Below are 72089 nucleotides of genomic sequence, written 5' to 3'. Positions count from 1 at the left end.
CATTGAGTTGTCCTTGATTGCGACATCTGCGCCGGGAATGTGGTTCCATTCCTGAGAGGTCCTATGGATGAATGATTCGTGACAGGTTCTGGTATGGCCTTGAATTATTCCAACCTTATGGCTATGATCAATGCTCGAGGAAGTGTCGGTAGAAGATGATATAAGATTATCGCGCAGGTAGGAATTGTGGAAATATAGTTTGTGGAATAAAGCAAGGTGAAAGCACTTACGTTGGAATGAGACAGGAGCAACTAGCTGTTTAGTGCCGTCCACGCAAAGAATACGATCGAGCCAAGTCAACACAGAACCCCGTTGCTTTATTTGCTCAACTATTTATGCGTTGTGGGTAGGAGAGAGAACACGTTTAAGATAGCTTTCGAGGGGATGTTTGTTGATTCCATCGTTTGTGGGCATGCGCAATAATGCTGAGTTGGAAGTATGTTAACATGATGCGCTTGTCTTTATAAAACACGGTACATTCTCTTTTCTGTACAAACACCAAAGTGAAAATATTATCAAACGGCATTGCGAGGGGTTACGAACATGCTTAAAATCGCTGCCGTATTGGAGGCGCTGTGGCGGTCTTCATTGCTGTGTTGATCTCCTCAAAAGCGGACTTGTCTGATTTGATATCACAGGTGCACCTCCGGTTGACGACGTATGTTGGCTTACAATGCCGTCGTTGTCGCTTTCGTCGTCCGGGAAATCTTCGGTGGATGACTCCACGCTGAATGGTTGGGCTGGCGCGAGAAGGTGCTGCCAGTTCCGACGCAGCATTGTGCCGTCTTCTGTCGCTAGTCGATAGGACCTTGGTTGCTCCGCCCGCATCACTCTGGCTTTGCTATCCCATCGGTCTCCGCGCACTCTCACGACTTGTCCTTTGCGCAAAGGAGCCAGGGAGCGTGTCGGCTGTTCCGTCTGTCGATGCTTCCGCACAGACTTGCTGGGTACTTCCGCAAAACCCGGCAATGGCGTTCGAAGCCGTCGACTAAATAGCAGTTCACCCGGCTATCTGCTGTCTTCCAGAGGACATGACCTGTAATTGAGCAATCCAATCCAGAAGTCATCTCTTCCTTCGGGTGTTCTTTAAGGATTCCTTAAGGAATTAAGAATTCTTTAAGGAATTCTTTAAGGATTCTTTAAGGTTTTAAGGAACCACCTGAACCCCTTTCTCGGTCAAGCCATTTGAGCGTGGAAACGGCGCGCTCGAAGTAACATGCTGGAAATCGTATCTTTTTGAGAAGAGCAGAAACTCGCGGCTGAAGAATTGCGGTTCGTTGTCAATGCGCACTTCTGTTGGTATGCCGTATCTAGCAAATATTGTGCTTAGTCTATCAATCACACCGGCTGCTGACTTGTCCTGCAACCGCTCAACCTCGGGAGAATTAGACAATGCATCATACGCACAAAGATACGATTTTCCAGCGTACTGAAAGATGTCGGCACCAATCCTACACCAGGCATGCGCAGGCACTGGGTGGATAAGAAGGGGTTCGCTGCGCTGCTTGTATGAGTGCTTCAGGCATACTGAGCAATTTTTTACCAGATTTTAGATATCAGTGTTCATACCGGGCCAGAAGACCAAACAACGCACATGTTCTTTGTACTTATTTAGTCCCATGTGGCATTCATGGATTATTCGCAACATTTCTTGAAGCATGCTGGTTGGCACCACGACCTTGCACCATTTTAGTAGCACCGCGATTACTGTTGACAGTTCACTTTCGAAATGCTTAAGCCGTCCCTGCACAGGTTGGTTCTTCTGAAGGCACGTGACGACACTATGCAAGTAGCGGTCATTTCGCGTTTCTTTTGATAGGCGCTCTAACGTGGCATCGCTTACAAGTGACGATACAACACCTACGGCATGAATCTCGATGTCTTCTTCTTCTTCATTCTTTTGCGGTTTTCTTACAGAGGCACGTGACAGCAGGTCTGGCAACACAAACTGCCTTCCTGGAATAAAGTGCAGGATGAAATTGTATTTTAGCAAACGCAGAAAGAAACGCTGCAGTCTTGGTGGCATGTCAGCAATTGTCTTTTGCGAAATATTGAGCAGAAGGCGCTGGCCTGTTTCGAGAATGACCATGCGTCCATGCACAAAATGGTGAAATTTCTCGGACCCGTATACCACAGCCAACGCCTCCTTCTGAGAGCACGAAGTTGCGGGATCCAATCCCGGCCACGGCGGCCGCATTCCGATGGGGCGAAATGCGAAAACACCAGCGTACTGAGATTTAGGTGCACGTTAAAGAACCCCAGGTGGTCGAAATTACCGGATTCCTGCACTACGGCGTGCCTCATAATCAGAAAGTGGTTTTGGTGCGTAAAACCCCATAATTTTTTTAAAGCCTCCTTCTCAATCTTCGAATATCGTTTTTGGGTATCGGTGAGTACTCGCGGAGCATACGCAACAGGCTTCCAAGTGTCCCCGTCACGCTGTAGCAATGCTGATCCGATGTCATTTTGCGACGCATCCAAAGCTATTTTAGTGTCACGCATCGGGTTGAAGATAGCCAAAACTGGCTGGCTGCATAAAATGGCACATATATGGTTCCATTCTGTGGCACGATCATCCGTCCAATCGAAAAGGCTGTCTTTTGTTATCAGGTCTCGGAGTAACTTAGTTTTTTCTGCGAGTGCCGGTACAAACTTAGCGAAATAGTTGACGACACCTGGCATTCTATGAACTCCTTTCTTGTCCCTCAGTGGCGGTAGATGTAGAACTGATTCGACTGAATCAGCGCTTGGCTGTATGCAGTTTTCGGAAATTACATCGCCAAGAAAAAGAATTTCTGGCACGCTAATTTCGAATTTTAAAGCATTGAATGTTATTCCCGCCTTACGCGCGGACTGAAGGACTGCTCATAGCCTTTCGTCGTGCTCTTTTCTTGAAGAGCCCCATACTAGGATGTCGTTGACGCACACACATACACCAGGAATCTCGTCAAAGATCTTGTTCATGTACCTTTGAAATACTTCGGATGCCGACGCTTTGCCAAAAGGAAGACGGAGGAAACGATAACGCCCAAACGGGGTCGAAAACATACATATCCTGAGTGTTTCTTTATCTAACATTATTTGATGAAATCCAGATTTGGCGTCCAGTCATGAAAAATATTGCGCTCCCGCAAGCTCAGCTCCTATGTCACCGCGACGGGGCATCTGTAAGTGCTCCTGCTTCAGACCTTCATTAGTTTTCCTAGGATCCATGCATATACGTAGCTGACCGTCTTTTTTGACGATAACCGACGGGCTTACCCAGTCTGTCGGCTCTTCAACCTTGGCAATGATGCCTGCCTTGAGCATCCGGTCGAGTTCAGCCCGCAGTGGTCTCAGCAGCACCAGCGGTACTCATCTAGCCATCTGGACCATCGGTACGGCGGCTTGTCGCAACGCCAATTTGTGCAGCCGCCCAAGGCATCCGGTGCCGGTGAAGACGTCGTTGTATTCCTGCATGAACTCTGTAGTTCCCTTTGTTGTCATTGCATCAACCAACCTGACGAAGAGCCCCAGGCGTTCGCTTGCTTCGAGACCAATAATCGCGCGTCCCTTTTTTACAACGAAGAAGTCGACTTCAGTCACCGTCTTGCCGACTGTGACCTTCAATCTGTCTACCCCGAAGTGCTTGATGATTCCTCCCCCATAGAAGTGTAGCACTGAATTACTTTCTCTTATTTGTGCCGCCGGCTATGGTGCGCGGTACATACCATGCGGCAGAAGGTTGGCTTGTGCACCGGTGTCCACTTTCAAGTTGATGTCCTTGCTGCTGACTAGTGCTTCCACTCCCTAGTCAAGATGGCTTTCGACAATATCTACCAATGCGTCGAGAATCGTGAAGTCTTCGTCAGCATTGACTTCGGCGACTTGCCTGTTGCTCTTGTATGGCACAGCAAAATGGTTCGTGCCTCCATATCGTCTACAGCTGCGTCCAAACGCCGAACAATTCCTCGAGCCGTGCTCCCGACCGCACCTACTGCATTCAAATACTGCGGATGCACCAGTTTCCTTTGACCTTGCTTGGATACGGTCAACTTAGTGCTGTTTGCGTGCCCAAAGTTGATTTTGTGCATATGAAAACTCGGCGGCTTTGCACACCTGTTCAGCTTTCGCCAGTGTCCATTCCTTCTCCCGTTGCAGCTTCTGGTGCACTTTGTCGTCGCTCGTTCCAAAGACAATTTGGTCATGGATCATTGAATTTTCCCTTACACTGAAGTTGTATGATTTCGCGAGGTGCCTCAAGTCTCTTGCGAATGGTTCAAAGGGCGTCGAAATAGGTACCGCTCATGTATTTCATTCACCTGCGCTGCGCAGTACGCACGGAATTTCTTGATAGCGGTCGCATATTTCATTCTTTCGGCGTCTTCAGTGAAAGTGAAGTTGTAGATTTCAAACACATCGTCGCCTCCTAAACTGAGCAGTAGGGCAGTCTTCGTGCTATCATCCCGAGACTTGTCTCTTGGCACCGACGCTGCTAGGAAAAGCTCGAATTTTCGGATTAAAATGCTTCCATTGTTTGGCAATGTCGCTACTCAGGCGTCACGGTTCAGGAGGCTTTAAGGATTCCATCACAGATGGCTACGCACTTCTGACACCATTTTTCGTGCTCTTCACGCAGAGAATACGATCGACCCAAGTGTCACTCAACACAGAACCCCGTTGCTTTATTTGCTCAACTATTTATGCGTTGTGGGTAGGAGAGAGAACACGTTTAAGATAGCTTTCGAGGGCATGTTTGTTGATTGCACCGTTAGTGGGCATGGGCAATAATGCTGACTTGAAAAGATGTTAGCATGATGCGCTTGTCTTTATAAAACGCGATACACTAGCAAAGACTTTATCATGGCTGTTACGCTTGATGTGCGGCTATAATTGCTGTAAATGAAATGCGCGGCATTGTTTTGGGTTAGTTCTAGTGAGTGAATAAGAGTTTGGAGGTGCGGGTCCCAGATAGATGAGGCGTAGTCCATTTTGCTACTAATGAGCGTCTTGTACAAGAATAATTTTAATTATGTAGGAGCAGAAGAAAATTTCGGCGAAGATAACCTAGCGTTTGGTTAGTATTGTTAATTACATTATCCACGTGCAATAACCAGGAGAGTGACGAGGTTTGTGGAGTCCTAGATATTTATAGGTGGTTACGACTTCTCGGGGAGTACCATTAAAGTAATTCTTCGGCGGAGGAATATTGCTTTGATACAGTTCCTAACTTTCCTAAATACTTCATACCAACGTCCCGTCGGCTAGTAACCACCGATAATGCAGTAGAAAATCCTTTACACACCCTCGACGATGGACGAACATACTTCAAATATTAAAAGCAGGATTTACTAACAATCTTAGCGCTTCTTCGAAGCCTTATAATAACATTCTATCAACGTTTTATTGCTCGACCTAGACACATCAATCGCAACGTTTGTCCAACTTCGTCTTGCTCATCCTAGAAACATCCTCGCAGCTTTTTTTTGCGTTTCAGTAAGATCCTGGCGACATTTATCCACTTTCTTCTGTATTTTTCAAATATACTGGTGCTATTCTGATGTAGCCTTGAACATGAGTGGGATATAAGTGTATGTATCTGTTAGGGAAATATACAGATCTTTCCTAACAATGATATTTATTTTTATTCATTTCCCACTCCTTTCACACACGCTCTCAGAAGCCACAAGCAAGCAGCGATGATAATGTGTCCTTGATATCACTCGTGGTTAAATTAAAATGCCTTGCTGTGAGCCGAAGGTATGAATAGAGCAGAAATAGAAACTAATATGGATTGTGTATGTGTACGAGATAGCATCTACCAGGCTACCAGAAGTATTTAACTTGAAATTGCCTATAGTGAAAGCGAGACACCTCTGGAGTCCAAAGCCTCTTTTTCGGCGACGTCCTTGTGGGCATTGGAACACCAGCTAGAAAGCGACCGATGTATTGCGGAATAAGTACTGATATTAGCGGATATGCAACTGTTACATCTAAGAATCATATAATCGAGTGTAGTATTCGTAAATCAGTTGCAGTAAGGATATTCGAAATTTGTAGAGCTGTTTCCGTCAAACATGCCTAACTGTGAATAAATGCACTGAGATGAATTACGCCATATAAAAGTTTACAGACCAACTTGAAACGTGCTTCAAAGAGACCTTGGTATTACAGTTTCCTTGTATTTAGAAACAGTAAACTGATCAGTACTAAACGGAGCTGGCTTGACTGCTGATCTATAGAATATTATAGCAACAGAGTCTTACAAAGAGTATTCCGAGAGGTTAATTTTGTAGAAGTTCTTAGAAGAAATGCTCGACTTTGAATCGAGTTATGGAAAAATTTCTAAAAGTGTGATTTCCAAATTTGATATTTATATTATGACTTGTACATTGAAGAAACTAAATGCGCAGAACGCACCAGAAAAGAAATCTACGTGTACTTTTACAGAAATGTTCCACAAAAACTTGCCCTACACTCGAGATACAATGTGCCCGGGTTTTGTGTTTTACTCAGTTAACTTGAACTATGGAAGACAGGTAGCTGAAAAGCACTTTGCTAGTAGTAAGTGGCAACTCTTCAAAACCAATGAACTCTTAGGAGACGGGACTCATGCGTAAAAAAATGGTGCTAAACATCCCAAAGCTGCTATGAAGCAAGCCGTAGTGGAGGGCTCCTAAATTATTTTTACCACCTGGTGTTTTTTAACGCTCACTACGATGTACGCAGGACAGGGGTAATTAGACATCGCAGGGAGAGGCCTTTGTCCTGCAGTGGACAAAAACTAGGCTGACGATGATGTTTATTATGATGATGACGATGCAATGACATCGTGAATTTTGACACCGTGGTGTTCTATACCGTGTCCCTAAATTGAAGTGCACAAGGTTTTATATTTAGTCCCCGCCGAAATCCGGCTATCGTGGTCGGAATCATACCCACGGCCCCGAGCAATACCATATCCACAAAGCTACTGCAGCCGGCACATAAGTGTATATTTGTCATGTGACCAATTTTGTAGAGTCGTCTAGTCACTACGTTGCGCTATGATGCGGCTCTGCTTACTCCCGCCTGGCTTAAGTCCTCCGCTTGACAAATTTACATGGTGTTTATTTTTCAGAAATAGCAGAAGTGTACCCTACTGCAACGTGAACTTATTCACCATACCACCATCCTCCTTCCTCTTCACATCCTACCTCTGTTATTCCCCAAACCCTTTCCACAGTGTGGAGTAGCCGGCTAGAGGCACTTCACTCAGGCCGACTTCTCCACCTTTCTGCCATTAAATATTATCTCTCTAAAGTTATACTGTTTGCGCGCAACGCGTGTATTTAGTAATAGCGTTTCCTAACGTCAACTTTTTCATATCCTCTCACCCTCCTTGTATGGGGAGTGCGAGCGAATAGTAACAATGCTGTTATTCCTTCGTTTCGCAACTGTCGGTTCTATCCATTCTGTGCCTCCTTTCCCCACCTTCTACCATTCTATTTAGCGTCCCTCTGGAGATGCAGGTTAGTACAAAGATAAGTGCTGCAATTTCTGCAATGCTTTGGCGGGGCACGGATAATTGCAGCTGTCAAGAGGCTATGTAGTAACACCCAGGGACACTCGGCGCTGTGCTTGCCCAGCGCAAACAAGGGTTTCCTGAGTATGTCGTGGCTTCTGCAAGTCAGACACTTACGAAAGCTGAGACCAATTGCACTATGACGGAAAAAGAACACCTGGCCATCATCTGAGATCTTAAAAAGTTCCGGACATATTAGGACGGCCACCCATTTGATGTTGTCATGGACCATCACGCACTTTGTTAGTTGTCACTGAAAGACCGCTCACGCCATCTGGCCCAATGGGCACTTCATCGTCAGGGCTACGATACCCGCGTTCTGTACCGCATGGGAAATCAGAATTCTTGCTCCGACGCCGCCTCGCGCTCTCCCTTACCTGACGACTATGCCTGCTGCTCTCTATCCAAGTTTATCGTTTCTTCGCTCGACCTTACCACCGTCGCTTCCGAGCAACGCAAAGACCATTATATTTCCTCTCTCCTATGGACTTTCTTTCTGGTGCAGCAGCACAACCAGCCACTCGCACGTTGCGTGGTCAAGCTCAGCATTTCGCCATTCGCGACAACCTGCTTCATCAAGGCAATTATAACCCCTACGGGCGCCAGTGGTTGTTAGTAGTACCTCCCAGTCTGCGTTCCGAGATATGCGCAACTTTTCACGTCGATCGACAGTGTGCACACACGGGAGTTTTCGAAACGTACCAGCCTTCTACAGCCGTACTACTGGCGAGAAATGTGCAGCTACGTTCAGAAGTTGGTTCGCTCTTGCCCCGTTTGTCAGCGCCGGCAATCTTAACCCCGCCTCTCGACAGCTATTTTGCAACCTTTACCTTGCCATACATGGCCGTTTGGGAGCGTCGGAATTGATTTGTATGGGCTCCTTCTCCTCACATCGGCTGGCAACCGCTGGGCCATTGTGGCAGTCAACCACCTCACGCGATACGCCGAAAATGCCGCCCTCCCGGCAGCTACAGCGCGCGATGAGGCCTCCCCCCCTTCCTGCTTCGTCGATTCATCCTGCGTCATGGGCAACCTCAGAAACTGCTCAGTGATCGCGGACGTGCCCTCCTGTCCCGAAGAAGTTTAATCCATTCTTAAAGAGTGCCACGCTGTTCATCGTACAACTGCGGCGTACCGTCCTCAAACCATTGGCCTTACAGGACGCTTTAACCGTACTCTCGACGACATGCTTGCCATGTACGTCGCCTCCGACGACACAAATTGAGACGTCATTCAGCCCTGGATGACCTATGCGTACAACACCATTATTCAGAGCCCCACCGACTTTTCACCCTCTTCCTTATTGTACGGTCGCCACCCGTCGCACACCATCAACAGAATTCAGCCATACCGGCCGGATACATCTCCATGTGCGCCCATTTGTGCCACGGCAAGACATGCTGAAGAGTGCTGCGATCTCGCTCGGGCCATTAGCCCCAGTGACCAAGAGCGCCAGAAGAGCACTCGCGGTGACACCACTTCTGCGCCCACTTTCCTTCCCGGAGCCCTTCTGCGGCTCTCCGTTCCTTTCGCTGCACTTGGTCTCTCTTCAAAACTACTACCCAAGTATGAAGGGCCCTATAGGGTCGTCGAACGCGCATCCCCCGTCAGCTACGTAATTGAACCCGTTGAACTGTCTTCGAACATGAGCCGTCGGGGACGAGACATTGTCAAGGCTGACCCCCTCAAGACCTACTATGACCCACTCATAAGGACAAGCTGTTAGGTTTGCCGGGTGACTCCCATTTCGTTCCCTGGGGTAATTCTTTGTGAGTGGTGGCGCTGGCTAACACATCCGAAGTTCGTTCTAGTAGTAAAACACATAAACACCCAAGAATGTGGATGGGAAAACGGAGCCGCGGTAGTTCACTTGGTTAGAGCATCGCACGCGTAATTCGAAGACGTGGGATGGTGCCCCACCTGCGGCAAGTTGTTGGTTCACCCACTTTCAGTGCCATTAATTTATCATTCCTTTAATTCAGTTAGTAAGCATGAGTAATGTCCCCTATGTTGTGTTGGTTTCTTTGTTTGATGGCTTGTTATGATTATATATATATAATATATATATATATATATATATATATACACACACAACTTAGTGACCATAAAGTAAGGAGCAATAAAAGTGGTGATGAAACAACTTACTGCAGGTGTGAACCACGATTACCTCTTCACAATGCGTTTGCGATTATCTTTCCAGTCAAGCTACAGCCAACCGACGGACGGCGAGTGCTAGTTTCAATATCAAGGACCCTAAGATTTGGTGGAGCAGAGTAGGTTCGGATGTTCGCATTTCTTGTCAACCATAAGTTTCTTTAGCAATGAAAAAAATTGAATGAATAACAAACAACTCAGCTTTTTGTACAGTTATTTTTTATTTCTTTTCTTAATTTTAAATCCGGCGATGTGCGTGAAGTTGACTACGTGGGTCCGTCGAGCTTGCCTCCGCTCAGCCTTGCCACTGACTCAGCGATATCACAAGTCGGATCGGGCTCGTTAATCAGCTTCGGTTAAATATGAAGATGGAAAAGATAAGAAAGAGAAGCTTGAGCGAGAAACGGAAGACCAGGAAACCAGGGTGCGAATGCATTCTACGAAGATTGTTCAGTCGGAGCATCACATTTCTTGTGCGGCTCTCTAGTGTCATAACAGCGGTATTTCCAGTTCTACGAAGTTTTTGGGGTTTAGTGACTACAAGTAACCACAGGTAAACACAAGTATTTCACGCTATCTTCTGAGGAGGGGGTCATTTTTTATGAGTAAAGCAGTTCTCTGCAAGCCTGAGTGGACTGACATAAGAAAAGTGTCGCTCGACTCAATCGTCATGACCACAGCCCATCTGCTGCCGGTAAAATACTTGTAATGAAGGATTAGTGCGCCTATCGGTTGGGCTATACATTTTGTTTACACTTTGCTCACTTGAGTGGGCATGGGAAGAACGCTACGATGCGGCTGACAAATATCTTCCGCTTCTGCCTGTTTCAGATCGTGACAGCATCCAGCCCAAGCACCGCAGCGGCGCCTTATCCGCGCCGAAATGGCACTTTGCCACACGTGTTGCAGACTGAAAATCCAGCGCCAAGTGACGCATCCTCCGCCGACTCACGAGTTGCCACGCCAGCGCCAGTTCCTGTGACTCTCCCTGGATGGTCTACTGCATCATCATCGACATCAACACCCCCGCTCTACTTAAACTACTGGCACCGTCCGCAGCAGTTCAGTGGGCATGGGAACAACGCTACAATGCGGCTGACAAATTTCTTCCGCTTCTGCCTGTTTCAGGTTTGTTACACATCTTCTAAACGCTCAGATAACGCGTTCCTTGTCGTGTTCCCATGCCCACAGCTGCTTTTGAACCATGTGCATGAGTGTTTCTGCGGGATGAAAATGTTGCTGTCCAGGGATGTCGAGCTGAATCCCGGGCCGAATTCTAATAAATCCGCGAAAGCTTCAGGTGATGACAGTCCAGTTTTAACGCTGCTTCATGATCTTCGGGACCGTTTCGCCAACATAGAACAAGGACAGGCGCGCATATTTGATTCCCTGCAAAGCCTTACAGCAAATCAGAAGGAACTGAGTAAGAACGTCACAAAAAATCTCAGCCCGCCTTAACGCTGTTGAAAATAAATTGCAGCTGCTCGACGCAGTTCGGGAGGACATGACCACAGTGAGGGAAAATGCTGAAAGAGCACTAGCTTAAAATGAGATACTAAAAATCCGTTTAAATGACCTTGAGGATAGGTCTCGTAGAAACACTATTGTGTTTTATAATGTTCCAGAGGGACCCAATGAAACATGGGCAGAATCCGAGGGAAAAATAGGAGGTATTGTTCAAACGAACATGTCCTTAACCTTAGCCGAACTGGACATTGAACGCACGCACAGGATCGGTAAGGCTGTAACGGGGAAAAAGCGACCAATAATTGTGAAATTCACGCACTACAAAATTAAAGAACAGGTCATGGGCGCAAAAAGCAAGCTAAAAGAGTCCGATTTCGCGATTAATGAAGATTTTGCCCCGGACACCAGGCATGCACGGAAGAAGCTTGCTGAATTCGCAAAGCAAACTGAGCCAGGTGAACCGTTTAGTCTTCGTTTTAACAAGCTTATTCTGAAGAAAAAATGCTATACCTACTGCCCTATAACTAATAGCGTTCAAGAAAAAGATGAAAAACGTGTTGTAACTAACTCTGGTCCTTTGTCTCCGAGATAGCTCAATGAACATGAGCACCGACCTGCGCAGGCACCACATAACGTCTCAGTTCTTTTTACTAATATACGCAGTGTCATTGGCAATCGTGATAGTTTATCTTGCACGGCCGATACTACAGCAGCTGACATCATTGTACTAACAGAAACTTGGCTCAATGAAACTGTGCATAATAATGAAATATTTTCAACAGAAAAGTGTTACCGTGTATTTCACTGTGACCGTTGTTTTGGTCGCGGCGGTGGTGTATTAATCGCTGTGTCCGACAATCTAGAATGCTTTGAAGTTACTGTTGATACTACACTGGAGTTCAAATGTGTACAGGTAACAATCAACAATAAAGCTCTATTATTTTGTGCATGCTACCGCGCACCATCTACGCCCGTCGGCTTTTCTAACGACCTTCATGATATTCTGAACATAATTCAAACAAAGTTTCCTGCTCGTCCTATTTTTATTTTTGGTGATTTCAACTTACCGAACATTAACTGGTCTAGCCCTGCAGTGGACGGTGACGGATCTTCCGAGTCGGCAAGTTTTTCAGCCCTCTGCTCCTTCTTCTCGCTCACACAAATGGTCACCCAGCCGACAAGGACGACAGCTACCAGTTTTAACGTATTAGACCTTTTGCTAACGAGCGCCCCAGATTTTGTTTCCAAGGTAAAATACTTGCCAGACTTAAGTGATCATTGTTTACTGCCCATCACGTTGAATTTACCTCCGAATAAAACGCCAAATAAAACGAAAACCATTTATAATTATGCTAAAGCAAATTTTTCTTCAATTAATGATGGCCTCCAGTTTTTTCTCGACGATTTCGTCCTGGCAACGACAACTGGTGCATGTTTAAACAAAACTGCATGAATTAATCGAATTGCACGTCCCTCGTAAAATCATCACGACTAATCGTAGGTCCCCATGCTTCACTCGTTCCTTAAAACGCCTCGGGAACAGAAAAAGGCGGTTATATGTCAGGGCAAGGTCGTCCGGAAAATCGGAGCATTGGTCAGCTCTAAGAGCCGCAGTGGCACTATAAAAAATCGTTAAAAGACGCTAAACAACATTTCTTGAATGCCACACTGCTATCATTTCTTTTAACTGATACTAAAAAATTCTGGAAGGTTGTTAATGGCTCAGATCAGCCATCAATCTCTCTCCTGGATTCTCAATCAAATCCCATCCCTAACAGTTATAGTGCTAATGTACTTAACGAGACTTTTGCTAATGCATTTTCTGTCCCTTTTAGCGCAACACCAGCAGACTATACTCCCTATGTCATATTTCCTATGGATCCCACTCGTTTTGACGTGGAAAGCATTATAAGTATCATAGATCGTTTAAAGTTATCCTCTTCATGTGGTCCCGATAATATCAGCACTAAAATCCTGAAAAACACTAAAGTATATTCTTCCATCTTACTATCGAAAATATTTGAGCAATCCCTTCAAACTTGTGACCTTCCAGACGACTGGAAATTGGCTAAGGTGGTTCCACTCCATAACGCAGGCGACAAGCACCTATCACTCAACTATCGGCCAGTATCACTAACCAGCATTCCTTGCAAGGTAATGGAACATTACATCTTGTCATCCCTAGCAAACCTTCTTGAGTCATCATCCTTTTTTACTCATGCGCAGCATGGTTTTAGAAAACACTTTTCTTGTGAAACACAGCTAATAAATTTTACAAATGATATTAACTTCATACTTGATCCTGGCAGTGAGGTTGACTGTATCTATTTAGACTTTTCCAAAGCATTCGACAAAGTCTCTCACAGCTTGCTTCTTCACAAACTAAATAAACTTAACATCGACCAAAATGTACTACGATGGATTGAATGCTTTTTGTCTAACAGGTTCCAGTACGTGCACGCTAACGGCATTAACTCATCACCGGTATCTGTGACCTCAGGCGTCCCACAAGGTTCTGTTATCCGTCCGTTACTCTTTCTGGTATATATTAATGACTTGCCTAACAGCGTAACATCCACAGTGCGACTTTTTGCAGATGACTGTGTAGTTTACCGGGAAATAAAAAATACTAATGACACCGTACTACTCCAGGAAGACTTAGCTACTATATCTAACTGGTGTTCACAATGGAAGATGACACTTAACGATACTAAATGCAAAGTAATTCGTTTTTCGCGTCGCGTCAATCCGTGCCCCGCTCCCTACACTATTTGTTCTTCCCTGCTAACACCGGTAACATAAAAATACCTCGGTGTCATTATAACGTCAAACCTAGCTTGGAAGGCACATATCATTTCTATCATCGCGCCCGCTAACCGCATGCTTGGATATCTGAAACGGAATTTTTCCTTAGCCCCGACACCTGTTCAACTTCTTCTGTACAAATCGCTTGTCCGCTCCAAATTAGAATATGCTAACTCAGTATGGGACCCTTTCACTAACTCTCTTATGGACGCCCTCGAAGCCGCACAGAACAGAGCAGCCCGTTTCATCTTTCGTAACTATGATCGTTTGTCCAGCGTCACAGAAATGAAAAACACATTGTCACTAACCCCTCTCTCAACGCGCAGAAAAATATCACGCCTGTGTCTGTTTATTAAGATTTACCACATGAATTCCACCCTTAAATATACATTACTGACACCGCCAACGTATGTTTCATCCCGCTTAGATCATCCATTCAAAGTTGGTATTTCACAGTGCCGTACAACATCCTGCAGGAATTCTTTCATTCCAAAAACATCGTTGGACTGGAACGAGCTACCATGGGATATTGCACTTTCGAAACATTTTGATGAATTTAAGAAGAAATTGTCAACACATCACTGCTTGCCATAGCTTTGGTTCCATTTCCGTTTTGCTCGTTATCATGAGCCTCCTTCTGTATTTTCCCCCCAGATTTGCTGTGATCATGTTTGTGCTAATGGTGGCGCTTTGCAATTTGCAACTTTTCCGTGCGTGATTTAGCGTTTCTTGGTAATTGTATAATTTTGAACTCACTTCATGTTCCGGGTTGTGAATTGTGTATTTGTTCCGGTATATATATATATATATGTTTTCTGTATATGCGTTGTCTCCTTTTGTACAAATTAATTGTAATGTGTGTACCACTCCCCTCAATAATGCCCTGTGGGCCATGAGGGTATCTGAAATAAATAAATAAATAAATAAACATGTACAGCCAAGGCTAAAGTAAAATAAAAATAAAAAAATAATCTGATGTTTTATCAAATTTCAAAACCAATCACGGCAAAACGATGCACGCACGTAATTCGTTGTTGCCTTTTTATGCACCACTACTAAGATATCGCACTGAAGAAGGTTTAAGCTGCCCGCTTTCTCTGAATTTTGGCGCATAGGCGGTACCGTACGCGCTTGACTTAGGAACGGCTTGGGTAACTCTGCGAGATTTATTGGTTGTCAATTAACTTTCTTGGGAGCCTTCCACAAGCCATACAATAAATCAAATGAATAACATCGTGAAAATGTATGTTGGCTTATTACGCAAAAATTTTAGTTGTGAATGAAAATTGCTTCTGCAGATAGACACTTTCGCAATGCGTGGAGTCGGTGTTTTTACACAGACAGAGAAAGAGTTCTCGCTCTCTCTCACTGCGAATAAAAAAAAAATTTTTAACTTTTACTTGCGCTGAGTTTGGCTCATTGAGAAATGGCTAGCTTTACTGATTTATTTCACAACACACGAACAAAATCAACAAATGATGGTGCCAGGAGGTCATTTTTCTTTATGCTAGCACCCACTACATCTGTGAAGTAGTTCAAGTGTAGCCCTAAACTTAACCACAAGTCAAGGATTACAAAGCGACTACTTCCACAAAATGAAGAAATGGAACATTTTAACAGCGAATATTTGCATTTAACGACGCTTTGCTATATAAATATTTCTCCTTATAATTGCTTCACGTTGGTGTGTACGAACGATGTCCGAGTGCTTTAAATGATGAACAGTTGCTTGCGAGGTAAACGCAGCAGCAAGAGAAAAAAAGCTCTTCGTAAACACAGCACACTACAGCGGGTTCTGCTCCGTGATTTGGCCAGTGCCGTCGCGTAGCCAGCGGACCTGCTCGAGAGCTCGAACACATCCCCCTTGCATGCCAAGTGGGAAAGGAGGGCTTCCGCGGCAGCCCACCTACTCCCATTTTTGGGCCCTCTTCCTCTACCTTCTGACCTCACCGGTAACGTCATGAAGGCACCGTTTTATTTGCGAATTATTTTCATTTTCGATACCCGGCAGCCGCAAGTGGTGCAAGCTAGCGGTGCTGTCGCCACGTATCGGCATGCTACCGAGAGTCCCAAGGAAGGCATATGGAGTTTCCGCAACCTGCTACCGCCATGGCGTTGTCCCATGCAATTTCTAGAGTATTTTTGTGTGTGTACTAGAGTGTTACCGAGCGCCACTAGTCACAGCCATGGCGGCCGCCATTCCAGGTCTTTGCACGGTGCGGAATGTTTCTTAAATTATGGGGTTTTACACGCCAAAACCACAATATGATTATGAGTAACGCCGTATTGGGGAACTCCGGAATAATTTTGACCACTTGTGGTTCTTTAACGTGCATTCTTTCACGCGCCGATAACCAAAGTCTCCGCGACGTTGTCATAGTTTGTGCAAATCATTTAAAGTCGCTGTACTGATAACTATGTCTATTTCTTATTTTTCGTTTTTTTATCTTTATATGTTGATGCACTCAAATTAATTTTGTCTCATTTTTGTTTTTGTATTGTATATACATTTACGCATTGTTCTTTGCCTCACCAATGTAACCTTTACCCTATGTAATACCCTCCCTAGAGGGCCTTTAGGGCTACTGTGGAATAAATAAATCTGAATATAAGTAAACGGACATTCTTGCATTTCAGCCCATTTAAAATGCGACCGCTGTACGGGCCGCATACATATCCCGGCCTCAATGTATGGCCGGGATTGGACCTCGCGCCCTCATGCTTAGCAGATCAACACCAAAGCCAATAAATAGCCACAGCGGGTGCTAAATGTTTGTATCGTCCACCAAGATACAAATGAAGATGTTGACTGCTTTAATGGTCAAACTAGGCGGCGTCCTGCCTCTTTAATGGTCACTAATGATTATGACGATTTATTGGCCCCGCCTTTCTGACGGGGCTGTGAAAGAAGTCGCTTAGCCTGTTTGAATTAATCTATTTGATTCAGATGCATTTAATTGTAGAATTTTGTATACATATTGTCACGTGGTGGTGACGTTGAAGAACATAGTAGCGATAATGTGAACGACAAAACTAACTTTTGTTGGGCGAACCTGTGCCCACAGAAACAGGCTACACTTATAGCACAACGATAGCGGCGAACACGGTCGGCGATCGTCGAAAATCTGATCAACGGGTCAAGCGTGTTGGCTTTTATACATGAATCGACGAACGTTTCAGACTAATCGTTGGGACCCGCGTGCCTGTAACAAAGTTCTACACCATTCGCGCGTCAGGCGATGAAATCCGATAACATAAGGTTCGGCGACACCAGACAGCGGATGGAAGCATCGATAACATTCCAGAAACTTCGAATACATGCAGGCGGGTACTGCCCTGTGCGATAACATTTATTAGGTGGCGAAACGTGGTCGCCCGATAAAGATAAGTACACGAGTCAATATGGTTGACCTTGTTTCTTTTCCTTAGAGCTCTTATACCGACCTCACCTTGAATGATTTAATGAATCTGGTCGTATAAATCTCTTCCTTGCTTTATTTAACACGAAAGCGCTTTATGCCACGCTCCACCAAAAATTATAGCCTTAAGGTACAGGCTCGTCCACTCTTAGGGTGATCACGGCTCACTGTGGCCGCGCTCCGCGGCGGCGCATCGAAGCGAACCGGCGCCGGCGCACACGGACGTCGGGGAGGCGCTTCGCGTCGTCGGCTACAGCGCTGGAGCGCGTCGCTCTGGCTTTGCTGCAAAGTACACTTCGCTAGACACAGGTGAGTGAGCGACCGAGGCGGCGTTGCGGGAAGGCGCACTTCACTAACTGGAGCATTTTTCAGCTGGTTCGGTCTATAGCTTGTGAACAGCCTGCTTAATCAGTATACATTAACAGAAACAATCATCTCACCCCATACAGCATTTAGCATGTTTTTATGAGTGATGAGGGTAAAAATACAGTCAGTTTTTCGCGCTCTTTATTAAGCTGGGGCGTAGAAGCGACGCTTGGTAGTCGTGTCAGGGACATTACCCACCCTGAGGCTTTTCTTAACTTCCCGAATGGTGGAGGTCGGGTTTGCAGCAGCCTCCGCAACAATGGTCATGTATTCAGCTTCAGTGGTCACTCTTTGCCGGGCTTTACGCGGAGCATCCGCAATTCTTCCATTCTTCTAGCAAGCCTGCACGATTCGATTCAGTTTTCATTGGCCTTTTTGTCATCTCCGATATAACGCGTTGAGAATAGTTTTGTAGGCACAGATCTACAGTGCGTCGTTTTTCTTTTTCCAGTACCCACGACATGGCTAGTTTCCAAAGTGCACCGGGGAAATAAAATTATCCTGCACTGTTACAGCGTTTTTATCGCCGACGTGCCAAGCCAACCAGCAACCGAACAAAATGATGTCCATCATGCAAGTCGACAGAAATGCGTTTAATGGAAACACCTCTGGTATCTTTCGATTTGACGAGTCATCCCAGAATCTTTAACTCCTGAGTGGCCAGTCACTCGACCGTTGGCTGCACCGCATCACCAAATTAATCTAAGATGGAGTAGCATGACCTAAGCAAAAAAAGAAGGGGGGGGGGGGGGGGCTTGGCGGTAGATCCGGCTGACGCCCATGGTCAGTTAAAAAGTAGACTGGCCCGACCACAGCAATCTTGCTTGGGCCGGGCTAGGCTTTTACAAATGTCGAGCCCGTTGGCCGACCCCCGGCATGCGGTCGGCAGACGACACCGGGCCGGGCTCATGACCGCCGGTTTCATTATCGTGGCCGCGTTCGTCCAACACACGGACCGGCCACTTCCCCACCACGGCAACGCTTCTTCGCGGCAAGGGTTCCTGTGCCGTATTCGTATTTGGGTTTTACCCACTGAGCCTCGCCCTCCCCCCCCCCCCCCAACCCTTAAAAAAAGAAGAGAGATCAATTCCTCCTTTTCTCCAAATTTATCCGATGCCCACCTATATGGCGTAACGCAGAGGCCATGTGTCGCTTCGGGGCGTATACCGCACAATTGACAAATTATTATATGCTAGTGTGAATATGCATATGGCCCATTCCGAGGAAGTACTGAAACGAAATAAAAGCGAATAACGACTTAATTATCCGGCAATACGTAATTTCAGCTAGAAAACAGACATGTATAATATAGATTTTCCACTCCAATTACCTATCCAAAACGGACAGAAACACCAGTCTCATGCGGCGTGCATTGACTCCCACGAGAAAAAAACAAACAACGAAAAAAACGACGGCGCCACATGTTTTACTTCCCCTAATCAATGCAATCAAATAATTGACCGACGATTCCTCCAAGTGAGAATGTTACTTCTCGCGTCAGGTAGCCGTCAAAGGACTGGCACCGCTTCGGTGATTTTACCTAAACTGTGACAAATAAAATGGATTTTTTTTATTATGATGTAGAAAGATAAACGGGCGAGTAAAATTGCCGCCAAATCAGTAGCTATGCCGGGGAGAGCACTTTCCTACATCGCGTAAGGCGCTCCATGCACCCCTACCAGCGACATTAACGCGTCAATAAGAGAGTCGCGAAGTAGCGGATGTCACTTCTTAGTTGCTGTCGAAGTAATATTATTGCCCTCCTTAATGGTAAAATCGATGGCCAACATGATGATGCATGATTGAACGATCGCCCTCTAACTTTCTGTGGAATTTATTGCGGGTTTCGGTCGCTTTCTTTGGTCAATTAAGCAAATTCATTCTAGTATCAAGACATGCGTGAAATGGCGCGCTAGGCTCATGACATTATGACTGCAACGAAGAAGAGCACGACTAATAGGTTTCTCGGTATGCACTACACCAAGTGCTGTGAGAGTAAAATGAGATGGCCCCAGCCTAATAAAGAGCGCGAAACAATGACTGTATTTTTACCCTCATAACTTATAAAAACATGCTAAGAGATTTGTGTGCTGAGAAGCTTGTTTCTGTTAATGTATACTGATTAAGCAGGCTGTTCACCAACTGTAGACCGAACCAGCTGGAAAATGCTCCAGTTAGTGAAGTGCGCCTTCCCGCAGCGCCGCCTCGGTCGCTCAGTCACCTGTGTCTAGCGAAGTGTACTTTACAGCAAAGTCAGAGCGGCGCGCTCCAGCTCTGTAGCAGACGACGCGAAGTACGTCCCCTAGGTCCGTGTGCGCCTGCGCCGCTTCACTTCGATGCGCCGCCACGCAGGACGTACTGGCGCCCCGCGGAGCGCGGCCACGGTGAGCCATGTTCACCCTAAGAGTGGACAGGTCTGTACGCCACGGAAATGACGAGCTATAACAGCGCACCAGTTTTCTAGCATCCCTGCGAGATGACGCCATTGACATGACAGTGTTTTATGCTGCGTTCAACCAAGGAGGTTCAACCAAGTTTTTCTTTAACCTCCTTGGGTTCAACCAAGATTTTGTCGCGTGAACGTACGTAACCGGAATAATCTCACGAAAACAGGACGCAAGCTTTCTGGTTTGCCCACGAGATGGCGCAATTTCTTTTCATTTTATGAACACAAAGGACGTACAAAGGATGAGTACAGAGACGGTAAAATTTGTTGCTTAAGCATGCATGGTGGTCGCAAGCAAGAAAAATGAGTGGAAATGCAAACCCGGTTGAAACACATCTACGAAACACATCTACGAGTTTTGGAGCAGCTGCCGGCTAATGCCAATTTTCTATTGTGCTACGGGAACGGCTATCAATTCGTCCAGTAACTTCGGTATTCATGTTTAGTAGATGTAACCCTATTACTCTTAGGACGCACCACTCATAGCCATGGTGTGCGGCGGTGGAACATCCTTATTGCCAGAAGGCTTCACGTAACTCGTGATCTTATGAGAATAGGCAATGTGTGCACTGTTCGCTTCACTTTGCTAGGCACTTGTAGTATGATCCTTACGAATGTATGAGCCATCGCATTTTTTTATTGCAACCATTGAGAATGTCACGTGTTTTGTTTTGCACCACTCGTCTAGACGTCGCGTTTCTTTCTGTATACGTTATATGCGTGACACCAATGAATGTATGCACTGTAAGTTTAACGTCACTGAGTGCTTGTATCTTCTGTATTACGAGAGGGACTAGCCATTGTACATTTTGCTTGCTTAGGGGGGGGGGGGGTATGAGCAATTGCTGGTGATGATATTTTTGTACTATTGGACTGGACGAAGCGTTTCTAGCAAGGCCATAGTGTGTATTAACCAACTAAGGCTTTCGTCTAAAACATACCTCAGCAAATATTCGCAACAAGATGAGGCATGTGGGTGCTGCAGCAAAACTCCGGAGACCATTCCGGAGACCATAAGGAAGAGACGTTTAGCGTATTGGCAAAAAAATAAGGGAAACAGGGAAGAGGTCGACTCGGCCGGGTACCATTGCAAGCATAGGTACCGGTGCAAGGTAGAGGGAGAAGCTTTGAGGAAGAGATAATTAGGTTGAGGAGACGTAAACGAAAATCCTAAAATGAAGACGTATAGCATACCTCATTAACTGAAACAGGTTAGGCGACTATTTGTCAAAGCCCCGTTTCAAAGTAGACGTCAATAAATTATCATGGTTATCATCATGCGCTTTCTGCTCTGACTGTCTACGGCAGCGACGCAGTTTCGCTAGGGTGGTTAGCTGTGGCAAACCTAGTTCCTCTTCCTATATGCTCTTCCCGATCGAATTACCCTATGACACCTGGTTGCCTCCAGAGTACAGTTTAAACGCGTTGCAGCAGTGTTTATACCAACCGGGGTCACAGCTCTGGCAGACACGGAGAAGAGCGAGACAACGGGACGAGTGCGAACTTTCAAGTAAGGGCTTATTTCCAGAAAAAACACCGCATTTGTGGGCCAGCCCACCGAAAAGACCCAATCACCGCACATGAAAAGCAGCAGCTTCCAGAAACGCAAATGCACATGTAGTCAAAGCAGCTGAAGGGAGAACTTATGCAGTTATCAGCGGCTATCGCTAACAATGCAGCTTCAACAACTTATTGCGTAACTTTACCTGCATTTCTCTACAAAACAGAGCACTTCTTACAATTCTTCTAGCTTGCAATTGCGTCATATGTGATTGTTGCTGCGTTAAACGTCGCAAGAAGCCAACGAAGTCTACGGGAGAATGTCTTGAAACAGAGTGTTGGTCAAGCAACAGACGCGCCAGCGGGAAGCACAACGCATTCTCGCATACCGGGCGCACACTACGAAGTGTGCCTCTCGCATTTGCGAAGCTGAGCACATGGCCAATTACTGGGCTGCCAAAGACACTTCTGAGGCAGACCGAAATTCCCCCACTCAAAAGCAGTAGCCACTGCAAACTTATGGTCTTGTGTGTCTTAACTTCTAGCAAAACTGCGAATACTTCTATGAGGACACATTTTAGTTTCGTGTTGTGACCGATTTCTATAAAAGAGGGATCAACCTTTTTTTTTTTCACCATTAATCTAAACGTAGCTGGCTTGTCTCGACTGCTGACCAGTTGATCCTTCCAGCAACATTAAATTCAAGCGTTTCTCGAAGATGCACATGTACGGTGTGTATGGGTCTCGCAAATTGGAGGCCTTGGGACTCCATTAGGATGTGCTCTGAATGGTCACCAGAGATGAAGTACGTGTCCCTACCATGCGGGCACTAGTTGAACCACGGATATCGTTGATTGCATTGCGCGTCGTCTGCTACGTCCAGCGTGTTTACACGTGCGCGTGCAACGAGCCTATCTTTAACCACAGTTTCTTGTTTGTTGTAGCGTGACCGTAACAGCTGACCTGCATTTCTTGGAGACGTACGGAAGAATTTAGCCTTGCGCTGTCCTCTTAGTATTGTAAGATTAGTGACGGCCCGTGACGACAGCGTGATGTGTTACAGTCGCATCCGCTATTCGCCACAATCATATCAGCAATATTGCCACTAAAAGTTACGCTAGCATTCAGTAACAGAATGTTAGGTTACTTACGTCGCAACTTTTTGAAAGCACTATCACAGGAAAAGCAATAAACACTTGTGCACTCCTAGCTGGAATACACATATGCGGTGCGGGATCAAAGTCACGCGTATCTTTAATCAAATTAAATCTATGCAGAACCGCAGTGCGCGCTTTATGTTGTGTCATAATGCTCGTCTTTCAACTGTGTCGTCTATGAAAGCATCTTCACACCTTCCTATCCTTCCCTTAGGCAGGAAGACGAGTCGTTTATTTTTCTTTTAAGAAATCTTTCATAATGCGTGAAAGAGAGAACTCTATTTAGTGAGCCATCATATGTTTCGTCAAGTACAGACCACAGCAAAAAAGTGGGCGTTCCTTTTCGTAAAACTAAATTGTTTTTTTTTTCTACTCGTCCATCATACTAATGATTCCAACGGTGTTGAGGGACGAGGTTCCTGCAGTGCAGGTTAGCGTGGGTGAAGTAGTAGACAGTAGACATTACCTAGGTCTGTTTTACCTGTTTGGTCTGAAGTTTTGCGAGAACCCTATTCAGTGTTGCCAATTTGAAAAGAAGAGAGCGCTAGTCAAGGGTAAAAAAACCTCAAACACACGATACGAGTACCCAAAGTCCACTAAAAACCCGCCAAATAAAGACAATTATAATCACGTTCCAAATATGTTTTATATCTAGGTAAGACAAAGCTAAAAAATACACTTGATAAAAAGTAGGTTTCGTTCCTTCCATTATGAAATAAGATGTGTAAATTACCAACATTAATAACAGCTTCATGTGGGACTGTGAAGTGCGGGAACATATAGCAAAACAAAAAAAGAAAAAGAATTAGATGCTTACAATTGCGTACAGTGAATGGCCGGAAGACAGATTCACTTACCGGATAGCGATTAAAGTTACAAAGACAAAATGACCTCTATTTCGTCTAGGTATTGGTGTCTCATTCTCTGTGTGCATTTGTTCGCTGGGGCGGCTGGGTCTAGGGCCGGCGCCATCGCTGATCCCACAGACCTCCATCTTGCCAATTTTGTGACTAACGTGGTCGAGCAGTGTGTAGGCGAAGCAGAATTTATTGTTCAGCATTTAGATTGCTCGAAGTTACAGTTTCAGAGAGGCCGAATTGAACATGGTGAGGCTGTCCATAGCAGCGCGTAAAATCTGAGGCTTTCTTTGTGGTACTTCCCCTGTTGCCTGGCTTCCAGCGAGAAACGCTTCAGCAGCAGTAACATTTTTTTTTGTAGCCACGTGCGTGACTGAAGTCCTGTGCTTTGCAGGAAGTGTTGCGTTGCAATAGCAGCACTTGGGTCGTCTGGCGTCACCTGCAACTTACATCAACCACCCTCGAAACACTGGCGGCAGTAAACATTTCTATATGAACTTTTGGACATATTTCATCGCATCTATTTCACGAGGCCAAATTCGCCAGAGCCCCCGAGCGAAAATGGCGAAGAGGAAAACTGCTAAGAACTGCCGAAATGGCTAGAACTATATCTCTAAGGAGAAATGAATGTGAACCACACTGTTTGTTGCCGAACATTATAAATCTCTAACTTAAAGAGGGGCGTGGGTGAGCTGTGCGTTTGTGACATTTGAAGCCTGAGTTATTGCTAAAACCCGCTAAAATACCCACCATCAGGAACAGAACAAATTTTCCCTCAAGGCACCGTAAAAAGAAACGCTAAATTTTACGGAAAACCGCTAAATTCGCAACGCTGCTGTTATGCTCTGCTTCGTAAAACCACTCCTTTCACAATTAATAAAGTTGCGAAAAAGGCTGGCCCACTAAGGTCACGTTGGATCAAGATGATCTTCGGTGTCGTCCACCTCTAAGAGTTACATTGTGTTCGTATAGAACTACGTGTGCATCGACAGAAAAACTGTAGATGGTAGACGGTGTTGTTGCCACCGATATCCTAAAAGAATTTCCCATACGACCCAAAGCGCGTAAAAAGTTGACAAAATCTCAAGCGGCATTGCACTGCAACTTCAAATCCTCGCGGGCCTGCAGAGGCTCGCTTCCAGCTAACGCTGTGCGCTCAGTGTATCACTAACAACGATTTGTACCACGAAACGAAACGCTTCATTTGCTGTTATTTTGGTGCTTGTTAGTAGGCTCGGACGCCAGCAAGCCGCTGCACTGGGAGTATCCAGGTGACGCTACGGGTGATAAGGAACAAAGACTATGAAGTAGAATAAATCACTACGAAACAAGACACTTGCTGAACTGCTTCCACATGCTGTAATCATTCAACTCTTTTATACAGAATATCTTGGCTCCGAAAAATTTCGAGATAGCCACTTATCGCTAAAAAAGGAGTTTGAAACACTAAGCGTCATTGCCCGCTCCCCACACAGAAACGTCCAAGTCATGTTTCTCCGCACATTTGTGGCTTTCGTGCGTGAACAATGCTGAAAGTGTATCTAACGCTGCATTCTTTTCCAAGTACGGAATGAGTCCTTTTCTGAAGCAAGTCGATCCATAAATCCCTGAGAGTAGATTGCTGCACTGGAGGCACTCCGTCGTATGCTTGGAATGCCGACATGAAGGCATCTGCACAGAACAAGACAGTACATGCCAGGTAAGGTACTTGAAAGCCTTTTGTACGTAACGGAAACATAATTGACATTACAGGGCCATCCACTATCGGTAAAGACACCTCGCGAGCATCTGTTCCAATGTACTCCTTCGGGTATCTAATCAAATATAAAACAATGTCCTTACTAAAGAGTTGTATTTACGGAGGAGGTAAATAGAAGTAAATCTGAAAGATTTTATCATAACGTAGGCTAATTCCATCACTTCATTACCAATAAACTTTTTAACCTAACAGCACGTAAGGCTTTGCAGTAGTGTGTCAGTGAAGCACTTTCCCCGTTAGAAACCCCATGGAAAGTGGGCTTTTTCTTGGAGAATGGTTCCGCACTCATGCAAGCACGGGGAAGCAGCAACTATCACTGGTGCGCTTCGTAGCCCCCCTAACCTAAGTTCCTGGCATCTGCATACATTTATCTAGTATTTTAGACCGCACGTTACACAAGGAGCAGCAAGGCCCTTACGTTGAGCAAAACGAGAACAAGGTGAAAGCCGGAGCCAACGTTTCGACAAGTGGACGTGTCTTCTTCAAGGCCCTTCAAGGCCTTCAGCGTAAAGTCCTTACGTGGCTCTTTTAGTAAACGACTCAATGCATATGGAGCCAATGGCAATACAACCTTTCTCGTTACAGCCTTTACATGAGCATTGAATTTTAAGCGAAGCAGAAAGACCCACATGGACTTCCCCGCATGCGTAATTTTATGAGAATAAACCACCTCTATGCCTACGCGTGTGCGCGTCCTTTCTTTTTGCTTAGGTGAAACAGATTTGCTTTAATGTCGCCTGTGACCTTTTCAGCCAGGTTTGTGCAAGAGGCGGAATGTCTTTGCACAAGAATTGCAATCTCCAATCAGCTAATTAACGACGTGCAGAAATTTCCAGGTAACCATTGTAGCGCGCATGTAGCAGTTCCAGAAAATAAGTCGCGTAATAGACAGTTTTAGTTGCACGGCTTTGCGTACGTAGAGCTTCTACGTGCAAGCAGTGAGCATGCGTAGAACGTAGCGGCCGCGCGCCGGTCTCACGGACGTACGTGAGATTCAATTCTTTGCGTGCGTTGGTTGTGCACGTAACGTAGACAGCTTCGCGCGGGAGTTTCGCGAGATCACGAACAAGCGATAGCGGGCCGAGCGCGCACAGACCGCTTGCATCGAAACACGGCGACAGGATTGAATTGGCTACCACCGTGTTCACATTTCCCGATAGATGGAGCTACGTAGTCCCTCTTGGCGCGCGTCGCGTACGTGTAGCTAAAAGCGTTTCAGATAGCGTGCACGTAAGGTTCGTAGGCTCTTCACGTTTGCGTACGTGAAGTCTCTACGTACGTGTAACTAAAACTGTCTAATAAGTCAAACCTCGATATAACGAACCTCGATTTAACGAAATTCGCGATGTTACGAACTATTTCCATCTCCCGATCTTAATTGCCTCGAAGAGCGTGTATTTATTTTGCGCGATTTAACTAACTTTGTCACACAGTGTCGCTTTAACAAAGTTTCCGGCCACTTCAAGCATATACCTGGAGACTGTATGGCTAGTAAATGCGAAAGTTAGTTCAAGCATCCTACTGCGTGAAAAGTTCGGGCGCCAAAACCGGCGCGCGCGCTTGGTAGGCAGGAACACCTCTGGGCCATTTGTTGCGTTGGTAGAGAAACATAAGAAACACGAGAGCTCACGATTCGCTCTGCGCCAGAGGGATGGGGGGAAGTGAAAGAGAGAGAGAGAGAGAGAGAGAGAGAGAGAGAGAGAGAAGTGGTTCTTCTGGGGAAGGAGGAAAGGCTAGCACTATTTTCTGCAACCCATGCGGGAGCACTTCAATGCCAAGAAAGGCAAGAAGCAGGCTGGAGACAAAGCAGTGGGGGAATATGGCACAGGCACTAGGAATAGAAGGGGAGAGTTATTAGTAGAGCTTGCGGAACGGAATAATGTGCGGATAATGAATACCTTCTTCCGCAAGCGGGATAGCCGAAAGTGGACGTAGAGGAGCCCGAACGGCGATACTATAAATGAAATAGACTTCATACTCTGCGCTAACCCTGGCATCATACAAGATGTGGACGTGCTCAGCAGGGTAGGCTACACTGACCATAGGATGGTAAGAACTCGAATTAGCCTAGACCTGAGGAGGGAACGGAAGAAACTGGCACATAAGAAGCCGATCAATGAGTTAGCGATAAGAGGGAAAACGGGAATTCCAGATCAAGCTACAGAACAGATATTCGGCTTTAACTCAGGAAGAGGACCTTAGTGTTGAAGCAATGAACGACAATCTTGTGGGCATCATTAAGGAGCGTGCAATAGCAGTCGGTGGTAACTCCGTTAGACAGACTACCAGTAAGCTATCGCAGGAGACGAAAGATCTGATCAAGAAACGCCAATGTACGAAAGCCTCTAACCCTACAGCTAGAATAGAACTGGCAGAACTTTCGATGTTAATCAACAAGCGTAAGACAGCTGACATAAGGAAGTATCATATGGATAGAATTGAACATGCTCTCAGGAACGGAGGAAGCCTAAAAGCAGTGAAGAAGAAACTAGGAATTGGCAAGAATCAGATGTATGCGTTAAGAGACAAAGCCGGCAATTTCATTACTAATATGGATGAGATAGTTCAAGTGGCTGAGGACTTCTATAGAGATTTATACAGTACCAGTGGCACCCACGACGATAATCTAGAGTCGATAATCTAGAGAATAGTCTAGAGGAATTTGAAATCCCACAGGTAACGCCGGAAGAAGTAAAGAAAGCCTTGGGAGCTATGCAAAGGGGGAAGGCAGCTGGGGAGGATCAGGTAACAGCAGATTTGCAGAAGGATGGTGGACAGATTGTTCTAGAGAAACTGGCCACCCTGTATACGCAATGCCTCATGACTCCGAGCGTACCGGAATCTTGGAAAAACGCTAACATAATCCTAATCCATAAGAAAGGGGACGCCAAGAACTTCAAAAATTACAGACCGATCAGCTTACTGTCCATTGCCTACAAACTATTTACTGAAGTAATTGCAAATAGAATCAGGAACACCTTAAACCCGTCAACCAAAGGACCAGGCAGGATTCCGTAAAGGCTACTCAACAATAGACCATATTCACACTATCAATCAGGTGATATAAAAATGTGCGGAATATAACCAACCCTTATATATAGCTTTCATTGGTTACGAGAAAGCGTTTGATTCAGTCGAAACCTCAGCAGTTATGGAGGCATTGCGGAATCAGGGTGTAGACGAGCCGTATGTAAAAATACTGCAAGATATCTATAGCGGCTCCACAGCCACCGTAGACCTCCATAAAGAAAGCAACAAAATCCCAATAAAGAAAGGCGTCAGATTGGGAGATACGATCTCTCCAATGCTATTCACAGCGTGCTTACAGGAGGTATTGAGAGACCTGGATTGGGAAGAAGTGGGGATAAGAGTTAATGGAGAATAGCTTAGTAACTTGCGATTCGCTGATGATATTGCCTTGCTTAGTAACTCAGGGGACCAATTGCAATGCATGCTTACTGACCTGGAGAGGCAAAGCCGAAGGGTGGGTCTAAAAATTAATCTACAGAAAACTGAAGTACTGTTTAACAGTCTCGGAAGAGAACAGCAGTTTATGATAGGTAGCGAGGCACTGGAAGTGGTAAGGGAATACATCTACTTAGGACAGGTAGTGACTGCGGATCCGGATCATGAGACTGAAATAATCAGAAGAATAAGAATGGGCTGGGGTGCGTTTGGCAGGCATTCTCAGATCATGAACAGCAGGTTGCCATTATCCCTCAAGAGAAAAGTTTATAACAGCTGTGTGTTACCAGTACTCACGTAGGGGGCACAAACCTGGAGGCTTACGAAAAGGGTTCTACTTAAATTGAGGACGACGCAGGAGCTATGGAAAGAAGAATGATAGGTGTAACGTTAAGGGATAAGAAAAGAGCAGATTGGGTGAGGAAACAAACGCGAGTTAATGATATCTTAGTTCAAATCAAGAAAAAGAAATGGGCATGGGCAGGTCATGTAATGAGGAGGGAAGATAACCGATGGTCATTAAGGGTTACGGACTGGATTCAAGGGAAGGGAAGCGTAGCAGGGAGCGGCAGAAAGTTAGGTGGGCAGATGAGATTAGGAAGTTTGCAGGGACAACATGGCCACATTTAATACATTACCGGGGTAGTTGGAGAAGTATGGAAGAGGCCTTTGCCCTGCAGTGGGCGTAACCAGGCTGATCATGATGATGCGAGAGCGCGGCTCAGCGCCAGCAGGGTACAGCAGATGGGATTACAAGAGAGAGAGGGTAGGAGGGAGCAAGGTTGAGGATCGCAGAGGTAGAAGCGAAGTAGTGGCGGATCAGGAAGCCCGAGGTGGTGGAATGGCCGTGAGGCCATCCGTCTTTGTAGAAATGTCTTATAGTCTCGCCGAGAGCCCCGACGAGTCGAGGTACTCGACGACACTTAGGAAGGCTGGTAGCTGGTTACGACCGGGGAAGAGGATATCTTCCTGTCGTAAACATAGGAGCCCCAGGTGGTGGAACTCTTGCCGTAGTCGGCCGCGGTGCTGCATGTGAGCAGGGCAGGCCAGCAGGAGGTGCCCCAGTGTCTTTGGTTCACCACAGGAGGCACAGGCTGGCGAGGTGGCTTTCCCAAGGCGGTGCCGGCCGGCTGCCGCCCAGGAGCAGCCAACTCGCAGTCGGAGCAGCAACGAGGCACCCCTTCGTAGGAGGCCTTGTTGTGGAAGAGGCCGTGGAGGCCGGCCCAGGGATACTCGTTTGTCCGAGTGGCAGGCGCTGATGCGCCGGCGCAGCCTAAGCATGCCAACCTGGTCAAGCACGCACTGGGAGGAAAGTAGGGCAGGAACGCGCCCCTGTCTGCCATCCCCGCGCGCGCGTCCGTGCGCAGGCCACGCGCCGTGTTCAGACATGGCGTCCAAGATTTAACGTCACTGCGCAATGCAACACACGCTAATATCGGACGCCACGAAACACGTCGATGTATTGCTCACGGTGCGATCTGGACCGCACGCGCTTGCGATAATAACCGTGCTATTATAGCCAGACTTTCTTTGGATTTGTCTATAAATACTTACTAAAAAATATTATCCACCTAGAATGCTTCGGGAATTTGTGAAGTTGTTTTAATGCGGAAACTTTATATCATGAAGTAAAAAATTCGCTATTTCACGACGTTTTTCGCGGCAAGTAGAACTTCGTTTTATCGAGGTTTGATACTAATTAAATCAGATCCACTGAGCAGAACGGTAAAAACTATGTCCGATTCCCCTATTCCCGCCTACAAAAGCCGGTAAATGATGCATTAGCACGCAGCCTACGTTGAATCCAGCTGTGAGTTGGATTACTCTGGGAAACTAAGTATTGAAACGTCAGTGAACTTCGCTTCACCATCCTGGAACAAATCTTAAAAGCGCGGTTAGTCATAGAATTTGTTCGATACAGGCATGACTTCACAAATGTTCAGCTTAAATCGGATTGAATTCAATGTTTGTCATATTTGAAAGGTTAATTAATGGAACTTCTATTCTCACGTAACTGAAGTTGCCATTTGTCGTGCAAGTAATTCGCATTCCTTCTACTAATACAGCTGAATTGTGTGGTACCTTCTAGGAGATTTCTGAACCTATTTACCAATTATAAAACAGAATCACGAACAAAAAATTGGAGGACGCTTAAGCTTCGCCTTCAGGAGTGTAACGCGATAGCGTTATCGCACACCGTTCGCACCGCCCACTCATTTGCTATGCATGTTCTTGACGAGACGAAGGGGAGCAGCGGGCTAGTGGCGTCCCATCTGTCGGGGCAGCGCCGTACAACACGAGGAGGGGGGGTCTTCTGTGTTTGCCGCAAGATGGCTCTGCGTGTGCGCCAAGTGCAGAAGAAATGTAGCGAATCGTACTTCGCTACACGATTAACTGCGACTTCTGTAATTTACGTGCGCATAATTATTGATATACACCGCAGTGTAACTTTCTACGGCACGTTTCTAAGGCAACACCGCATTCAGTAGAGGCGCTTTTGTCCCGCTTTGAACCATCGAACTCATGGCTGAGTGGTAGCGTCTCCATCTCACACTCCGGAGACCCTGGTTCGATTCCCACCTCGCCCATTTTTCAAGTTATTCTTATTTATGAATTTCCTGCCGGGATTTTTTGATCACGGCCAACGCCACCGACGACGCCGGCTTTTCTGCGACACGAGCTCTTTAATGCTGTCGCATTAATATCGAACACTGGTTGTATATCAGCTGTGCATGACGCGAGGAACAGCACTTGCGAGTCTTGCATTCATCGGTTCCACTCAGACTACCCACACGCCTCAGCGTCGCTAGTCCCGGAAAAGCTCCACGGCGGTCACGCCATGACGCCAGACTTACGAACCCAATATATGGACAAGTCGCTGGATGCAGCCAGTGCCCCTTGTGGCACGGCTCAAGCGCCACTGCACATCATTTGTTGTGGTCGTGTCCTGCTCTATCCATAATGTGGTAGGGTAGTTATAATGGGCTACGAAGGTCAGTATTTCCAACGGCGGCTGCATCCTTTGAAGAGGGACCGCGGCATACCGAATACCTAAATGCGGCTGGTTTCTCCTTCTGAAGAACATATTGTAGTCGATTTAGGCAGCAAGCTGGAAGTCTCTTATAGCATAGCTTGTTTTATTTTATTTTACAGTTTCATATGCGTCGCTATGTGTAAAGGCATGGCTCTTCATTTTGCGCGCACACATACATATATATACACACATACACACACATATATACATACACACACATATATACACACATATATACACACATATATATATATACATATATGATGATATGTGGTGTTTAATGGCGCAAGGGCCAGGTGTGGCCAAAGAGCGCCATTACAAGTGGTGATGTTGACGATGTATTATGGAGGTGTGACTTGGCTGTAAAGTGGCCTAAAAATGGTTGCTGTAAATTGCATAAAATCTACGTGATATAAAATTATGGCGATGATTAATGACGAGTACTATGAACATTAAAATCCATCGTAGGAGAATGATGCAAAATGGAAAATATATAAGACAGTAAAATTACTTGGGGCACTGCTGCCTCACCAGACCCCTTGAAACACAAGGGCCTGGAGGCATGTGCTACATGAAAGAGCTATCACAGCGGCATCCTCTGAAGAGAGGACCCGCTATGAACATGTGGGGCTAAAAACATGCAGGACAACATCTTTCAGAAAACTTAGAACTGCGTTGGGGTGAAATAAAGGTTCTGGGCCGAGTAGCATTACAGGATGTAGGGGGAGGTGCTGCCGGTATGCCAGAGAAAAATGTTTCCTTTTCTCAGAATCGGCTGCTCGACACTCCAGGAGGACGTGGAGGACGGTCAGCCTCTCCCCGCATCTACCGCAGGTTGGAGGATCATTTTCAGAGAGTAAAAAGTTATGTGTGCCAAATGTGTGTCCTATTCTGAGGCGACAGAATAGGACATCTGTTCGCCGTGATTTTGTTACGGAGGGCCAAGAACCTAACTGTGGCTTTATCAAGTGCAGTTTGTTATTTACTTCTGCGTCCCATATACGTTGCCAGTGGTTTCGCAGTTTCCTCCTTAAGAAAGGCTTCAGGTCTGTGACAGGGACCGAAGCAGTAGGATTAACTGTATGTAATGAAATTGATGTGGCCATCTGGTCCACTAGAACGTTACCCTGGATGCCCCTATGGCCAGGCACCCAGCATATAATCACATGCTGGTTAGATACATATGCTTTACATAACACGGAATAGAGTTCAATTAAAACAGGATTTTTGCGCTTACAGAACGATATCAAAGCCTCCACAACACTTAGGGAGTCCGTAAAAATAACTGATTTTTTGAGTTTTGTTTTCCTTATAAGCTTCACGGTCGACAATATTGCGTAGGCCTCAGCCGTAAAGATGCTAGTTTCCGGATGCAGTACGTCGGATTCCGAGAAGGATGAACCGACGGCTGCATAGGACACCCCGGCGCGTGACTTGGATGCGTCTGTGTAGAACTCCGTACAGGAGTATTTGTGCTGGAGTTCCCGGAAATGCATTTGGATTTCAATCTCTGGAGCGTTTTTTGTAACTTCCATGAAAGATGTATCGCATTGTATCAACTGCCACTCCCAAGGAGGTAGCAGCTTGGCTGGATGCATTAGGCGAAGTTCGAGAAGTGGAACATGCATTTCATGACTAAGCTCCCTCACACGCAGCGAGAAAGGCTGTCTTACGGAAGGACGATTACAAAACAGTGTAGCATATGTCATGTCATTAATGGTGTTAAAACAGGGATGTTCAGGATTAGAGTGGACTTTCAAAAAATATGTTTGGCTGATGTATGTTCTCTGGATATGAAGTGACCACTCATTCGATTCTGCATATAAACTTTGTACGGGACTCGTTCTGAAGGCTCCTGTGGCTAAACGGATACCCAGATGGTGAACAGGGTCTAGCATCTTTAGCGTGCTCGGGGCGGCAGAGTTATATACCACGGCACCATAATCTAATCATGACCGGATTAGGCTCTTATAGAGACTCATTAGGCACTTCCTGTCACTACCCCAAGTAGTCTGGGATAGGAGTTTCATTATGTTCATTGTTTTTAGACACTTTTCTTTAAGATGTTTAATGTGTGGGACGATAGTGAGTCTATTGTCGAGTATAACACCTAGAAATTTGTGCTCTTTGTTTACAGGTATCTGTTGTCCACACATTTCTAAGCAGGGATCCGGAACCAGGCCTCTCTTCCTTGTAAACAAAACACAAGAACTCTTATGAGGATTGATTTTGAATGCATTTTTCTCTGCCCACCCTGACACCTTGTTCAAACCATGCTGTACCTGTCTCTCGCACACTGCGAGGTTACAGGATTTGAAACCTATTTGAATGTCGTCCACATAGACGGAATATAAAATGGCCGGTGGTAAGCAAGCACGAAGTGTTGTCATCTTGACAATAAAGAGTGTGCAACTGAGCACGCCACCCTGGGGTACACCGGTTTCTTGTATAAAAGGACGCGACAGCACATTGCCTACTTTCACCCGGAAGGTACGATCGGACAAGTAGCTTTTTATTACGTTTAGCATATTACCATGAATGCCCATTTCTGACAAATCTCTCAAGATTCCGTAGCGCCACGTTGTGTCATACGCCTTTTCCATATCGAGAAATATTGATAAGAAGAACTGTTTATCTATAAAGGCGTCCCGGATATTTCCTTCAATACGTACAAGATGGTCGGTAGTGGAGCGCCCTTCTCGGAAGCCACACTGATAGGGATCAAGCATTTTGTTCTGTTCAAGGAAATGGATGAGTCGCCGATTTATCATTTTTTCAAATGCCTTACACATGCAACTTGCGAGGGCTATCGGGCGGTAGCTTGCCACGGAGGAAGGATCTTTGCCTTGTTTTAAAACAGGGACCACAATGGCTTCTTTCCATGCGGTCTGAAGGTACCCTGCGTCCCAGATAGTGTTGAAAAGTGTAAGTAGTGTAACTTGCGTGACATTGTGTAAGTTTTTCAGCATTTCATACATGATTCTATCAGATCCCGGTGCAGAGCTCTTGCATGCGCTCAAGGCAGCTCTCAACTCTGCAATACTAAAGGGGCGGTTGAACGGTTCATTCTGCGGACACTTTTTTATGAGTGGCTTGCATTCTTCGATTTGTTTATATTTGAGAAAGGGTTTGGTATAATTGCTGGAACTTGACACGCTCTGAAAGTGCTCCCCAAGTGAGTCTGCTTGTTCAAGCAGGGTATCGCCTTGTGTGTTTACCAGGGGGAGTGAATAAGTTTGTCGTCCTTTTATCCTGTTAACCCTGTTCCAGACTTTCGCCTCATCTGTATAAGAGTTGATACCCGATAAAAACTTCTGCCAACTCTCTCTTCTGGCCTGTCGGCGCGTTCTCCTGGCTTGAGACTTTGCTTTTTTCAAGTTAATAAGATTCTCTGCAGTGGGAGAGGCGCGTAACGATCGCCACGCTTTGTTCTGTTTCCTACGGGCGATCGTACATTCGTTGTTCCACCACGGTACACGTCGTTTGCATGGCAAACCGCTTGCTTCGGATATGCATTTTGATGCAGCATCTATTATGAACGCTGTAAAATACTCCACAGCAGCATCAATTTCTAAAGGAGACATGTGATTCCAGGAGATACTAGTGAGAGTTTGGAATTTCTCCCAGTCGGCTGTATCGACCTTCCACCTAGGAGTCTGTGGTAGATATTCGTTTTCTTTATATGTTCTCAGCAGTATGGGGAAGTGGTCGCTCCCGCAAGGATTGTTTATAACTTCCCATTCGAGTTCAGACAGTATTGACGGGGAGACTAGGCTAAGATCAATTGAAGAAAAGGTATTGTTTGCAAGAGAGTAATAGGTGGGTTCTTTCTTATTGAGCAGACACGCACCGGACGAAAAAAGGAATTGTTCAACGAGACGACCTCGCGCATCGATACGAGAGTCTCCCCACAAGCTGCTGTGTGCATTGAAATCACCCAGAACAACATAAGGTTCTGGCAATTGATCTATAAAGGATTGGAATTCATGTTTAGTTAATTTGTAATGGTGGGGTATGTAAACAGAGCTAATAGTGATGAGTTTGTTTAGGAGAACAGCTCGAACCCGCCACTGCTTCAAGAGGCGTTTGTAGCTGTAAATGTTGACACGCAATGCTTTTATGTGTGACAATGGCAACACCGCCCGATGATGCGACACCATCATCGCGATCTTTACGAAAGGTTATATACTGTCGGAGAAAGTTTGTGTGTTTTGATTTTAGGTGTGTTTCCTGTAAACACAGCACTTTTGGATTGTGTTGGTGGATGAGTTCTTGTACATCATCAAGGTTTCTCAGAAGACCTCCGATATTCCATTGTATGATTTGTGTATCCATATTTAATGTAAATTGGCGCTGTGTATACGGAAAAGGAAATGATTAATTAGATTACAGGGCTCTTGCGAGGCCCTGTAACCGGGGTTTTGCCTTTTTTGGAGCGCTCGAGGGAGCCTCGCCGCTCCTTAGGCGCTTGGTGCGCCGTGGGTATAGGTGTTGTGTCCATTGCCTCTTGTGAGACGCCGGACACGCGCTCTTGCGAGCGAGAAGTTTTTCGGGAGAGTCTCACCTCGGAAGGCGAGACCACTGCGCCCACCAACCCGGAAGTCGACGGGGCTCCCTGTGGAATTTGGCTGCGCCGGCTGTTGCCAGCGCTGGAAGGGGCCGGGGAGGCTGAGGCAGCCTCGGCTGCGCCTACCTTCGTGGCCGCTACCGGTCCTGCGGGATCGCTGCGTGTAACGCAGGATGCCGCAGATAACACTTGTGGGGCCGGCAACCCAAGGGTAGCCTGGCCTGGTTGCTGGTTGGATTGAGTAGGCTTACCTACTTCCACCCTGGGGGCAGGAGCCAAAGGTACCTGCTGGCTGCACGCGGGCTGGGTACTTGGCATTGGCCGCTGCGACGCTGCCCCCCCGACGCGCCGCATCAGCATAAGGTGTGCTGTGGAAAGGTGAGCACCGTTTACGGGCTTCCTTAAACGAAATATTTTCCTTTACTTTCAGGGTGATTATGTCCTTTTCTTTTTTCCAGTTCGGACAGGAACGTGAGTAGGCCGGATGGTCTCCACTGCAGTTAACACAGTGAGGTGTGCCACTGCAGTTGTCGGAGGGGTGGCCCTGGACTCCACACTTCGCACAGGTTATTTGACCACGGCAGCTCTGCGAGCCATGGCCGAACCTCTGACATTTGAAACACCTTCTAGGGTTGGGGATATATGGTCGAACATTTAATCTGATGTATCCTGTTTCGATGGTTTCTGGCAGTACGCTGGACGCAAATGTTAGGATGAGATGCTTAGTGGGGATTTCCTTGTTGTCTCGTCTAATTATAATACGTTTTACATCAGTGACATTTTGTTCTTTCCATCCTTCCAGGAGTTCAGCTTCTGTCAAGTCTAGGAGGTCTGCCTCTGAGACCCCCCGTGAGCTATTCATTGTTCGGTGTTCTGTAACGGAGATTGGTATGTTACCAAATGTTACAAGGCTGCCAAGCTTTTCGTACTGATGTTTCTGAGGGATCTCTAGGAGAAGGTCCCCCCTAGCCATTTTCGTTACCTTGTAACCTGACCCTATGGCTGCGGTTAAAGATATTGAAACTATGAAAGGGGAAATGAATCTGGCCTGTTTTTCGGAGTTCTCGCTGTGCACAACATGGTATTTCGGATATGTCTCTCTTGTTCCATTTAAGCATATGGTTAGGTCATCGGTGCGTCCCCTCTTTTGAGGGTGACGATCAAGGAGGCGGGGAAATGCGGGTGTTCCCATAGTATTTCAGTTTCTTTTCGGCAGCAATGGCGGCGACCCACCACGGAGCCCAACATGGGGACGCTGCAGGACTTAAGGCGTAAGGCTGCAGGCGCCAACCGTACATTACCACTATAACCTAATATATTATACCCAAGGGAGGGCACATACACAAGGTTAACCCTTGCCACCGTGGAGAAAGGAAGTAAATGGAAAAGAGGAGAAGACAGGAAAGATCAAAAAGTGAAAGATAAAGGCGAAGATTTGAGGAGAGAAAGACAGGAAGAGGCGACTACCGGTTTCCCCCGGGTGGGTCAGTCCGGGGGTGCCGTCTGTGTGAAGCAGAGGCCGAAGAGGTGTGTTGCCTCCGCCGGGGGGCCTTATAGGTCCAAACACCCAGCATCAGCTCAACCCCCAGGATCCCCCTTTCCCCAGACACGGCTAAGCCGCGCACGGCTACACGCGGGAGGGTCCAACCCTCGTGTGCTCGGGTACGTGGTGTCGCAACACACCAAACGCCTGCTGACGCAGACGCCCCTGCGGGGATATACATATATATATACATATATATATCACATGAGAAGTCAGCAAATTACTAGCGCGCTTTCGTGACGCTATTTACATGTGGCTGCTGAAAATAAAACACGAAGCACACATATCGCGGGTTCTTTCAGAGTGCCATGCTCTAGTTCAGAGCGTCTCAGAGGCGTTCTCATCTTCGACATGGAAGTGCGACCGCGACCTGGCGGAGTTGTCCGCAACGGCAGCTGCGCACTAGGTGCGACGAGACCTTCTGTTTCGGATTGGTCCTAATGTCGTGCGCATGCTTCAGCTATGACAGAGATCTAGGGACTCTTTGCTGGTGTCTGCGAGACCTGGGAACACCTCCAGAGACTTTTGCGAGATATGGGGCTTTCTGCTGTCGATTCAATGCAAGAGACTCTTACTTTTAATTTGCGTTTGTGTAGGTATACTACACAAACGTACACTTTGCTCATATGTAAACGCTGCCTAAATTTCCGCGCAAGCGCGATCTTAACCGCAGAGTCCGTATTGGCCAAACGGCTGTTGTTTGTCGCCAGGAGTTGTCCAGTTTCACTGTGGTGTACTTCGCGCAAGGCCTGCGTTTCGCAGTGCGTCTTGGGCTCCCTTACTGTACTATGATCGTCGGCGACGGGGAGTACCTGCCCCATGGGTATGCTCAGCGGCAGCTGAAGCAACTCACGCATGCGCATGACGCTTGGATAAACATGAGAAAGAAGGTATCCACTAGATGCGCGCAATGTTAGTCGGCCATGTTTGTTTGCTACAGAAGAAGCGCTGACGTATTTCCCCTAGGCTTTAAGAGTGGCTTTAAGTTCAGCTTGGACGCTGAACTTAATGCAGTGCAATGTACCCCAGGCTCCGCATTTTTCTGATCCTAGTCGGAGCACCGAAGGAGGTAGTCGAATTCATTATTAGTGCCTCTTTGGCCACAGTGTGGCGGCGTTCAAATCCGGCTAAACTTAGGGTTGGAAAGCTTGCCGTATAGCTCTGTCAAAATAAAAGACAACATAACTGGCGAGGTAATGAATATTTTGAGGACAAGATGTCCACGACCAAAAACTTCACATGCAGTGAGTTCACCGTAGAAGCGAGCGACCTATTTGCTGTGAATAAAACTCAGAAAGCGACATGTATTTTAATGTCCAGCTAGCACAAAATATTGCTGCTACGTTCGGGAATCTCTGCGGATTTGATAGTAACAAAAGAATGATTAGATATTGTGATAACACATTAAGTACTCAGAGCTCGTCATTGTGTTTTCGTTCTTTGTAGGCATAATTTTATGGTAGAAGTTGTTTCTATAAAAAAAGGTACGTTTACAGGCGGCAGCACAGGTAACAAAAATTCAGCTTATTTACATCAAGACAGACATCGCATTAAGCTTAAATGTGCTTTCACTTGCGTGAAGTTCACTCTGAGTATGTTTCGGTAGTTATGGACGACTTAGTATACTTTTACTGTTTAGTTGTAGAATTTACTATTTTATTTATTGTAAGAGTCACATCTCAGGGTATACTTTTTAGGCTTGCATTAAGGTTAGACACGGAGAGAACTCGAAATGTCTCGTTTCGGTTTCCCATTTGTGCGTTCGAACAATTTGAATACAACGTTTTTCGCATGTTTGGGGAGTTCTAAGCGCGGTCGTAGGGAAAAAAAGATCCCCTAAACTCCAGCCTATATCAACTTGCCGTTCAATGTTTATTTTAATTTTTTTGCCAGCTTACCAAGGTAATCCTCGAGGCGACGAAACATCCACCAGCTGTTGTACCTTTGGTAGGCTAAACATTCGAGACCAGCAGCATAAACGCTGTTCCTCGTGTCGGCTTCTAGTTGAACAGTTGATCTCATGACTGCGCTACCATGCACCATTCCTGGAAACAGCTCTGTAGGATTCTGAACGGGGAATTAAGAAAGACAAATTGTAAGACCAAGTATTACATATGCAAAATTACTGAACACAATTCAATGTATCTTGGATTTGCTGCAAAAAGACAATGATCATTAAGCATGACGTTTTATTTCCTGTGGCTTGGATAAAACAAATCTCTAAACCGCTTACATTCACGCTTTTCCAGTGAGCTCACAGACATTGCAAACATCTAGGCCGTCGCGAAGCTACCCTGATTTGTCGACTATGGCTAGGGGTGGCTTTCACCAAGTCTTTCGCTTACCGAATTGGATGGGCCGACGACACCACGTGTGAGGACTGTGGTAACGAGGAGACTTTTCAACACCTTCTTTGTGACTGTCCTGGATATAATTTACAGAGACAATCACTCGCAACCGCGATAGCGCGCTTTGACCGAAGACCTCTCACACAGGAACTTATTTTAAAATACCGCCATCACAAGCCATCGCAGCAGAGGGCGACGAGGGCACTGTTGCGGTTTTTGAGGGCGACAGAATTGGACAGGCGGCTGTAGCCTGAACAGATGTTGATAGTGCGGCAAGTGTCACTGTGCTGTGCGATGACAGTATTCGGTGCCAGTGACCGATTGTGATTGTGTGTCTACGCTCCTTCCTTTCCTTATCTCTACTTTGTTACCACTTTACCTCCCCCTCCCCTCTCTCCCCAGTGTAGGGTAGCCAACCGGACCTTTTTCTCTGGTTAACCTCCCTGCCTTTCCCCTTTCCTCTCTCTCTCTCTAGGCCAAAAGAAGAAACAGTCTCTATAGATGAATGAGTATAGCAGCAGCAACATCAGGCTCAATAAGTGCTCCACAATGAATTCCTGATATTTTCGCGCTATGGGTGCGAATGAACTGAAAAATACACAAACTTCAAGTAAAGCGATACCTACGCAAACTGCGGTGTAATCAGACAACTTTCCCATTTTGCCCTACCCCAGTATAGGCCACAGATTCATTTCTTTATCAATGAAACTTATTCATTCATTCTTATCTGCGTATCTCCTCAAGAGACGCCAAGACTGGCTTGGAAGTGAGTACGCAATCGCATGCAGAATCTGAGTTCCCGTAGCCTTCAAGGCTAGGAGCCTCGGTTACATGCCGCTCAGTTGCTGAGAATGAGATCGCAGGTTGAATTCGCGGCTGTGGTAGTCGGACTGAGTTTACTTCCACACTCGCGATTTCTCATTTTTTGTATTGTCTTCAAAATAAAATTGAGTCGTGAGTCATCGCTTGCTTGTTCACTTTTTGTGTGTTCTTTATGTTTTCTTTGCGCTGTATTCTGCTCCTTGAGTAAATATGTCACCGTATGCATGGCGTGGTTGCTTGTGGTATGTTGTCACGTCATGGTATGTAACGCGAGATCTGGGAGAGTTGGGATATGTTCATAGAGATTGCCAGGACGACCCAGTACACGGGATTCAAATGCAGTTCAAGGGTACTAATTCTTACGCCCGAGTTGTGTAGTCAAGCAAACTTCAGAGACTGTCTTCGTATTCGGTGGTCGGCTGGTGGTTTGCTGGCATAAAACCTGCTTTGTTCACGCCATATTGCAAGACAACCGACGACATCATGGAATTTCTTTAGAAGACTGTATTAGCGTCGCTACTTTGAAAGAGATAGCCGCAACAAACAAGGGAGGTGGAAGTACCTGAATGTCACAAGCGTGTTCTATGGCTGGAACCCAGGTTTAGCTTTGAACCGCATTTGAATATTGACACGTGTACTTATCTTTATCGGGCAACTATGTTTCGCCGCCTAACAAAGGTTATAATAATAATAATAATATTTGGGGTTTTACGTGCCAAAACCACTTTCTGATTATGAGGCACGCCGTAGTGGAGGACTCCGGAAATTTTGACCACCTGGGGTTCTTTAACGTGCACCTAAATTTAAGCACACGGGTGTTTTCGCATTTCGCCCCCATCGAAATGCGGCCGCCGTGGCCTAACAAAGGTTATCGCACAGCGCGGAACGCGCCTGCATGTATGCGAAGTTTCTGGAAAGTTATCGATGCTTCTGTTAGCTTTCGGTTGTCGCCGAACCTTATGTTATCTGATTTCATCGCCTGACGCGAGTGTTGTAGATCTTTGTGGAAGGCACGCGGGCCCCAACGATTAGTCTGGAACATTCGACGATTGATGTATAAAAGCCGACGCGCTTGACCCGTTGATAAGATTTTCGACGATCGCCGACCGTGTTCTCCGCTATCGTTGTGCTATAAGTGTAGCCTGTCTTGTAGGCACAGGTTCGCTCAATAAAAGTTAGTTTTGTCGTTCACAGTATTGCTACTGTGTTCTTCTACGTCATGACCAAGTTACAATATTGTAGAAAAAGTTGCACTGGCACAGCCTGTCTATACTCGCGTGCTCGAGTCCGAAAGAAAGTACCGCATAAGAGAGAGAGAGAGAGATAGAATAATGCAGAGAAAGGCAAGGAGGTTAACCAGAGGTAGTTCCGGTTGGCTACCGTGCGCAAGGGGAAGGGTTAAGAGGGATAAAAAGAGGAACAGAGTAGAATGGGGAGATAGAAAGAAAGGGAGACAAGCACAAACAAAGCGGGCACACTACAGAGCGGTAGGGGGCGGCATTCTTAGAGTCTGTCGTGAAGCCCCTTAAACCGCAAGAACCTTAATAGCGCGAGTAAGGCCTTCAATGCGGATGTTCTTTCGGAGCATTGGCCTAAAGCTTTTAGTTCTGAAAGTGGACGATTGTCCAACTGGTCCGGTACTCTGCACATCACTTGTCTCTCAGCACTGTATCGCGGGCAGTGCTGAGAGACAAGTGTGCGAGCGTCTCGTCGTTGTTACATGTGTCGCACTTGGGGCTGTTGGCCATTCCTATGAGGAAAGCATAGGCGTTTGTATAGGCAACGCCTAGCCACAGACGGTGGAGCATGGTCTGTTCACGTCGTGGTAATCTGGCGGGAGGTGCATCCGTATGTCCGGAGACAACGAACGCAACCGACACATGGTGAAAACATTTGAGTCCCACAGGGGCAAAGTACACTCACGGGACATCAATCGCAGCTCAGCCGCAGCGTCTGTTCGCGAAAGCGGAATGAAGACTCGTTGACCACTTTCATGTGCAGACCGGGCGGCTTCGTCGGCGTGGTCATTCCCGCTGATGTTACAATGTCCTGGAAGCCACAGAAAGATTGTGCTGTGTCCCTTGTCATAGATTTGATGATATATGTGCCGAATTTCTGAGGCCAGTTGTTCATTGGGTCCGCGGCGCATTGGGCTTCGTGTGCACTGAAGGGCTGCCTTGGAGTCACTAAAGATTGTCCATTGTTGCGGTGGCTTCTGCTTAATGAAATCAAGTGCAGCACGGAGCGCCGCGAGTTCTGCACCCGTCGATGTGGTCACACATGAAGTTCTTAATTTGATTTCCTCAGATTGTGCCGGGATGATGACTGCAGCAGCAGAGCTGTTGAGCTTTACTGAACCATCTGTGTATACATGTTGCCGGAATCTGTGCACGTTTGAATGTGCTCCAAAGTTGCCTGTTTCAAAGCTTGCAATGGCGATCGAGCTTTCTTTCTGATTCCTGGAATTGTCAGTTGAACTTGCGGCCGGTGCAGACACCACAATGGATCTGACAATCGTGTAGCGGGCGTAAATTCTGATGGCAAGTACGACTGATGTCTGACAATAGCTTTAGCAAAAGTTGAAAGTCGCCTTTTTGCTGGCAAGCAAGCAAGATGGTGTGAGGGAATCCGAGTCAGGTGTCGGATGTGCGCTCTCAGGACATCTGCATCAATGTATATTGTCAGAGGAGCGTCTCTGGCTATGGCCACTGTCGCAATCGATGACGTTGTTTTGGGAAGACCGAGACAAGTCCCGAGTGCTTGGGCTTGCACGCTTTGGAGTTTGCGAATATTCATAGTGCAAGTATTTCCTATTACAGGTAAGCTGTACCGCAGGAAGCCCAAAATCAGTGCTTTATATAGTTGCAACATTGACGGTACTGTTGCGCCCCAGGACTTCCCGCCGAGAAACGCAAGAAGGTCCACAATGGCGGCCAAACGCTTTGTCATGTACGGGATGTGAGGGCTCCAAGACAAGTCTCTATCAATGATGACGCCAAGAAATCGGTGCGTTCGTCTATATCGTACAATTTGGTCATTAATCCGCAAGGCATACGGGGCCATCGACTTGCGAGTAAAAGCAACGAGTGCACATTTCTCAGCGGAAAGCTCCAGGCCTTGTCTTCCTAGGTATCTTGACACAGCCGTTGAGGCTTTCTGAAGTCGTGCGAGGACTTGTACACGTGTCACGCCTGAAGCCCATATGCAAATGTCGTCTGCATATACGGAGATCTGTACAGTTTGCGGTAACGAATCAGCGAGACCAACGAGCACCAGGTTGAAAAGGGTAGGGCTGTGTGCTCCGCCTTGCGGTACACAACGACTGGTATAACTAGATGGCGTTGGTCCGTCTTCAGTCAAAATAAAGAAAGATCTTCCATTCAAATAGTTGTATATCCAGCGAAAGGTGCGCCCACCAATCCCTACAGCTTCTAAGGCGTCCAGAATTGCATGATGATCTACATTGTCGTACGCACCTTTGACATCAAGGAATAGGGCCGCAGTGATTCGGTTCAGATGTTTCTGGTGTTGTACGTATGCTACCAGGTCGATAACGCTATCTGTTGACGAGCGGCCACGTCGAAAACCAGCCATTACCTCTGGATAGACGTTGTAAAATTCCAAGTACCATTCTAACCGTGTAAGGATCATTCTCTCCATTACCTTGCCGACACAGCTGGCCAGTGCTATTGGACGGTAAGATGACAATTCCAACGGGGATTTGCAAGCCTTGAGGAGTGGAACAAGCCGACTGGATTTCCACGTTATAGGGACCAGGCCGTCATGCCATGATGTGTTGTATAGGCCAAGAAGGGCATCCCTGGCCTCTTGACCAATGTTTAGAAGCGCAGAGTATGTGATGCCATCGTGTCCTGGTGACGAAGATCGCCTGCACCCAGCAAGTGCGGCCTCCAGTTCTTCGATGGAGAAAGCGGCATCCATACGAGGATCTCTGGAGCAAGGGGGCACAATGGGAATAGGTGCGCAAGGTGAATATGTGGGCGCCGGACACGCGATCCTTGCACAGTAATCTTCGGCTACTTCGACTTCTCGGCGTCCTTGATGTAGGGCTAGAGACTTAAATGGACGACGCTGTTGAGGAGCTGATCGAAGTCCACGGGTTATTCTCCAGACAACCGACAGAGGTTTACGCGGGTCAAGAGACTCACAAAACGATTTCCTGCGTTGATTTTGCAGTGCAGCAAGGCGACGCTGAATTTTCTTTTGAATGCGTCTGGCCTCTCAAGGTCGTATAATGATTTAGTCTGTCTGTACCGTCGCTCCGCTTGCCGGCGGATTGCACGGAGACTCTGTATTTCCGAATCAAGATCTGTATTTCTCTAATGGCCGATATGAGCGCATAGCATCCTGCATAGCCTTGGCGATCTGAAATTCTAGTGTGGACGAAATGCCTTCGTGGCATGCGTATTCCATAAGTGATTTAAACACGGGCCAATCTATTGTTTGCCTAAAATTTGATGGAACGGATTTGGTGAGGCCTTTTATGTTCAGGTAGGTAGGAACGTAGTCGCTTCCGTGGATTTCTATATCTGCGAACCAATGGACGCAGCGAGTGAGGCATCGCGAAACAAATGCTAATTCTAAACAACTACTGTATGTCCGGCCGCGCAGAAACGTGGGACTGCCATCATTTAGACAACAAAGTTCATGGTCGCAAGCAAAGGACACGAGGTTTCTTCCTTTGGAATTTATCTTGTTGCTTCCCCAAAGTGAATGATGCGCGTCGAAGTCCCCAACAACAATCCATGGACCAAGAGTCGCATCTATAATGTCACTCAGTCTCTGCCTATCGAAACGACTTGATGGAGAAAGGTAAGCGCCCACTAAAGTAAACGCAAGGTTTTGTTTTTTTCACGGTCAAACACACATACTGATTAGTGTCATGTGGCCGCACTGGATGAACAACATAAGTCAGTTGACACCGTATGTAGACGGTCACTTTGCTAATGTGAGTACAAGTCGATGACACATGAGGTTCATAGCCTGAGATCCGAACGGGTTTCTGCAGCTTCGGTTCACAGACGACAACAATGGGCAATCGATTGGTGAAAACGTAATGGCGAAAATCACTGCGGTATTTCAGGCCACGGTCATTCCATTGCATAATAGATGTTTCCTTGACTTGTCCGAAGAACGACTGACGCGGTAGAGCCATTGTGCTTGCTACTAGAGGCTCGCAAGAACCGGATCCAGGCCGTCCAGCACTTCTAGTGCATTTCGAACAGATGGCGTCTGCATATCGTTTATCAGCACGCGAATGACTTTCATTAGAGACTTTATTATGGCGATTACTTGCTTGTCTTGGGGGAGGGGACCTCGCACGTGATCTGTGCCCTCATTGGTTCGTCGGTAGTCCACCGTCGAACCTTTGTTGGGCTGGAGGACTTAATGTCGGAAGTGCAGGCCAGTCTTTTGCAGTAGAGGTATCCACTGCGTCATCAGACACAGTGTTGTTAGTGTGGGTGAGCGCCTTGGGAGCACCAGCCTCAGGAAGTATCGTCTGTCTTGCGACGGTATCAGTATTTCTAGTAGACGAGGATCGTCTACGGCAACGGCGGACACTACGCCGTCGTACTTTGGCGGCGGCCTCTCTGTGATTTGAGTTGTCTCTCACCATTTGTTTTGGGACTTTGCGCTCTGTCTTGTGTCTCGGGCAGTCTTTCGACGATGCTTCATGGGGACCGGAGCAATTGGCACATTTGAAATGAGTCGCACGGCAAGAATCTGCACTGTGCTGCTCAGAGCACCTTGCGCACACGGTCGAATTTTCGCATATGTCGCTGACATGCCCGATCTAGAAACAATTACGACACTGAAGTGGTCTTGGAACGAACGGTCGCACTGGATGACGATAAAATCCAACTTTCACGTGGGACGGCAAGCTACCTCCCTTGAAAGTGATTATCACACAGCGTGAATCTCCTAGGCGACGGATTTCAATAATAGGTACATCTGCTGTGGCAGGTTTGACCAAAATAGGCAGATCGTTGTCGTCGATTGACTCATCGACATCATAAATCACACCTGATATAGTATTGCTGTCCTGTGGTATTATGGTGCGAACATTTATCTTGCCCAGCATTTTCACTGTACTCAAGATATCCAATGCTGCTCTGTTCTTGACATCAACCACGAGAATGTTCTTACGGGTGTTAATTCTCTTATCCGTGATCTCATTTGGAACAAGAGCCTCTAGTGTTACAGATACGGCTTGCCTGTTTAGCCGATTCAGGTTGTCGGTCGGCGTCTCGGGTAAGAAGAGGATGGTATGAGCCGTGTCATGGGCCTTTGCTGCCGCCGTCGTCCTTGTTGAAGACGAGGAGGCAGTGACAATTCTCCTCTTTCCTTTTTGCCTCACAACTGTCAAGTAGTCGCCGTCATCCGACAGATCTTCTGAAGCAGAGTAGTAAAGCAAAGTGTCCTCGCTGCCTGTGTCGCTCATCAGGTGATTGCGCTTCCTCGGAGCGCTCAACGCTGTGAAGTCGGTCTCCTCCGGACGTCTAGCTGACTCCGCATCCATTGCCGAAGGTCTCGGAAGCGGCGCCTCCCGAAAACACGCAAAAATGCATGCATACCACAGCTAAACCTGACGACGAGCAAGGACGTCATGGAAGGACAAAAAGCCTGGTTGACTTCATTATTTTCAGTGGGTATAGGGCAATCGCTGATTTGTCGCCACGCCACAAGACATATTTTTGTATAAAGTACTCGAAGCAGTGCAGAAGAAGCCGTTAAATTCAGAGGCATCTATTGTAAAGAAAAGCCTCACTACTTTGTTGTATCGCCTAAAGTTGGAAATTTTGTCGGCTGCTGTGAAGACCACAGAACTCGGTTAGCTTAAGTTATTTTTCTGTAATTACTCACAAACCGGACGTACATTTCGGACCTATAGCTTCGGGGCGTGATTCGCGGCATCACGCCGTTTGTGGTTATATGCAAGAGCATTTAGAATGTTTAACCATTCTGTTATAGTTGACAATTCGTACCGAGTACTCTCTTCTTTGAAATATTCCAACCCAAGTACGTGCAACGCTTTAGTATAGGCGTTAAGGACCTATTATATTCTCGTCCCCATGACCATTTAATGACGTGCGCTTTAAAAGGTCACAGTTTGCAGCACAGTTTTGGTCAAACCAAACTCCTATCCAACGAAGTTAGGATAGCAGTTTTGTGGGCCATACAACTTGGAAACATTCACTTACTAAATGAATGACCAAGCATGGTGTTAGCGCGCACATGCAAACATGATCACATCTCAGTTGACGAGCGCGGACAGTCGCTGTGGAAGCGTTAGTGTGAGCAAGGGTGGCAGCTGCAGTGAGCGCAGCGACCGTTGTGACATCTATCGCTTCAACGCAACAGCGGCTAGACCAAAGCGCGCACAAAGGTATGAGCCGTCTGCAGATCCCTTTTAAGATACGACCCACGCGACCGCGAGCGGGCGTGCAAAATACGCACTTGTTGGTTGAGCCGAAGCCGCCCCCCTCTCCCTACCACGCTGTCTTGTGTTTTCCTGCATGTATGGCACGCGACATTGAGTCGCGATCATCAGCTCCCCTTGCGCCCAGTCGCAGAATGCGCAATCGGTACTGGGCCACAACACCATCATCCCGTCCTGTCCCATCTCATCTCGTCTCATCTCTCCACGGCCTTTCGCACTGCAGAAGACAGCGTGTTTGCTCTCCGCTTTCTCCTTCGCGCGCGCCAAGTTGAGCCGCGATTGTCCATTTGCCTGGCCTGCTTTAGCTCGCACATACAGTGTACGATGGGTGGCAACGGTGTAATTGCCCTTGTAACTTATACAAATCATCCCGCCGATGCCCACGGTGACGGCGAAAATGCGCTTGGTCTGTCCATATAGTTGCTATCGCAATAAAACGATACCTGATGACAGTGATGAAGTCGGATTCAGCAGTTCTTGTACCACTACTGTGGAGCCATTTCCGTAGTTATTCCTTTTAGTTTGCTTCAGATTTTGTTGCTTGGGGTTACAATTTGTGGGTCGAGTATTCTGCTAACTGCATTGGCTCGAGAGTAGCTGCCCATGCTTAGCATCATTTTCTTAAACTGGGTTGACCTTGACCGTGAGTCAGACTTCGGGCTTGGCATTAGCATCTGTTGCGCTACGTTGACGATTTGATTTTCGTAAAGGGGACAAACTATACGCAGTGATGGCTAATGTTCCGAAAGTATGTAAAGCAAGGGGCCGCTGCTAGCGCTTCAAGTGCGAAGCTGCCGCTGTTAACGTCACAGATTCTAGATCTCGTGTTAACTTTCTCTTAAAAGCATAATATATTGGAAGCACGCCCCCGCATTTCTTAAGCTCCTTTCCACTGTGGCTTCTAGGCATTCTAAGATAGTGGCAAATGACTGGATTGTGCTCGAATTCTTATAAGGTCAAGTCATCTGTTCGTTTTATGCAATCTAAATTTCATTTAATATGAAGTTGGAGCGACGACGTGCCCCTGATTATTTCTCTTGTGCGTGTTTTTTTTTCTGCAGGAGCTTCACAGATTTTGCTAGAAAAAAGGAAAGTAGCCGAAATAGAGAGCCCTGATGAACTCGCCTAAACACTTAACAGGCGCAAATACGTAGGTATACCGTACCTGCATTCGGTTTCGCACCGTATCAGAAGAGTGTCATTAGAAACGACGCAGATGTTTCTCCTCAAGAAACAAACTTGGCAGCATATATCTGTCTATTCAGATAAGGGCTGAGAGCAGCATTGCGAGTCAGAACGCTAGCGTTTTGATCGAGCACAATTCAAAGTTTTAGGCCCTGTGGTACTGGCGTCGTGTAAAAAGTTGCGCTTTCTTGTAGTAAAGCCTATAGTGGCCATACCTGACGGCGAATCAACATAACCTCAAAGAACGCCAAACTTCGTTAAAGGACGCACCCAGCCACTGTCGCACTTGCGGTTGCGTACCACATTCGAAAGAGCCGCTATCGTTATGAGGCACAGACAACAGCGTACAGGTGAGACTGCTGAAGCTTTTCACATACATAAGCATGATTGCGTAAGTGAGCCCTCTATCAATTTGATACGTGATAAATTTACCTTTCTAAAACAGCCTTATTCACATCCCATTTATTTGGTTCTGTTCTACAATGTCTTAGCTTAAGGTGTTTTCCTGCTTTGCTGGAAACAGTGTTGTATACACGGTGTCCAAACTGCCATACAACTAGATTTAAAACTATACCACTGCCACGGAGCTGTACAGAACCAAGGTAATGTTCCCTGTCGATTGGAGATACCGAATATATTTTGCAAGACGAATAACTACCTAATTAGTCTTAATTATTATTCCACTTCTCAAATAATATAGTTAGATGAAAAGTGTCAATGAGAAAATTGTAGAGCAACACGAAAAACGGGCCCTACAGCTTTCTGTTGTTCAATACATGGTATATAAAAGACTCACGAATATGAAAGAAGCCCGCGAATACACGCAAAGTGCCTCGAGCGGCAAGTCACGCGGACTGGTCGCTACACTGGCTCGACTGGCCAGAAAGCCATGCTTGTTCCCGTGTGCTCTTCACGTTTCCGGATGGGATCATGCAAAGGTCTTGTCGAAACCAAGCATAATAACGCGATTAAGATGAATGTGTCGGTCCCTCGATCTGTTGTTAAAGCCATCGAGGGGCGTGGTTTCTTGTGGACAGTCAACGCTTCTACGGAGTCTTTTACCCTGCCTTTTGTAGGGCAAGCTACAACTGATGTACGAACAGTTGCAGTGTCTGAAGACTTCAGTCGACCGTTACCCAACTATAAGGATGACTTGAGGCGTATGACGAAAAGTCGCCATCCGAGCAGTATGTACTCCAACTAGCGCTTGCTTGGTACATGTCAGTGATTTTTCTCACCACGAGTGTTCTCGGACGTTGTCTGAACCCCGCATGCACTTCCGTATGAACACAGTGCCAACGACTCTGATATATCAGAAACCCTCCAACAGAAATGAAAAGTAATCGCCGAACAGGTCGACGACACGTTGCAGAATGACCTTTTTCAGAAGTATGGCAGTTCTTGGGCACCTCCTGTTATACCTGTCAAAAAGAAAGTCAACTCATGGAGATTTTATGCCGGCTACCACCACCTGAGTGCCGTCACAAAGAAAGACGTGTATCCTTTATCACTCACTGACGATACAGTTGACTGCCTTCACTCCACCTCGTACATTTCTTCGGTTAACCTCTAATACGGGTGCTGGCTGATACCGATGCATCCGTCTGACAGAGAAAAGAGCGCTTTTGTTACGCCTGATGGACTGTAAATCTAACGTCATGCCGTTCGGCTTATACAATGCCCCAGCAATCTTCGAGCGATTTATGGACTCCATCCTCTGCAGTCTCAAATGGAAGATTTGTATGCGGTATTTAGCGGATGCGATTAGTTTTGGCCGAACTGTCTACGAGCACGATCAGCCAGTTGATGTTTTGAACTGCATCCAACAAGCTGGCCGGGTTTAAACTTTAAATACCGCTTTAAGGAAGTGCCAATACGGTGAACGTCAAGCCTTCGTACAGGGATATCTCATCGACAAGGACGGTATACGGCCAGACCCTGAAAAAATTTATGTTCTTCCCAACTTTGAGCAGCTGAAGATAATGAAAGGCCTCAACAGTTTACTGGGCCTTCGTTCTTATTTTCTCAGGTTTATCAAAGACTTCGCCCAGCTTGCTTGTTCACTAAGAGATCTGCTTCGCAAGGAGACTCCCTACATATTGTCCGCTCAGTGCGAGACTGCTTCCGAGCAGCTGAAGCTTTTGCTCACCTCTGGTCCACTTCTTGGGCATGCCGATCCAGACGCTTTCACCGGACTGCATACTGATGCGAGCAATGTGGATGTTGGTGCTGCGCTTGTCAAGTTTCACAACATCCGCCAACGCGTCGTTGCCTATGCAAGTCGTTCTCTGACGAAAGCAGAGAACAATTATACAGTCACGGAACTGTAATGTCTTGCTGTTATCTTTGCCATCCACAAGTTTAGACCAAATTTGTACGGTCGCCATTTCAAGATTGTTACCGACCGTCATCCTCTGCTGGCTCGTTGGACTGCGTGAACCAGCTCGCCCATTGCCTTGATCGGCCTTGCGGCGCCAAGAATACAAATTTCACGTTGCTTACATGAGCGGTCAGTGCCACAGAGATGCCGACTGCTTATCTCGTCTTCCCTCTAACAGGAATGGGCCTGATGATAACGATTTCGGCGGCTACTTAGCAACAATCTCATCAGACTTTCCTGACTTCGCTATCTTCAAGAACGAGCAGCGCGCCCCATTATTATAAGCGATTATAAATGCGACCCACAAATCTGAACCGGCTACGCCATTTGCGATTCCTGACGGCCTGATTTATCACAATAATTTTTGAACAATGGTGCTCCACTGCTCCTCATCATGCCAGAATTTCTGTACGTTGCGGTATTTCGAGCCGGGCAGGACGACCGAACATCCTGCACCTTGGATTCGCTCGAGCACTCCAGCGCCACCAACAACGTTTCTATTGCCTTCAACCGGGAAAGAAAACCAAGCAGTATGTCAGCAGCTGTGATGTCTGCCAACGCCAGAACCAACCGACTACAGCTCCTGCAGGAACTCAGCTGCCGTTTAAACCGCCGACTTCACTTTCTGAGAGAGTGGGCACAGATTCACTCTGTCCCTTCACCAAGTCTGCCACCAGCTGGCATAGGATAATCGTGTGCGTGAATTATTTAACACGTTATTCTCAAACAAGGGCACTTGTATCAGCTACAGCATCCAATGCTTCGGACTTCCGCATTCGATTATACTCCGCCACGGAGCTCCTATTGTGGTGAGAAGTAATCGCGCCCGGTAGTTCACCACTGACATCGCGGAAGAGTTGCTACGCCTTTGTGGAACTCAATGTCGTCATTCTACCCCTTACCATCCGCAAACCAATGGTTTAACCGAACGCGCTAATCTGACTCCCGTCGACATGCTTAGAATGTATGTCTCAACGGATCCTAAGAACTCATGGGCTGCCGTATTACCGTTCACGAAGTATGCCTTCAACACAGCCAAACATGAAGTGACAAGATATGCACCTTTTTTTTTACTCCTCTATGTTCGCTATCCTCAAAGTTTTCTCGGCATCATACTTCCTTTTTTTTTACATAACGAAGACGTTCCTGTCCCGCAGATATTGCCGTGCTGAAGAATCACGTCGACTTGCCCAGCTCAGAAACCTATCATCGCATGCTCATGCTAAGGTGTTCTACGACGCACAATATTTACCCGTCATATTCGCCACCGGTGACTTCGTGTGGCTGTGAACAGGAGTTCGGAAATAAACCACTTTGCCATAAACTTCTCTCCAAGTAATCGGCCCCGTTGGTCATTCTCAAAAGTTTGTGAAGTGGCCTACGTCATCACTAAAGTGACGGGCAATAACCGCCGTTCACGCAAGACGCAAGTAGTGCACGTCGCACGATTGAAATGCTACCATCAATGCGCACTCTGACTCACTCGTTGAGCTTCGTCTGCCCCGGAGGAAAATCTAATGCCGCACCGGAGGAGCGCAGAAGAGGAAGAAGAAGCGGTGCGAGGTATTTGGTGAGCGGTTCTCTTCGGCCTCATGTTCGTTCCATCGCTCTAATGGCATCTCCGGCTCTGGGGGCTTAGGTTAAGTATCGGGTGGCATTTTATTTGTTCTCCATGTTATTTTACGCCTCTCTTTTCTTTCCCATTCCCGTTTGAATAATTCGTATGTGTTGTGGAATTAGACTGCCGTGATTGACGTCTGCATTATCACCTGGCTTGGGGCTTCCATGTGGTCAGCCTCGGTAGCTCCCCAGGAACTATCACTTTTCAAGAGTAATTTCTCCGCAGTGGAACTGGCAACGTTCCTGTGGCCATGGTGCCCACTGACGGGGATATTATTAGTAGGAAAAGCACAAAGACGATTTAGGTAGAATTGCAGAAGGCTTCAGCGCACTTCCAACAGATCACCGAGGCCGGCCAGTTAGAAAAAGAAGGTATACTGTGTTGCTCGCCGGTCGAGAACTGTGTCAAAGAGCTACTGAATTGTTCGCCATGCGCTCCGCATCCGCTAAGCTGTGTCGTCCCACCACATCTTGCATGCTCTAGAGGCACTGTATGAGGCGTTGACGTCAGTTCAACACCTGAAGAGTTTTTATACATGTTTTCGATGGCTAGCGTCGCCTGCATTTACCGGTGTAGCCGAGTTATTGATAATAAGAAGACTCCAACTGAGGTAGTCATAGTTATATGTTCTGGGACGACGCCTCTGACAAACATTAAGGTCTAGTCCTTAATACACAAGGTCGTAACTTTGGTTCCACGCCTTATACAATGTGCCAAATGGCAATTTGGTTACAGCGTGAGGGGCTGCAGATCAGAGGCAGCTTGCACGAACATTTATTAAACAAAATAAGAACGAATTCAAGAACGCGTTCTTGTGCGGACATGGCGTTGTCTATAGAACATTTAAGAAAATTCTTAATATGATTCTTATTTTCGTTATTAAATGTTCGTGCAAGCCGTCCCTGCTCCCCGCTGCAGTGCTTGCGGCGGCATCAACAATTTTAGCGATAGCTCGCCCAATAAAGAAAACTGCTGTCTCTGTGGTGGTAGGCACCCCGCCAACTACTCGAACGGTTCCGCAAGAACCCAGGAGCTTCAAACTGTGGAAGTAATTCAAAGGAGACGCTGCTGACACCATGATGCTGTTGCTGAGCTACAAGGAAGACCTAATGCATATGCAGGAGTGACAGCCCGTCAGCAAATGGTTGCAGACGGAACCCTTTCTTATGCTATTGCGATAGTGGTCAAAAAGGCGTTGCTAAAAGCTATGGAACGATTAACATCAAGCCTGTCGTGGACTCCAGCTGAAGGTGCTATTAAGGTGTTAATTTAAAAGGTCTCAGTTTAGTGTTAACATAGACAAAAGTACTAACTCTCCTTGGTGGAATTCTGAATGTACACGGGATTATAGACATTGAAGAGCCGCTTGGAAAAAGCTACCTTACATTCAGTTTCCCAATAGCTGCAGTGATTATAAGTTCACACCTCGTAAATTCAAGAGATCAGTGTCGAATGACAAAGGCGAGTATAATGATAAACGTCATGACTTCCTCTCTAAGCCTAGCAACAAAAAAGCTGTTCATATTCCTTCTATATAGCAAGTTCATACCGACACCAGCTAATATTGAGTCGATAATTCCTTCACCACGTGAAATATCTGCTTCTCTAGAATTCACAGGAAGGGGCTTAGTGCGATGCCTAACATCACTTTGGCCAAATGGGTCATGAAGGCCTGCCTTCAGACGACTTTGTGGAAGTCAGTGTTACAGCTTTCAAACATCGTTAGATCTCTGCCTGCGTCAGCGCCAGGTCCTGACAGCATGTCCAATGTTATGTTAAAAGTTTCCTTGCAATGTCTCCTGAAGGCCTTCCGAACTATTCTCTAAGAAACGATTAGATTCCTCAAAAATGGAGAACAGCCAAAATAATTCCGCTACGTTAAAAACAAGGATCCGGCTTGAATCTTGGCAATATTAGACCTATTTCTCTTATGTCAAATATGGTAAAACTAATAGGGTAAAAAATAGCTTTCCCGCCTGGTCTCCATATGGCGTGCGTATGTAGACTAGGAAAGCCGTATCCAAGTTCCTCGCCATAGAAAAGAATTTAGTGCTTTTGTTGGCATTGTCGAAGTTTATGAGAGCGTCGAGTACTCACTACTGCTGGACAGATTACAGTCCTACCATTTTTTGCGACATATAAAGGCATAGGTTTTCACATCTTTAAGAAGCAGAAAATTTCATTTTCAAAACAGCTTTTCTTCAAGAAAGTTTGACCATGCAAGAGGAGTGCCCCAAAGAGCTGTTCTGCCTCCTGTACTATTTAGCCCGTTGAGTTCCGTCCTACTGCCACAGGATGTGAATCTGCATGTCTGTGCAGATAACACAGCATTTTTCGCGGAAGCAAGAGACATGAATTCCCTCACCCCTCCTTGCATACGCACCTCTGTACTTTAGATACGTGATTTTACAATATTCAACTGTCACCAAACGTAAACAAAAGTGCAGTCCTTTTCCTTTCGCTTTCCGTGCCGATACAGCAATCATCAGTATATGAAGAGCGAACCATTCCACAGGTAGAGTGGCTTAAGTACTTGGGTACTGCATATGACGAAAACCTTAGCTGGCCTTCTCACGTACAACGAAAGGAACACGAGCCGTAGGAATACTAAGTGGAAGGAGTAACCGGCGTTCTGGTATGTGATTATGGTCTAGTATGTGATTATGACTAATTATGATTTATCTTATGTATGTGCGACCGATTCTAGAATTTTCCTGGGTTTTGTTCTCCAAAAGCGCAAAATATAAAACGAGACCACTTGTTCTTTTACAGGGAGAAGCTCTTCGACGAAGTTTAGGTGTTTCTAAATACCAAAATGCGCGCTTACCTTCTCTTCACAGGAGATTTCCCAAGCTTACAGTTCGAACCTACTTAAGAACTTATGAATCTCGATGCGGGAGTACCTACTAGCACTAGCACCTAGCGGGAGTGGCCCGCTAGGTGCTAGTGCACGTTCCGATGGACCTCAATAAAGTTTTTCCATCTATCGATCCAGCCTCTACGGAGTACACAATATGCATTTATTAGTGAACGAATTTCATTTTTTGAGAACAGGCTGCAACGGTTGCATAACGCACAGGCTATTTGTGGAGGCTAAATTAGAACCTTTCAATTTTCACCTTAGGGAAATCATTCCGTTCGATAGGTCCACGTTGTCACTCAAAATTGAATTTACAGACATTTTTCCCAAATATCGTAAGATTGCTGACCCCAAAATGTTTAAATGGCCTTTTGCAAGACTATTTCCAAATAAATCTAACAGCGACTGATGGTTCTTCGTGTGAAGGGAAGACAGGCGTGGCAATATACTCATTATCCCTCGATTGGTACTTTTAAATTCGCCTGCCAGATTACACATAAGTTTTTCAGGCCGAAATACTGGCAATAGTTCTTGCTTTGTGAAAGTTACCCCTTCAGGCTACAGAAGTTGTTATAGTCACAGATTCTCTTTCTGTATGCAGCGTACTTAACGCGTCTGCAAATTCGCAGCTTTAAACACGTTTTATACATTAGCTCGGCCACAGTTACGCTTAGTTTATTTATTATGGGTACAAGACCAGCGACACATTCATAATAATACAGCCGATTCTTTAGCGCGAGCTTCTTGAAAAGCTCCAGTGATATCTGCGCTGCCGACAATTGCGCATATCGCAGAAACTAGATATCGGCATTTGTCTTTGACCGTAGGAAAAAAAAAAAGCCTAGCAAAATCTGCAGACTTTATGCATCTTAATTATTCATGGAACCTGCAATAATCTCCTAACCGGCAATTCGAAGTATCATTTACAAAGTTGCATTGCCGTATTCCCAAACCTAATCTTTACTTGCACAAATGTGGTATAGCGTATTCCCTTTATTCTACCTCTGCAAGGAACCAAAATTCATCGATCACTTATTATCGTGCTGCCGGTTTTCTGCTTACCGAAAACGATGTTATCAATTACGCTTTAAAATCAAGGACTGCCTTCTTACAGCACTGTTATACTCTCACTTGGAGCAATGATATTGGGATGCAGCCACAGGAACGTTTCCCAAGCCATTAATAACTTCCTTTGTGACACAAAATACTGCCTTATTAATATTTTGTATTTTCTATTATCGATTTATTTCTCCTTAAATAACTGAAGAATTTTGGAAATTCTAGAATTAAAATACACAAATTCATCATCGTCCTGATCAGCCTGGTTACGCCCACTGCAGGGCAAAGGCCTCTCCCATACTTCTCCAACTACCCCGGTCATGTACTAATTGTGGCCATGTTGTCCCTGCAAACTTCTTAATCTCATCCGCCCACCTAACAAATTCACAGTTATAATATTATTACAATGATTATTCAAAATTTACCTTGCCCATTCCTTACGTCTATTCTCTATGTATTTTATTGATAAGTTCTTGTTACTATCTTTACCTAGGCATGGCTGACTGCCTTATTATACACTACTTCATTTCTTTTATTGTCGGTTTATTTCTCATCTTCGATTATTTATTTCTTTTCGTATATTATGACTTATTTATTCACTAACTAATTTATTTTATTTTTCAATCATATCTTCACCCCATTTGCGGTCTATCGCCCTTAGTGGGTTTGGGCCAATAATTGAGGCTTCATCATCATCATCGGCTGTTGCGCACGATCCCCAGTCTTCTGTACCATTTTCACTGTAATAAACCCACTCTACATTCGTGGCCGTCATCATCATCAGCCTGGTTACACCCATCATCATCAGCCTGGTTACACCGACTGCAGGGCAAAGGCCTCTCCCATACTTCTCCAACTACCCCGGTCATGCACTAATTGTGGCCATGTTGTCCCTGCAAACTTCTTAATCTCACCCGCCTACCTAACTTTCTGCCGCCCTCTGCTACGCTTCCCTTCCCTTGGAATCCATTCCGTAACTCTTAATGACCATCGGTTATCTTCCCTCCTCATTACGTGTCCTGCCCATGCCCAGTTTTTTTCTCTTGATTTCAACTATAATATTATTAACTGGCGTTTGATCCCTCACCCAATCTGCTCGTTTCTTATCCCTTAACGTTACACCCATCATTCTTCTTTCCATAGCTCGTTGCGTCGTCCTCAATTTAAGTAGAACCCTTTTCGTAAGCCTCCAGGTTTGTGCTCCGTACGTGAGTACTGGTAAGGCACAGCTGTTATACACTTTTCTCTTGAGGGATAATGGCAACCTGATGTTCAGTATCTGAGAATGCCTGGCGAACGCAACCCAGCCCATTCTTATTCTTCTGATGACTTCAATCTCATGATCCGGATCCGCGGTGACTACCTACTCTAATTAGATGTATTCCCTTACCACTTCCAGTGCCTCGCTACCTATCGTAAACTGCTGGTCTCTTCCCGAGAGTATTAAACATTACTTTAGTTTTCTGCAGATTAATTTGTAGACCCACCCTTCTGTATGCCTCTCCAGGTCAGGGAGCATGAATTGCAATTGGTCCCCTGCAATACATGCTCACTGACCTGGAAAGGTAAAGCATGTTGCATTCGTAGCAGTATATATATGCACCTTTAATTCCTACGTTTCGGCCAGGTTCCGGCCTTGATTCAATGTGACAGAGGGTTTCGTCGCATCGCAACTTTCACAGGTCACAGAAGTTCGGTTTGCTACGTTCACATCTTGTTTACTTGATTAGCGTGAAAAAAGTCATGTTCAAGTAGTGTAGTGAACCCATACTATTTCCAGCGTCGAATAATTATTTATGGTTGTTCTCGAAAAAAGGATATTCTTATTTCTCGCCCCCCCTACCCCGTCTGACTAGAGTCACTGCCGCTAAAGCTAAATATTTCCGGGTCTCTTAAGATATCGTAACAGGTGAACGGCGAAAGCCTCCTCTTCCTCCTCTTCGCCTCTCTTTTTCTTCGTTTTTAGTCATTACTCCTCACTACTAAGCATTTCAAGTCATTTCTAATCAATTGTGGTCATTACAAGCCGTAGTTAAACATGTTGGTCATATCCTAGCCATCAGTAGTCATTACTAGTCATTTCAGTCATTACTGGTCACTACAAAACATTTTAGTATTTTCTAATCAATTGTAGAATTATAGTCGTTACAATTTGTCGTTAGACGTATTGGTAATTTCGTTGTGCTTAGTATTAATTACAAGTCATAGTCATTATGAGTCATTACTGGCCATTACTAAGCATTTTTAGCCATTACTAATCTATTGTAATCGGTACAAGTTGTCGGTAGACCATATTGCTCATTTCATAGTCATTACTAGTTATTACAAGTCACTTCAGTTGTTTTAGTTCTTACTGCTCACTAGTAAGCATTTTAATTATTTTTAATCAATTGTGGTCGTTACAAGCCGTCGTTAGACATGTTGGTAATTTCGGAGTCATTATTAGTCATTGCTAGTCAATATTAACCTCTACCAATCTCTATTATAACGTTATCATTCACTAACTGTCACTGGCAATCATTTTTTCATTCTTTAATCTGTCTTTAATATGTCTTCATGTGGCGTGATGAGCTTCGGCGGACACTCCGGCGATCAGGTTTGCTGACACAAACTTCACCATGAGCGTAGAAAGGCTTTCGCCTTAAAATTTATAGACAGTGCTCTTGTGACTGTCTCTGCATTTTCGTATAGTTGTTGCGCCGCCACCTCCTGCACATATCGCAACTTGAAACGTAAGTGTTATTGCACAGCCGTCAGCACACCAATGAGATGACTAGATCATGCGGGGTAGTAAAAGTGAAAGCGGATTTCCTAGAGTTCAGTATATCGCAGGTCTGATCGTAATCTGACCAGTGATTGGTGTAAAGAGGCGGCATGGTCAGGCTTCCTGAGGAATTAAGCAATTGTGCTTGACGGCCTCGATTCGTGTACACAGTTCTCTGTGTGACGAGGTTTATTAGAGTCGTCGAGCGACAGCCGGAAACACAGCGGTAACAACGATGGCCCAGCTTGGTAGGCGAACTAGTAGTGAGACGTGATGGCGATGGCGCTTTCGAGCGTGCCGATCATGTGGCTCGGAGACACGCGCTGGAGACGGAACTTTCTAGTTCCCTACTTCTTTCCTTACATTGACAATAACAGTTATCTCACATGGGTGAAAGAAAAGGCCAGAGCTTAGATGTTGCGGTAGGGAAGACAAGTGTTATTTAAGTATTACGTACAATTTGAAAGTTGCAGATATATCATTGCATGAATGTCAACAAAACGTCATATATTATGGAAAATATGGTATTCATGGATTGCTTTTTGAACTTTCTCTGCATCCATGATTCTAGTATGGCCGCTGTACGGTACGGTACATAATTATTAGAGTTTTCAACACACTGGCTGTAGAACATTTTAATTTCTTCTGAAGCGAGTAACCTTAACAGTCGTAAGAGTGTAGAAATAAACGTTTGCAACATGAACAGTGTTACTGGAAACATTTTGGCCATTAACAACTGTGGATCATATGTACAGGCGGTTGCAAGATAAAGCACAAAACACTGCGCAGTATTAATGTAACCATGAACTCCACTGAACTCGAACAAAACGCCATCTGCTTCCTTTAGTCAAAACAGACCTTACCTTAAGGGCTCGCCTTTACGCCGTTTGCAACCCGACACATCTACGTCCACTGGACTTCGCGAAGATTCTTTTTTCCCAAATAACACTCACGATCATCAGTGGATTCCACTCTTCCATTCGGTACGCCTCGTTCCATACGTCGATGGCGTCGGCTCGAACGATGGAGAGCACAAGGCACTCGCCTCCACGTTTCAGCAGTTTGAAAATGTTGCCGTACGCCTTCGCGATGTCCGCCACGTAGTGGAAAGTCAGGAATGAGAAAACACGATCGAATGCTCCGTATCGTTCGAGGATGCTCGACGCGCCATGGGATTCAATGTCCAGGATGTCGTACACTATGCGTTGGTGGCTGAAGTTCTCTCTGGCGTAGTGTATGGCTTTGTCGCACCTTAGTGGGAAAGAAAGAAAGCTGTCAGATTTGTGTAGTCACCCCTCTCTTAACTCAAGTTAGTGAAATACGTAAGACAACCCTAGAATAAAATGCATGGCTCATGTGCTGCTCACTACAGGGCCATATCGTGTGAAGCATAAATAAATGAACTGTAACACTGTACAACCTTACACGTGTTCTCGAAACACGGCTTTAATGAATCATCCGGCTGTCCATCGACCTTCCGAAACTTAAACCCTACCCTGTCGAAAAAGAAAACTTGTGTGTTCGAGAACTCCCTATTCCAGTTATCTCATAAAATATTTCACTTGTTCTTATTGGATACGGGAGATATGGGACATACGTTTCTTTTTTTTTCAGTATGGTAACGTCTTTTCTTACGTTCAAAACAATGAACACATTATTTTGAGGTGTCAACAAGTTATCAATACCTTAAAGAATAGTTTTACGTTCTCACGAAGAACGACAACATAGGGCTCAATATGCGAAATAAAATGAAGAAAGCACTTCTCACGAACTTTCGAAGCAGGAGGATGCAGTCAACTGTGGGTAGATCTACAGCCATCACAGGCATGCGTCCTGTTAGCGCTACAGTTATTGTACCGGAAGGGAACAGAAGAGACTTACGTGATGAAGCGCCAACTAGAGCTAGGTGTGAGATATTAAACTATATTTTCCGTGCAAACAAAATGAACGCCGCACAATTGGAAAAGTAAGCGTGATAGAACACTACACTCCTCGGAGTGAAGAGTAGAGAAAAGCGGAGGAAAGAAGAAGACACTCTAGAGTAGATCACACTACATGCAACATATGACATCTGCAGACGAGAGTCAACTTTTGTATTTCATAATTCAACTTGGTGAGTCTCGTATCGAGTCGAAGCATGACCTTTCGTAAACAAGAAATAATTTAGAGACTTTCGAAAGATATGAAATTTTTTCGCCGGACGACTGCGAATTCGTGGCAGTGTACTGTGCGTCACTCATGGCGAACCTGTACTGTTTTTTTATTGTACTATGTAGCCTCACACTTTCTTTTGTTAATTCAAGTTACAACTTCCTTTCAGCTAGTTGCGCAATGTGTCAGGAATACTCTACCCGAAGGGTTAAAATATCTGTCATGCACTTGTAAAACCATTCCTGATAAAGGCTGATCTCCGGCGGCCACGTCGATATAAATTTGTTGCTTGATATATATTGCGATTCCATGGCTGTCTGTGCCAGCGAGCGAACGTGCATTCACTCGCTCTGCTTTTCGCCCTGCGAAAATTAGTCTGCAGAGATTCTTCGCGTGCGTGAGTGACGCTAACGGGCACTGCAAGGGATTCACCATCCAGCTGTGGACATTTCATCCAGGTGCGGTCACCTATACAGTTCATTGCCCTCCTGAGAACAGCCAGACCTAATAGCCGGTGCCCGGCATGGTGGAGCACGGCGCATGCACCGTGCTCGCCCATGCAACTGCACACTGCTACATCGCCTAGCACTGAAGCATTCGTGCCTTCGCCACCGGAGATAACGCTCGGCCCACACTCGCCTTCCACACAGCCCTGCCAAATCGGAGAACGTTGCCGCCTAGCAGAACGCGCCCCGATGAAAATCGCAAGATAGCCGTGACAATGAGTACACCACAGAGTATAGTGGACTGGAAGTGGGGTAGTGTGTTCAGGGAGGGCCCGTGGCCGAGGCTGTTTTTGTAGACGTCACCAAGGGGCGCCACTTCAGCATCAACTGTAATAGCAAGAGCTTGGTGGCGCAAACCACCGCCCCGTTCCAAAGGGGATGGTCATAACATTCATCCATCCATCCTATACGGACGCCGCCGTGTTTCCCCCCGACACGCTCTGCAACGACGGCTCTTTGCGCCGGTTGCGCTTGTAGATTTATTTTTTCTCATATACAAGGTCCTCACATGCTCCGTAGTAGAGCAATGCGTGAGGGGTCGAGAATACACACCTTTATTCAGGGATTCCTTAAGCGTCGTCTTCAGGGTGGTCTCCCCTTTCCAGGGAATCATAGGCAATCGTCGCGCCCACGGTCCTCACTACCAGCTGGCACTGGCTTGCGAGGGTGGAGCTATCTAGGGCTCTCTCCTAAAGCTCACGTTTGTGGTACGGATTGGGTGTGCTACGGGGTTATTCTGTACAGCTCCCTACAATGTGGTAAAGGGTGCACTGTGCTGCACAGAAGTGGCAAAATGGAGAGGACATGTAGGGGGTGACGCCGCAGTTCCTAAATGTTTCACAGGGGGATAATTGAAAATTTTATACTGCATTCAGATCTTTATATTACGGCGACAATCGCTGTGCATAATTCAAACTGGAACGCCTCAGGCAAATGCAAACCCTTATTTTAAACGAATGCGTTGCTTGAACTACATAGACTGCAATAAACAAAAAAAGAAGGAAAGAAAAAGAACGAAAGAAAGAACCTTTCGGTAGTGCATAAGGTGCTCGCATGTGTTGTTGAGGAGGTCGACCTACAGCGCCATAGGTTTACTTCACACTGCGGCTCGTGATGTGTTAGAAGTCTGACCCCTACTATCATAACTTAATGCATTAGCACGTGTGCAGAAGGCTTTCGCCTTCACGTGTGCGACTTATGAATGCGACTGCACATGCTAGATCTTACTCGAGCAGCAGCGATAACGCTGGAAGGTTCCATAAATACTTCGTTTAGCGCAAAACAACGGACACAAGAAAAGGCGACAGGACAAAAGTTTGAGTTTGTCCTGTCGCCTTTTCTTGTGTACGTTGTTTTGCGCTAAACGAAGTATTTATGGATCCGCACCAACTAGCCCGCCAACACGTTACGCTGGAAGGTTCATTGAGTCATTTATAATGTATGAAACAATGCACGAAAGGTTGTTTGCTACACGCCAAACTTTCGAGTACAAAAGAAAAAAAGACCACAGACATCCTAAAATTGTCTAGTAATGCATAAGCATTGTTTGCACCGCATGTTACTTTGTTTGTGTTTAGCTTTGCTTACTTGCTTTTCTGAGCTGATGCGCATCTACCCGTGGCCTTATTAGGATGGCCCACCCAAAGTTAATTTATTTATAGTATTACTTTTCAAATGAAAATGCCAGCAGAACTGGCATGAAAATGACATTCAACGTTAGTGTGATTAGCATTCAAGCAACGTTGGGACAAAACTTATTGTTACACCAGGAATACGTCACGAATCAGCCATGAATTGCCGCGGGGCTCCTCTCTAGCGCCTCCCTGTGCACACTCTGGGCCATCTAGTGACGGGCGCACAGTCTCCCTCCGAGATCACGTGGCCCTACGAGAGTGAACAGGTGGCGGGCCGGCAGAGGCGCCTGTATGCGCTAACATTAAGAATTAATTCCTCATTGTCTTCATTAAGAAAAAAATGATTGCTCTTAGCCATGGCGGTTGAAATTCCACACATATCGTGTTTGAAAAAAAAAAATAGGAGGACGCTAATGCTTTCCCTTAAAGAGTCCAACGCGATGCTATTCAAAGATCCCTGCCTGACTGTTCACGCCTCCCGGCAACTGCAGCTTATGCAAGCGTAATGTTTACCAGGTAACACTGGCGGCGAACGCCATTTACGAAGGCGAGCTTTCTTGTAGAAATGCAGCTGCTTGCGTGTGCCGCGGAGGGGGAGCGCCATCTGGATGGTGTTGTAAGGAACCGAGCGCTTTGGGAAAGGCAGAAATGCTGGAAGTGTGGCTTGTGTTTGAGTTTCCACGTAACAAAATTATGTTTTCTGGTATATTCAAATTAAAATCTGACGCTATCACGTATGTAGATCGTGTTTAGGGTGTACTATGCAATTTTCCTGACGCAGCTTTGAGGAATTCAGTTTGTTCAGTTAGGGTGGCTAGAATGCTAGGCACCGTAGCTCAGCTACGTCTGTGCGCCGCGCGGAAGGCCAGCCTGGTTGGTTCGGAATGATCTTGCGCCAAAAGATATCCGATGCCGACATCGGGTGTATTTTGTGACGCGATGCCTTTAACGCTCTTGCGTTATTATACAGCACCTTACGACACCGAGCACTTATCTCGAGGTACCTTTAGATAGGTACAGTAAGAATACGGCACTCGGGTTAGGAAAAAAAATTGCTGGCTCTTCCGTAATCAAGTGTACAAATAAGCATGAAATGGCAACGGCGCAAAGAAGATTGGTTGGAGATGATACAATCCGCAATCGTAAAATGGGTGTAGTGCATGTTCACGACGGCACACCGCACCACGCCATACTGGGCATGGATCCATATGGACGCGGCCCATCTAGAAGAAATCCGGCTGAAGGCCACACGACAAGCACCAAAAGACACCAGGGAGACAGAGCGCACTGTCCCGCTAGAATGAATTGAATTCTGGGGTCTTACGTGCCAAAAGCACGATTGATAATGCCGCACGCTGCAGCTGGGTACACAACATTAATTTTCGCCACCAGGGGATCTTTAACGTGCCCCCAGTGCACGGGACACGGCGTTTTGTATTTCGCCGGGATTTGATCCCACGACCTCCATGCTTAGCAGCGCCACACCATAACCGCGGAACCGCTACGACGTGTAGAAGTGCCTGAAGGAGGCGCCACGCAGCGTGGCCACATCTCTCGAGGCAACGCAAAACCCGCGTGGTGGAACTCACGGACCACTAGTGTTCAAAAGAGCACTCTGCAGCAAAAAAATTACAACGAAGTGTATGATGCCCTCTATGTGGCCATTTGAACATCGCTATTGGAAATGACAAATTACACTTCAGCGTACAAAAACTTACAGCTTGAGGGATATTGTGCTCAAACATTACGATGAACTCGGACGCAATATTTTTAGCCACTTTTTTGGGCAGTAACTAGCGTACGTAATGCGGTGCTGTACAAAGGGTAATGGGCCATAGACCGCATTTTCTCCGGTTTTGACTGATTTCGACTGGAGTGGAATACCGCACATACAAGGTACATGACAGCGCACAAACTCAACCCTTCGCTGCAACTCGGACCTCCGGCCGGAGTGAACCAAGCGTCTCTTCTGGGTCGGTTGTGGTTGGGAGTTGCCTTCACGAAAGCTTATTCAGCAGTAATGGAATGGCTGACAGTCCCTGCATTTGATGTTTGCGGCTGTGACGAGAACATTCACCACCTATCCTGCCGCTGTCCTCAGTGTGAAGCACTAAGGCAATCTTTGGGGGCCTGACCTAGGGTCAGGCCCCCGTGACCTGGTGCTCGGCAGCCCGACACCATAGCCACTGAGCAACCACTGCGGGTCGCTAAATAACGCTATTGTAGAATCTTACTTCTTATAAACACCCGGGGATTCATATAACTTCTCATCTAAGCTGAAACCATCACATAACTACGTTATTAACAATGGTAGCCGCATGCTAGGATACCTACCACGTAACTTTGGCCAAGTTCCTGTAAGAGTGAAACTAACAATGTATAAAACAATAGTGCGCCCAAAACTTGAATATGCATGCTCTATTTCGGACCTTTCTCAATCGCACTTGACTTGATACATTTGATACAGAATAACGAAGTACGTTTTATAATGTCTATCTACCAACATACTAGTAGTACCATGTCGATGAAACACACTTGTTTCACGTCGCAAAGCATGTCGCATGCACGCTTTTTCATAAGAAATACCATCATCAAGTTGTGAAAGCTCAATTCGTTACGGCTCTATATTATTTTTCAGTCCGCTTCGATTGTTACCGCAAAGCACACGCTACTACTTGCAGCACTAACATCTGTTTTCATTCTGTCGCCCCACCAGTGACTGGAACCACCTTTCCTGCGATATCGTTTCCATTTCGGACCATGACTTCTTTTGTGCAACCATGAACAATTACGTATTAGATAAACGCGTCAAGTGTGTGTGTGTGTGTGTGTATATATATATATATATATATATATATATATATATATATATGTGTGTGTGTTTTCCGCGTTGTACTTTAACTCTAACTTTTTGTTGGGTTAGCCTAACATCGGTTCCACAAATGTTATATAGATGTTAATACATTTGATAATTTGGATTGTTAATGCATGTGCCCTATTTCCCTCAGTAAAGCTTTGTGCGCTTCAGGGTAAAATAAATAAGTAAATGTGCTAACCTTATGTTGTATTCAGAAGGACATGAAATTAGACACTCGAAACATTACGAAAGCTAATTCTTTTGCTAGAAGTTCCGTCAGTACTGCGACTGACGAACAGTTTGATAAATATGATATTTCAGTAAACTATCCGTTATAGGTAAGCACATTAGATTAGCGTGTATCAGTGGTTGGCGCATGTTAACATTCGTCTAGCATGAAAGGATTTTTGTTGCATCTAACTCTGGCAATTAAGTCCGCCAACCCTTCCTGCTCTACAACGTTATTCAGTTAATCTTCGTCACAAACAACAAGGTGCCACCAAAGGTGACGATAGCACTTCTTAGGGATGAATGTGTACGAGACTGGAAGAAACTTAAAGGTCGCATAGCATCCTTCAATTACGTTTTTATATCCTGTGGCCCACAACGAAGGCACGCTACACGTCGACTTGATTTTGAGTAGACAACTAGAAGTTGTTCTACTAAATCACTTATCCTTTTATGCTGGCATTCATGAACTATCTTGCTTGTTTCATATTGACTTTTCCATATTTATATTTTATTAATATAATCACCGCTGTAGCGTTTGAAGGCTGTAGCCATAGGTCAAGCGCTTGAGGCGTGGTCTTGTGGACACAACAACGCATATAAAGCACAGCTGGTCATAGTAGCTTACCTGTCGACAGCCACAATACGGCGGCACGCTGGTTGCATTCGGGGCAGCAGTGTTTCCTTCGTAAAGCTTCCCGGCCCACAACCGACGTCGAGGTACTGAGGCTCGGTACCGGTTGCCATAGCCGCGGGCGGTGCAAAACGAACCACGTCGAGGGCCCTGAGGTTCTCCCCGTGGACCCAGGGCTTGAGCACTTCGTAGGCGGCCGTGTCAAGGTGCCATGTGGGCTGGAGGCGTGCGACCACCTTCGTCGTTTCTTTTGAGAGGCGAGGCACCCACATTGTTCTGCTCGTTGCAGAAGGCAGAAATAATCTGGGGTCGAATGGTCGGTTTATATGGGTATCTTAGAAAGGCATATCAGAACTGGGACCTGACAGACGACAGGATGACAGATACAAGAGTTGGCAGATTATTGATCGCCGTTTACCGAGAACTGACCTTGGAATGTGCATTTATAGAGCGCGCTGAGATTTCTGCGACGATGGACCACTGTATGCTTTTTTTTTTTGTGGTCACTGGCCTAGACATTATCTGCGGGTAAACAGCTCGATGTTCCCGTATCATTGCTGCTGATCTGTTAGTTTCCAATGCGCGAAGTCAGCGCAAGCGTTTAGCAGCGCCCTCGTTGCGCACTAAGCACAATCTTCGCGATAGAGTAGAACTTGTTGTCGATCCTCTAGAGTGTGGAGCAGTAAAAAAGATTCAAGGACGCATCTCTGCTGAATCACAGGGACTCAGTCATTCCACATACACAGTAACAAATCTTGTGTGCCTACATGTGTTCGAAAATTGCGGACGTTAGACACTGCGCTAGTGCTATGAAGAACTTCATTTTTATTTATTGCTGCATTGTAGACACCGTTCAAAAAGAGCAAGCTTCGAAACCAAGCTGCAGGATTACCTCACCTGATTTCAAACTGTTACTTCTAAAACGCTGCGTAATACTTGTGATGCAAAGCGTTCCGTTGAATATTTTGGACGTTGTGGCTACAGCATGTTATTTAGGTCTGGAAGGCACAACGAAGTACTCAGAGTCACTAAATGTGCTATGAATGCGTGCTAGTCAAACGCCAGCTGCAACAAAATTTCACTTGAGTTAACTTGCCTATAAACGCTTAGCATGTACTGTCAATGTAATCTTGACAAAGCCTCAAAGCTCATAGTTGTATAATTTTCTGATTAGCAGCCTGTATAAAGCGCCTAAGCAGACGACGCCGGCGCCCGTTGGTAGTGATGGGGATATGACGGGATGTTTCAGGACCGCGAACGACTGCTGATCTCTCAGTTGCGCTTAGGCGCCCTTGCTTGTCGCTCGTTCAACATTTGCAAGTTGATAGGCGTTTCTCTCGATGTGCTTTGTCATTGCCCTCGTGATTTGTGCTGTTGCAAGAATGCCGAAATGTTGCGTGGCCTTCAGAACACGAGCGATGACTGTGCAGTACACAACGCTGCGTCGAGGGAGGCCGAAGACTTTCCTGTCTCCGCTTTTAGAGAGCAAGCGTGCACCCCACCGCAGCCGGCAAGTACGGCGCGGACCAGCAAACTGCACACGTGCAAGATGTGCTTGCCGAATTCTTTCCCTGGATCACTGTATACAGTACAGGCTACGATGGCGCACGAAAAGCAAGGACGAGTTGTATATAGGGGAGACATTCCCAGGGCGATCATTCCCGGTAGTGCTTCACTTTAGAGACGTTTCGCCCGTCGCTACATCGGACGCGTCGAAGTAGAGGAACTAAAGTCTTTCTGACACAGCGTCAGAAACGCTATCTGAAGAACCGAATGCTGCATTTGTCACGAAGGAGAACGCGACGCGGCTATGGTTAGATGCGGCGGCAAGCCATGCAGGAGTGCGAGGCTGCCAGAGCAAAATGGACGAAACGTTATCGCGGCTGGAGTCCGGCCTGTCTTGTCTTGACTTTGCGCACACTTTGCGCTGAGCTTACGGCCGGGCTACAGGGTAGAACCCTGTAGCCCGGCCGTGCTTAGCCCATTACCTCCGAGAGTTGCGCGAGTCAGCTGGCTTTGCTCCGCCCGTCTCATTCGCCGCGCTTCCCAGCAACGAAATGTAATGCGGCCAGCACGCCTGGCTGCTCCGACAGGGCGTTGTTAGCCGAGGAGAAATTTTAGTGTTAGCCGGAGCAGCTTTCTGCTGCTCTGGTACTGTTGCTGTGACTTGGACTGCTTGGAATGCTTTTGCGCAAGTATATGATTTGCTACTCTTTAGAAAATAACCGCTCAAGCTGTACAAGGGGCAAGGTGTATGGTGGTACCTATTTATTCTCAAATGAGTTGCAATATTTTTTTCTGCAGACATACTATCACTACATTCAAGTGGGTATGTAGGAGTGGAATTTCCTTGCAAAACATGGTCATGTGCTGGAAACGCACAATGAATCAAAATTTACTGGCTATGTAGATATGATTACCATTTTATGAGCCAGTTTCAAAACAATTTTACCTGCTGTTGTCGGCCCTTCCTTTCGTCTGTACATTTTGCCGTCGTAATAGGGGGGTAAATCAAAACGCAGCTTGACCCACCCACAGAAACCCGCTACAACCGCGCTTGTACTAACATTTAGATGCTCGTGAAAGAACCCTGGCCTTGCTTACATTTGTGATAAGGGCCAAATATTGCCACACCCGGCAGCGCAGGCGGTGAAGGCGAAAGGGAGAGCTATGCTCGTGTAGCGGACAATGCTTCACGCTCGCCGGCGATGCTTCCGATATTTCCCTTCCAAACTCTCTCCACCGTGCCGCGGAAGCGCGAAGAGTGGACACGCATGGAGGAGGCAGGGGGAAAATGGTCGTAAGTCTAGTCAGAGCGTAGCCGGCGTTGGGACGGCTCCGTACTGGAGCTACAGGGGCGTACGTAAAACTCCTTTGTGCATAGGCGCGCGCGTGTGTGTAACGGTTCTGGGTGGGGACACAGTGCGCGGACACAGAATTGGGGACATAGTGAGCGGATACCTGATAGCTTCGTGTGTGCTGTGTTTTCGATGTTTAGTTCGCGTTATGGAGAGGCAGCACGAAGGTGAATTCGCTCGCTGCTGCGGACCCTACCTTGAAATTTGTGATCTTGTTACGTGACAGACGGACGGAAAGACGGACCGATAGGTTTCTTCATTGGGTTAGGATAGACATACTTACTCATATAAAAGTGTGCGTGTTTCTGAAACAAGAGGAGTCGATAGTTCGCGCCTACGTTGTACTCTTTTTGAATAATATAAACAGAACACAAAAGACGAAGGACGGTGAAAGAAACACGTGCGCTTGCTTTGAGGGTTATAACACAGAAAGGAGTCCGATGTATAAGAAATTAACTGCAAAATAATCTATAGTTACGTGGGTTGGTACGTTTTTACAAGGCTGCAAACCGAACCCACAGGACGAAGGACGGTGAAGGGCACGACACGGGCGCTGTCTTTCGCCGTATTTCGGCCTTTGTGTGCTAATACTGGTCTTTGGAAAGTGTGCCAAATCCTCCAGCTCTCAATTATTCTGC

At 46.2% G+C, this 72089-nt stretch overlaps 1 protein-coding gene across 1 annotated transcript; it reads right to left on the bottom strand.

Annotated features, from left to right (window-relative positions):
• Positions 1-51282: 51282 nt before the first annotated feature.
• LOC142586114 (juvenile hormone acid O-methyltransferase-like) lies at positions 51283-68870 on the bottom strand. The gene is made up of 4 exons (XM_075697369.1): positions 68588-68870; positions 61537-61834; positions 52049-52187; positions 51283-51320 (listed from the first exon to the last, which is right to left on the bottom strand). Exons 1-4 carry the CDS (start codon positions 68863-68865, stop codon positions 51283-51285), a joined length of 753 nt encoding a protein of 250 aa, XP_075553484.1. The 5' UTR covers positions 68866-68870.
• Between the last annotated feature and the right edge of the window lie 3219 nt (positions 68871-72089).

This window comes from Dermacentor variabilis, chromosome 6 (assembly GCF_050947875.1).
Source record: "Dermacentor variabilis isolate Ectoservices chromosome 6, ASM5094787v1, whole genome shotgun sequence".
In the NCBI taxonomy this organism is placed as follows: Eukaryota; Metazoa; Arthropoda; class Arachnida; order Ixodida; family Ixodidae; genus Dermacentor; species Dermacentor variabilis.
Note: the sequence above shows the minus strand (reverse complement) of the source record. Positions and strands in the feature narration are given on the sequence as shown.

Bases quoted from the DNA above. Each gene is read 5' to 3' on its own strand.
- LOC142586114 (XM_075697369.1), bottom strand. From the start codon at position 68,865: ATGTGGGTGCCTCGCCTCTCAAAAGAAACGACGAAGGTGGTCGCACGC. The intron at 52,188-61,536 runs GTGAGTGTTATT...TGCTTTCGTCAG, and splicing joins AGTGGAATCCACTGATGATC to AGAACGACTTGCATAGGCAA. The intron at 51,321-52,048 runs GTGAGCAAAAGC...TCTTTTTGACAG, and splicing joins GCCCAAGAAGTGGACCAGAG to GTATAACAGGAGGTGCCCAA.